Source organism: Chenopodium album, chromosome 4 (genome assembly GCF_948465745.1).
Source record: "Chenopodium album chromosome 4, dcCheAlbu1.1, whole genome shotgun sequence".
Classification (NCBI taxonomy): domain Eukaryota; kingdom Viridiplantae; phylum Streptophyta; class Magnoliopsida; order Caryophyllales; family Amaranthaceae; genus Chenopodium; species Chenopodium album.
Window position 1 is genome coordinate 78077776 of NC_137837.1, and position 72089 is coordinate 78149864.

Sequence of the window (72089 nt, forward strand, 5' to 3'; positions counted from 1 at the left end):
TAAACTAGATCGTGTTCCTTCACTCCAACCCTTATCTAGCGCTCATCGTATCAAGCCTGTAATTGTTTTTATTTAAATTTTAATTGACGACTTTTAGCAGTAATATAATAACCACAATCAATAATTATTAATCAATAATCGAAACTTCTTCCGCGCATATCGGCACATGATCGATCACTAATAATTTAATAAATACCGTCACCTGGTTACTAAAGTCTAAACAACTGCATGTTAATGTCTTAGTGAGGTTATACAGCCATACAGGCTACTATTTCCGTTCTGATTCTCTAATTTATATATATATATTAAAATCCAAGGCAAGAATTGTAATCATGCCACTTGTCATCATTTTTGCCACGTGTCGTCATGAATTGATAAATGATGTGAGGTCATGTGATTCATGTCATATTAAAACTAATCATTAATTTTTCCTCACAAAAAATTAATGTTCATAAATTCTAATTTTTTAATCCTCATTCTGTCGTTTGCTCATTCATTTAACAATAAAACAAACTAATATGATAATGAATTTTGTTAATGCTTAATAAAATTTACTAAAAAATATGATTTTTTTTTAAAAAAAATTATAAAACCATCAATAGATTTCATTATAATTTATTAAAGTTATTTTTTAAAACAATTTACTATTATATAAAAAAAAAATGACCCGGGGCATCGCCCGAGCCTCAAACTAGTTTACAAATTAAACTCACAATGCCAAATACATATTGTAGCCAAATTTATGTGATCATATGGGTGAGTCGGGCTGAATTTTGAGCCAAGGGCCTATTTGGACCTATTCGAGGCAGTTAAGAAGCCCAATTTGTAATCTTACATTCTTATCAATATTATTTTTAGTCATTATCTTTATATTATTGCTAAAGCCCATTCAATTTCTAACCAATCAAAATGACAATAAGATTAGCAAAATAAATTCTTGTAATCATTAAAAACAAAATTTAAAGCAAGAAGCCAACATTAAATGTGTGGAGAATAAATCTTTTGATTTTTTATCAATCAATTCTTCATAAAATAAATATATGTCATTATTTTTTCAATAATAATAATAATAAAAATAAAAATAAAAACATATATCAAGTGATATACTTCCTCCGTTTTTTTATTAATGCACCATAGGGATTGGGTACAAATATTTTGGTAGTGGAAAAAAGTAAGAGAGAGAAATGTAATAATACAAAATTGCCCATGTGACATATTGATAAATTAAAAAGTAAGTTTGAAAAAGCAAGGGTATGTTGGGTATTTATAGTGTGAACACAAATAATTTTTTTCCAAAAGAGGAAATGGTGCAATATTTGTGAAACTTCTTATAAAGGCAAGTGGTGCAATAATAAAAGAACGGAGGAAGTATTGAAAATAGTCCCAAGCCACACAGTTGGAAAGACCAATTACTCGTATAAAAAGGACAAACATAATATAAATAACAACGCGATTACTTAAGCTTATGATTATACAAATCATACTTAAAACTTAAGAGCCCACTCGATCTGATCTCATAGTGGCTTATTGGTAGGTACGAAAGACACTCATATAATAGAGATTAGAGAATTATAACATAATATTAAGGTACACCGATCATAAACACAGATCCAAGCTCCACTTTTGCTAGTTGATTACGGCCAGCTCTAAGACTTCAGTATGGTGAGTATTGCTCCAAACACTAGCATAACATCAAATAATTAGAGCGATAAGGACAATACAAATTACAAAATACGCTAATGTACTCGAACATATGACCAATTATATATGTCTTTTCGTTACCTGTTTTTTCATGTAAATACCAATGGAATCCAAGAACTTTCCTTGCCTTCCAAAAAAGCCAACAATTGGATCACTTAGTGCAAGTGGAGTTGAGAAGCTACAAACATTCTGGCAGTTCTTTGCTAGTCCATATGGTCCATATCCTCCGGCACATAAATTGGTGTGGATCCTCAATGAGGTTATACGACGCTCGTAACCACTGCCCTTGTGCTCTCCATGGGTTCCGCTTATTTGTGTTATGTACTCATTAGGCCTCAGTACAATCTACATACATACAAATGTTTTAAAATTATAAACTTGATTAGAATATAATTCGTTTTTGACCCGAGCTTCCAAAATGTCAAGAATGATGATATATGTGAATTAATACATACCTTGGAAGTTTTGCCGCCTTGGCCACCGACGGTTTTAGTGGTGTTACACCCACTTCCGTCGATGATAACGAATCCGATTCCGTCAACAATGTTTGCGTGCCTTATAATGACCTCTCTTATGCTGTCACATTCGTCAAGCATCACGGACCAGTTTGTTGCACATTGAGAACCGTATGGTCCGTATTTTTCAACAATTTGGTTCTATACAAAATTAATATATAAATAAATAAATAAATAAATAATAAAAAATATGAAGGATCGAATTATATGACATGATAATGAGGATATTACATATAAAGTAATTAAAACTATAATAAAAGAGATAATGTCATACCATTGCCATTTCTTGAGCCATTTTCTTGGATAATATAAGAGGCTTGAAGTTGTACTGTGAACAAGTTTTGGTTAATTGCGTTGCGTTGGATACGGTAAAGAATACCAAATATGTTATATATATACTACTCTTGATAATGGGGTTGGCATCTAATTATAACTTTGAGATATAAAGATCAATTCTTTTTTTTTTCTGTATTTTTTTTTTTATTGAAAAGATCGATTCTTAATATGGGCAAAAGTATTCGATTAGTGTAAGAACATCAATTTCACTTAAAGCTCTTCCGTAAATATTATAACTAGCTAAGTATTAAGTATTAACCATAAATAAATTAAACGTCAAAAAAAAAAAAAAAAAAAAACAACGTATATCATTAAGCTATCAATTAATTGAGAGTGAGAGATACCTTAAGTGGTTAGAGCTCTCCTTCCGGTTTCAAAGGATCTTGGGATCGAATCGCATCACCCGTCCTTGTGGCTCTCTAAATACCAAAAAAATTAATTAATTACCCTCATTATTCAAAGGGAATACTAGTAGTATAAACTTATAAAATAGAATGCTAATTAGTCATTTTTAAACCTCCATAATAATTTATTTACTAGTCCCAAATGCAGTTAATTGACAAAACACCTTTCAAAATTTGATATTCCGTAGAATCTTTCAGGGATCATAATGTTATATATTCACTTCCTCCACTGCGTAAAGAGTAGGCAGAATCTAATTCCAACAAAATGTGTGCACGAAAAATCACATTATTTCAAGTCAAAGAAACAGATTAGAAACTAACGATTTAACACGGTATCAGTTTATACACTTTCATTTTAGTTTCGGAATGAAATGCCCCATTATTTTATATATATAATTACTAATTGGGTGTTGGTGTAGTGATGATTGGGACAACAGTTGGTAGGGAGGACTTGTGTTCAATCCCCCGCAACAACAATTGGGAGAGGATTGGAACATATCTACCCAGAACTGATCCCCAAATCCGAATAAGCCTAAAGGGAACACCAAAAAAATAATAATAAACCTCACCATTATTTGATACTCTTTTTATATCACTATCAAAAGTAAGGACCACATTACTTCCCTCATCAAAGAATTTAATCATTCAATTAATAATTCAATATCTTCTACCACATCTAGTTTTGTAAAAGAGGTTCTCATTCTCTAATGCTACATATATATATAAAAAAATCTAGGATAAAATGATGATCAACAATACCCCTTTCTCGCTGCCGCGCTGCCTCTATACAATATAAAAATATGGGAAATTATCAATGGTACACCCAAGGTTCGAGCGTTTATCAATGGTACACCTACTAACTATTGTTTATCAGCGGTACACCCAAGGTTTCACACACTCATCTACAGTAAACCTAATGTTAAACAAAAGTTAATTTTTGCTTTTTTTTTTTTCATTTTTTTAACTTAAAAAACTTCCTCCTTTTTTTCCCTCTTTGCTTTCCCTCCTTTTTTTAAAAAAAAACTAACTTACCCACCCACCCACTCCAACTGTATACAGATATAGTTTCCTTTGTGTATTGAATTATGCATTTGGATTTGCACATCATTTGTTATTGTTTAAATAAGAATTTCAGCAATTTTAAAATTAGAAGTCCATAAAAATAACATACTTAGCTTTATCGATATCAAAAGAAAAGATTACAACAACATTACATTATTTCAAAGCCACTACTAATAACACCATATACATAACAATAACAATTTTGACCATCAAATGAACAAAGTCAGCAAATTCATTTGTTTTGTGCATGGACTCATTGAAATCTCTCCTCAAAAGTTGAACACAAGTAGCTTCAGGTGTATTAGCAACCCTACCTACTGTGTCAGTAACAATCTTCTCCTCTTTAACCCGCATGAAGAATTCACACAACCTGCACTTGTAGTAGGGTCTTCCTGGGTTTGAAACAGAGCTTGAGAATCTAATATCAACATATCTTGAAGGGGTCACAGTTGTAATTAACTAATTTGATTCACAAACCCTACCATTCCTATTGCTAGAAGACCCCATGATAGAAGAAGCCATTCACAAGCCAAAATAAATAAAATAAAGAGAAAGTGAAGAGGGAAATTCGAGAAGAAAGAGAAGAGTAAACTGCAAAAGAGGGGGGAAAACTATATATACACTTGGAGTGGGTGGGTGGGTGGGTTAGTTTATAAAAAAAGAGGGAAAGCAAGGGAGAAAAAAAGGAGGGAGTTTTTTAAGTTAAAAAACAAAAAAAAAAAAAGCCAAAATTAACGTTTGTTTAACGTTATGTTTACTGTAGATGAGTGTGAAACCTTGGGTGTACCGCTGATAAACAATAGTTAAGTAGGTGTACCATTGATAAACGCTCGAACCTTGGGTGTACCATTGATAATTTCCCTAAAAATATTAATGAAATCTTTATCATGAAGGCAGATGCACCATACTCCGTGCATCCGGTTTTCCTTAAAAAAGGCGGAATGAACATATAGTTGTTAAGTATAGAACATATAGTTGTTTTGTAAAGAACATATAGTTATTTTATAAAGAACATCACATATGGTTGTTTTGTAATGAACATATAGTTTTGTAAATAACATATAACTATTTTGATAAAAAAAAAAATCAAGCTTTATGTTCTTTGTATATATTTAAAGAACATCCTAATATTAATAAAGAGCATGATAATATAATGTAATGAATATTATTTTTATTCAACAAAAAAAAAAAAAAAGAACATAATAGTATTTTTAAAGAACATCTAGCTTTTCAATCTTTAAATGAATTATTTGTTCCATAATTGAAGAGTTTTGGTAATTCTTTCCTAATCTCAATTTAGAAATTTGTATATTTCCTCACATTTAATTTCACTTGTATGTTTGAATTTTTAGAGAGAGATAGAAAATTTCTATAGAAAAAGAAATTCTTCTAATAGAAGACGATGGCTGAGCATTTAGATCGAGTTTCGTGGTGTGCTTTTATCATTGTTTTATTAATGGAGTGATTTTAATGAATTGAAGGTGAATATGTGGATTTGTTAATCAAAGATCGAAGGTAATTTTGAATGAAATTTTGTATTTAATTTTCTTTAATTGTGTTACTTTTTTAGATATGAATTAGAATATTTTGTAATCATAAAATTCATTGTTTATTTTCCTTTTTAAAATTTGTTGAATCTGGATATAGATGTTGAATTTGAGAATTATGTGACAAAGGTTGAAGATGATGTTCTTTATAAGATAGTGTTATGTTCATTTCTTTGATTTTAATTTTACAATTTTATAACATGTTCTTTTCACCTTAACTAAATGTTCTTTTCATATAGCTAAATGTTCTTTACATCTCTATATAATGTTCTTTCCGCTTTTTTTTTTTTTTTGAACGGATGCACCATACACATGGTACATCCGCCTCCACGAATAACTAATTAAAATATTAAAAGTACGTTAAAGATTTTGTGTTTCTCGATACATAATTTTAACCATCAATATCTCATTTTTTGACTTTATATGTTGACATCAATAATATTTTATTATAAATAGAAACACGTACGTAATAACCATTATTCAATTCTTAGTGAGTACATAAAAATTTTCCATACTCGAATTTTCATGAACGTATTACACACGCTTACAAGGAGGGAGCGGAGTACCACAAAGGTTAAGATTTCTCGAAAATGTTGAGGCAGGAATAATTAACGTGTGGGTTGGAATTATCCCACTAAGTTGATTTCTTGAAACATCAAAATTAAATAGCCTTTCCAAATTCAAACACCCTCTTTGGAATACTTCCTGTCAACCTATTCTTCGATAGTAAAATATTAGCCAATTGACTAGCATTCCCTAATGCTTCGGGAATTTTTCCGGAAAATCGATTACTCGTCATCTTTAAAATTTCAAGTTAGGGTAGAGAACCTATAGAATCTGGTAGAACACCAGCCAATCTATTGTTACTCATATCTATCGACGTTAAGGATTTAAATTTACATATGGAATTTGGTAAAACATCGGTTAATGTCCTTTATTGTTACTCACATCTATATATAGAAGCTAAGGATTTAGCAAAGGGCCGTGGCAAAGAAGACCACGGACACCAGCAAAGGGCTGTAAAAAAAGACCATGGACACCAGCAAAGGGCCGTGACAAAAGACCATGGACACCAGCAAAGGGCCGTGGTAGCAATTCAAAAGTTCGTTTTTTTTGTGATATATTTTCCTATATTCCTAACAGATTTAAAGTTTCCTAAGGAATATGGTATAACACCGAGCTAGTCCCCATTAATATCATATAACGACAAGCCATGTTGATATCATGGCATTAACGTAAATAATTGGAACTTTTTCTGATATGTGTTTGTAAAGTAGTTGAATGCTGACTAGGACTCCGTAGCTGCAATATTTTATTGCAAAAGTGTAACAGATCTTAAATGGACGACAAATTTGACGTCGCCTCCTTCAGTCTTATGAAATTAAGTCTGGGTAAACTTGGTGAGGAGGAGAGAGAATAACAAACTAGGAGAGAGAAACAAAAATTTTGAGTAGAAGAAACGATGATGGTCAACGGTGGATAATCCGCTACCACCACCACTGTCACACAAAAAATCCACGCATAACTTCTAGCTCCGTCTTGATTATTCAGTCGTTTATTTCGTCGTGATTTCTATACGGCACCACGATTGGTTAATTCGGGGTAAATGTATTGCAACTTTTAGATTTTAAAGCTCTAAATTGTTAGCCGAAATTTCCAGATATGGTGTTTACTCATTATATAGCAAAAAGTATACTCATAAAACAAAATAATACTAGTATAATTTATTAGAGTTTAAGAAAACTTCATAGAAACGGAGTACTAAGAATCAACAAAAAGGAAATACATGCATGGGGCTCTACACTTGCCCCTCTCTTGCATAAATAAAAAAATTAAAAAAAAAAAAAGGTAATACACATGACAACACAACCGTACATTGACCTTAAATTAAACTTTTAATAAAAAGTTTTATTGGAAAAAAACACACATAAAAAAATAAATAGGAAATTATTAAAATAAAGGATGACTCTTTTGGTATTGGGACGCATCGTTTTGATCTAGCCGATCGAGCATGAGCATGAGCAGATTATATAATACGTCCATATGGCCCATAGTTGTGTTCCTCAGCGAACTGAAAAATATAGATAAATAGAATGATGTTAGAAATTATAGTAAAACTAAGGGTCTATTCTCATTGACTGAACTCGGCTGAACTGAACTGAACTGAATTGAACTGAGCTGAACTAAACTGAATATTTTATAAGAGAAGGATATTAGGAGCCGAAGTGAACTGAACTGAACTGAACTGAACAAAATTAAATTACCTCTTCACCAAATCCAATTGAATTAAGAAACATTCCATAGGATCCATAAAACCCAACAAGAGAACTCTTTGGTGTCACATGATATTCGAATTTCTCAATAGTATTAGCATCGAAATCAGCTTCACTACCATATCCAATTCCCTTTGGACGTGAATCGGTATAGATCTTTATCGTAGCGATTTTGATCCCCTTGTCATGATAATTTCCGAAACTCCCGGTTACTTTTGTTATCTTTTCGTGTTCGTCAAATGTAATCTGTATATGTTAAAAGGTTAGAGATTACAATCCTCTAAGGGGCTAGACATCCTATCAAGGTAAATCCTTTAAATTGGTCTACAAACAAGGCTTAGGAGCTTCCATACTAAAATCAATTGGCAATAGTAAGAGACTAAGAGGTACTCCTCTACCTTATAAAGTGAAACCATCTCTCTTTTTTCTCTAATGTGAGACATTCATAAGTGGGTTGCAATGAGTTTCAACAGATAAGTATGTTTTTAAAACAAAGAAAATAGATATGTTTGATTATACTTGTAAATCGCTAGATATTGGCAATAAGTATTACGTAATAAAATTAGAAAAAATAATACAGATTAATTAAATGTACCGTGTTAAATTTCTCTTCAGGACCATGAAACTCTTGGCTGTAGATTTTTCCACTTATAATATTTTTGACTTCGAACCCAATTCCATCAACAACATATGCATGCCAGATTGTTATGCTGGAAATCATATCACCTTCTTTAAGCTTAATGTACCAGTTTAATTTACTCTCCTTGTCACCATATGGCCCATATTTTGTGATCTTTTTGCCCTGGAATTCAATATATATATATATATATATAAATACATCCTATTTTAAGAAAATAATTACAGTAATCCATAAAATATATTAACACTAATGTAGCATTCAATACAGTATATAAGGGCCTGTTCACATTTACTGAACTCAACTGATTGGAACTGAAGTGAACTGATTGGAGCCGAAGTGAACTGAACTGAATAGAGCTGAAATGAATATTTTATTGGAGAAGGAAATTAGGAACTGAACTGAATTGAACTGATTGGAGCTGAATTGAACTGAACTGAATTGAAATTAAGCTGGAGTGAACAGATCCTACCTTCATGCGCTATTATTTGTGAACTATTCGAGCTTGGTTTGAAGGTTCCACAAGCTAAACACAACAAACTCTACTCAACACCTTTTCTATCTTACTGTTTAATTGTATGCACAATAACATCTCACTTAGATTGATAGTAAAAATAAAAAAAAATAATAAAAAAAAAGTTTTCATATAAAAAACATTGATGAAAATTTAAACAAAAAATGATAATAACATAAACATAATGGATAGAAAAAGATCTAATTTTGAAAGCAACTTAAACTTTATGGTAATGATAAATTGAAACTTAAATTAAGTTCATTAGATGAGATCATAACTCGGCTTGAATTTGAACAAAATTTCTAATAAGACTAGCTAGAGCAACTCAGGTTTGATCTTTAGTTTGCTTGCGAACATGTCACCCCTAAATCTAATTATTGTCCTACATAGCAAGAGGAGGAAGATAATTTCCCAACATATATAAATTAAACTAGATGCTAAGGCTACTCCGATCCATTTATTATCTATTGTTCTTACAATATTAAATTCATTTAATGGTTACAGACGTGAGAAATTAAGTTGTGCAAGGTCAAAATCGATTCATTTGATGATAATAACTGGAAAATGTACGTGTGTAATAAGTTTCTTACCGATGCATAAATTCCAATCGAACCTAAAAACTTTTCAGTACATCCGAAAAATCCATCAATAGAACCATCAATTGGAAGTGGAGATGAGAAAGGGGTTACTTCGCTAGGCTCCTTTGAATCACAATATTGTCCATGCCCCTCTGGGAATAAATAGGTATATATCGTCATTGTTGTGATGCATACCTCCCCTAAGTGATACCCGTATGTTCCGCTTATGTGGGTTAGATTATCGCCATCCAATAACGGAACCTGCATTACACATTTACACGTACATACATATACTTCAATTATATACATGGATTGAATAGAGCAATAAGGTTGTTTTGAAATAAGATTTACTAAACAAGATGTAATTGGCTATTTCCTTCGGTTTTTTTTTATTGCACCTACTTTATTTGACTTTTACATATACTATTCTCATCTCATCCTTTGATTGTGGTTTTGTGTTATTTATAAGGAAAAACATATTCCTTTAGTATCATGTTAGAAGCGTATCAATCAACACGTACTATCATAATGTCAAATTTTATAATTTTTATTTTATTGAGAATTATAGTTAATAATGATTATATTTATTTAGTTAATAATTAACAAAGCAGTTGCAGTGACACCAATGTAAATGTAATCGAATAATGTAAACTTACTTTAAAGACAAAAAAAAAAAAAACAATCTTGTTCTAAGCTGTAACAGTAACTCAAAATTACATGTTTAATACCTCGGAAGTAGTACTAGTAGGTGACTTGGCGCCGGTGCCTTCATACCAGTTAGTTTTAATTACTTTCCCATCCTTAGTTATTTCGAACCCAATTCCTTCAACAACGAAGTCATGAATAACCAAAATTTTCGTGATCTTTTCACCTTTTTCAAGCTTAAAGGACCACTGCAAAATAGACAGCAACAAAATAATTGAATAATAATAAAAAAAAAAAATTTAAAAAAAAAAGAAGCTAAAAGCAATTGCAAATAGAAACTCATCCTATTCCCTCGATTTTTAAAGAGATTGTTATATACACCCGGGTGTACGGTACACCCATTAGCATTTTGTTCTCATTTTGATGATTATTTTTTATTTAATCATCAAATGATGAAGAATGAAAATTGAGGGGTGTGTGCCGTGTGGTACACCCGGGTGTATATAAAATATTCTACAATTTTTGCAGTTTTTTAATAAAGCTTTTCTAGTCTATGACTAAATAACCGTCAAAATAAGAAAATTTTGTAAAAATGGTGGGAATTCTTTGTAATCAAACTTTAAAAATTAAATTTAGACACTAGCTAGAATATCGCACGTACTGGTACCACCGATGATTTTGCCATTTTGCGGTTGGTAAATTGGTATTAACGAGATGGTTTGTGATTTAAGTTTGAAATGGAGGATGATTGTTATGTTGCAATGAAAATAGGAAGATGATCGAGACATATATATAGTCGTTTAATTAGATCGAACACTGAATATTTTCGGAGCATGGTGGGAGTAATATATCATTAATGTTAACACATAAATGATCTATACGATATACTCGTAATTAACAAAGAAATCTTCATTGATTCATTCAATTAGTCTTTGAAATACAAATTGAAAATATAGCGACTTTGTATCAACTACGGAGTATATCATTAAGAATTCTTAATTTTTTATTTTTTATTTTTTTAAAAAATTGCATGATAATGAATACTATCTCAACCATTATTATTGACATTAAGTTTAATCAAGACATTATATTTTAATACGGTAATCGATCTTATGTAATCACTTAATTGTATATGGTATTTATAATCTTTTATAAACCAACTTGCATTGTGTTGGTCAACTCAACTATTGTTTCTTTCTACATGATCGATCGATGATGAAAAAGAAAAGTCAATGGAATGAATTCAAGCCATCAATAAATAATACCAGGAGCTAGAGTTCAGATAATTTAAAAGCTCAATTTCAAAGTTTATGATAAATTAAACTGATGCGATTGGAAGAGCGAATATATGGTGTTTCTTTGTTTCTAAGATTAGATAACTTGTACAATGGAGTGAATGAACCGACGGCAAAAAAAAGTGTCGCTAGTATAATCTAACGATGGTTTGGCCGATTGTACCCTTGAAAACCTCTGACGGTTTAGTATGGCAACAGTGGTAAACCGTCATAAAACACGAATTTTTTTGTAATAAAAAGAAAAGAGAGACTAGTAAGTTGGATGGTCTAGCAGGTTTGTAGAGAGGATGCCCCAATTTCTCATAGTGAGAATTTGTTTCTCACATGATATTTTCGTTAACTTGAGACTAGAGGCTATAACTTATAATAGATTGTTGCCCTATTAATAGTAAAGAGTTAGAGTTTAAAATCCTTAGTGGTTGTGTTTTGTTCTTCTTTGTGCACAAGATTTTTTCCACCCTAAATTTCTCTTTATATATTGTAAGGAGTAGTATACTTGAGCTCCTTTTCAAGTGTTTATTCTGCAAAAAGTTACCATTAGTTAAGTGGACGTACTACTATTCACCTCCCTTTTAGAGTTTTAGTATTCATCAGAGTAACAAGTTAAGACCATTATATACGAAGTATGAGCTCAACCAATTAATGATGGAATTGGAGGAACACATTGGGTGTTTATTTTTTCCTAGTATAAGAGAGCTTATAATTACATGTATTATACTTCCTCTGTTCTTTTTTACTTGACCTGTTTCTTTATCACGCTTGCCAATGCAAAATTTTAACGGTTAATAACTTTAATTTTCCATAATTAAAAAATATAAAAGTTATATATTATGATAGTACTTATTGAGACGAATTCAAAATGATCCAATATAAATATGTTTTTCCTTACATATTATTCACAAAATACGGTCAAATGAAGGATAGTGAATAGTGTAAAACTCAAAGCGGGTCAAGTAAAAAAGAACGGAGGAAGTAACTAAGATAAACAACCATTTTTAAATAAAAATTGTTGGTTCTCGGGGGCTGGGTAAGTATAAAGGATACATCATTAGTTCTGATTATCGGTCCAATTCAGCCCGGGGTTCTATAAAGTTTTGAGTCATGAAATTTTTTTCCCCTAATTATTTCCACTATCTTGATCTTTATCAACTTCCCTTACCATAAACGTTAAACCAAATAAACATTAATCCCTTGTTAATATATATGTTTTACAATGAAAAATCTATTTATCTATAATATATATAATATTAAAACGATCTGGCTAACGAGCGCCCCGGGGCGTTAGATAAGGATAAATTATATTGGTTGAAATGGTATTAAGTTAGGAATTCATGACAAAATCACGCGTCATTCGGTGTAATTAATGTTAATTTTATTCTAATATTTGCATTTTAATTCTCTTATCTAACGCCCCGGGGGCGCTCATTAGCTTTTGCCATATTAAAATAAACACTATAAAGGACACATGTTAATTTCTTGGTGATGCTTTTCTCTAATTTCCAAAACTTCTTGTTTTTATTAGGGAATTTTAGTTTTTACCACCTTCCAATAACCACTTAATTGAATTTACCACCTCCAAAAAAAAACCATTTACTTTACCACCACCAAAATTTCCAAAAAATTGATTTTACCACCTTCAAGTGGATTCCGTCCATAAAACCGTCAGTAGGGCCCACCGTTTTGACGGTTCTTCTTCAACGGCCACGATTTTCCGTGCACCACCACAGCGCCACCGCCGCCTTCCCCCCAACTCACCACAGCCCTCCCCGAAACCACCGACTGCCACCGAAACCACCACAGAAACCCACCAGAACCACCACGCCACCCACAAACCACCAACACCCACGCCCACCTACACAACCACCACCGAAACCCAGACCACCGAAACCCACCACTACGCGAACCCAGACCACCAAAACCCACCGGCCCACGAACCCAGACCACCGAAACCCATTAGCCCAACCACCAACAAACCACCGCCACCCACCAACCACGAAACCCACGAACCCAGTTCCCTAATTAGCCCACGAAACCCACGAACCTAGTTCCCTAATTAGCCCACGAATCTTGCCATAAATGGCCGAAATCGGCCGATTTTGGGGCTTAGTGGCCTTAACCGGCCGATTTCGGCCTTTTAGGGCCGGATTCGTGGCCGTTTAGGGAGGACAAGGGTTTTGGGTTTGGTGGTTTTTGGGGGCCATATGGTTGCGGGAAAGGGAGGGGGAGGGTTCAGGTGGGTTGGGGCTGGTGGTGCGACGCCGGTGGTGGTTTCGGGAGGGTTGTGGTGAGTTGGGGGGAAGGCGGCGGTGGCGCGGGGGTGGCGCTGTGGTGGTGGCTGGGTAGTTTTAGGTTTTTTAATTTTTTTTTTTAATTTTTTTTTTAATTTTTTTTTTAAATTTGTCCAATAATATGGCGACACGTGTACAAGATAGGCCCCACTAACGGATTTATGGACGGAATCCGTTAGTTGGAGGTCATTGGTGGTAAAACTGATGTTTAATTTTTTTATGTGGTGGTAAAGTAAATGGTTTTTTTTTGGAGGTGGTAAATTCAATTTAGTGGTTATTGGAAGGTGGTAAAAACTAAAATTTCCTTTTTATTATTCATTTTTTTAGCCAATGTCATCACCTATTTACGTATTTTACAATACACACAAAATATTCACCATATCTTTTATACATCACATACAATTTTTTTTTTTTTGACGGGATCACATACATATTACACAAGACTCCTCTTGCCAGATCTGTGGGGCTGCAAGGGAGACTATAATTTACTCTTTATTTGAGTGTTCTGCTACATTAGTTATATGGGAACATAGCACTCTTGCTGAACATTTGTCCCCCTACTGACTCTTTTGATGCTCGATGGTTGTGGTTGTATAGCAAAGTTGAGGGCAGCGTGCTGAGGCGAATTGCTGCTCTGATGTGGGCTACTTGGCGTTGTAGAAATCTGTCCATATTCGAGAATGAACAATCTAATGCAGTCATGCTTGCGGCTGGTTTCTACAGACTAGTCGAGGATTACACTGAATATGCCAAGAAAGTTTTTCTCCCAGCTGATCCAATTGCTACAGCTAGTAGTGTTGTGTGGAAGTGTCCTCCGCAAGGGTGCATCAAAGCTAATGTTGATGCTCATGTACCCGTGTTGGGCAACGCTGGACTGGGTGTTGTCTTTAGGGACGCTGATGGTAAGCTGATTTTGACAGCAACGAAGGCAGCAAGCTCATCAAATCCGGAGTGTGTCGAAGCTCAGGCTGTGCGATACGCACTTCAGCTGGCAATTCGGTTTGGCCTGGGTATAGAAATTTATGGGTTGAAGCGAATGTTGTGAATGCCATTAAGGCTATTTCTTCCAATGCCAATGGTCGTGCCCCGATTCATGTCGTCTATGATGATATTAGAAAAGATAGAGCGTGGTTTAATGTGTGTTTATTTTCGCATGCTAAAAGGAGTTGCAATACGGTAGCTCACCTTGTTGCTAGAGGAGATATGAAAGGGAACGATGAAATTGTACGTCTTAGTTCTTTTCCTCATAGTATTGTAATTCTTGCGGAGATGGACATTTCCCCTTAATTAATATAAAGCTCTGTCGTTTCTTTTAAAATAAAGTTTTAAATTTTTTGTCAAAAAAAAAATAAAGTTTTAAATTAATACAAGTAAATTAAAAGAACGCTCATCTTTATATGTACCAATAAATAAATTAAACTTCAAAAGTATGAGAATAAACCATCCCTTTTTCATTTCAAGGTGGCTTCATTTTCAATCCAATTCCAAAATAATTAACCGGATAAACTTAAAAAGTATTGTGTCTTAATTAGCCCAAATCTACTAGCCTCAAAATGATGACAAACGTAGCTTAATATATTCAATGCAGAGGAAAATGCATTAGATCAGAGAAAAGAAAGAAGAGAGCAGAACTTGGAGAGAAGAGAGGAGAATAATTTGATTGCTTTCATAACCGTTTTGCAGTACACCCATACTTAATACATGCCCCTAGAGATTGTTGTACACTTGTACGTACCTAGCTGGCAAAGAATCTAATACATTCAGTGTACTAAGCAATACATCATAACAAAAAGGAAAAGGACAAAAACAAATCATAACAGAATGCCAGCTAAGGATAGTAAAATATCAGAGAAAAAGAAGAATGAGAAACTTAAGATAAATCCTTAATACAAATGTTATTTAATAATCGTTATAAACTCTTACTCATGTCCTTGACATTATATTTTTTTTTTGAATAGCATAAATATTTCATTAATTAAAAGTCATACGACACCTACAATATAGATTCGACGTTAACAAATACATAAGATATTGAATCAAATAAAATTTTCCTTCATAAAAACTACGATCATCGAGTAGATCTTGCACTGTGGAACATCTCCCGCTTATATCGCTGGAAAATACAGCCTTGTTGGAGAGACAATTTAACGATCTTTTGTAGCCGTGAGGATGTTTTTTCTTCTGATTCATCTGTCTACATTCGAAAACTTAATAACTTTTTCACCAACGAAATAATTTCACGACAATCCATTAGATCTAATATCATGGATTCAAAACTAAGAAATTTCTCCCTCAAAAAGAGGAGATAAACCTTGTCTTTCGATGAAGGTCGAAAAACCCTTGTTTTTCGAATGAGATCGAAAACTCTTTCTTTCGAGGGAGAAAAGATTCTCCCAAAAGGAGGAAGCATTATTATAAAATCTAAAAAAAAAATTTAAAGAAACTAGGATTGGGGCTTTCCATCAGTTAAAACTGATGGAGGCCCCTTTAAAATTCAACAATGGAGGCTAGGGTTTTGGAAAGAGGAAAGAGGAGAGAGGAGAGGTTTTTTTTTATTAATTATGTAATTAATATAATTTGTCGTTGACATTATATATATATATATATATATATATATATATATATATATATGACCCTAACAAAGTCATTGAATATCAATAATCCAGGAAGAACCGACCAAGTCCATAAATCTTAATAATGTAGTAATGATGACAGCTATCCACGTTAGACACACAAAAACTGCAATTTGCATTGAATTAAATTATTAATACACCACAAATAGGGTGGAATTTGAGTGGTTTTATTCCGTATACTTATGTATGAGTAATCCAGATACGTGTGAAATAATATTCATTCAATAAAAGAATGGAAGTGAATTATAAGAGAATTAATTAAAATACAGTATATAATGGAAAAGAAACAAGCAAGAGGGTGTTATATGTAATGGGTTTCTAATGGCTTAACCGCAATTAAATATATATGTAGTCTTTTGAGAATGGAGGGAACCCCAGTTTATCTTCATGACATACAAAAATCGTTTATCTAGTGGCATTTACGCAAATAAATCAACAAAATATCCCATTCAACATGACATTTTCGTAGATAAATCAACATTTGTGAGATTAGTATTTAGTAAAAGTTGTTGAATGACTTATTCACACAAGGGTTTGTTCATATTTACTGAATTGAGCTGAATTGAACTGGATTGATTGAATCTGAACTGAAATGAACTGAATAAAGCTGAAATGAATATTTTATGAGAGATGGAAATTAAGAGTTGAATTGAATTGATGTGAACTGAAATTAACCTGAAGTGAACATGGCCTAAATGCTAATCATAATGATAAACTTGTATTTTCTATTGGGTTTAAGCTATCAAGGTTTATGTTTGACCAGTTTCCAAAAAAAAAAAAAAAAAAAAAAAAAAAAAATGGTCTATGTTTAATCTAGCATACAACCGAAATTTGTACCTCAAAGGCGCGACATTTGAATTTTATCTTTTGATACTTTTATAATTTTCACTTTGATATATATCATAAACACAAGATTCAAAATTTCAATTTAAGATCTGCATTAAAGTTTATACATTAATATAATATAACTAATAGGTATCTAAATTGTTCAAAATTCTGTAATATAAAGAAGTGCATGCGAAGGAAACCTCCAAACGTCGTGGCCAGGCCAGCATCACATTATTAATTGCATATTTGCATGCGTTGTTTAATCCAATTAGCATTGATTATGAAGGTTATAAAAAGGAAACGAATGAAGCAACAAAAATGAATTACTAAAAGACATACATTCATGGTAATTAACATGAACACTTCAAGCTATGTTAAGGTTTTACTTATTTCAATTGCCATCGTAACAATGATGGCTAGTTTGGCTCCTCGTGCAGCTGCGCAGGAATTCCATGTTTGCAACACCGAGGGTCAAAGCTGCTCTGATCAAGAGCCTTGTTGCCCGGGTACTGCTTGCAGGGGATTGTTCTTCTACACCTGCGACTACTGCCCGAGAGCTGATCAACCTTGCGGTGCCCTGGATCCTTGTTGCCCTGGCTTCGATTGTGAAGGCGGTCCGTTCAATGGCAAATGCGTGGCTAAATAATAGAGTAGACTCGCGATTGCTTTAGCAACTCTACTTGTTTAATTTGTTTCTTTGTATGAATACATTTGTTGCTTCACAATCTTACTAAACCTGGAAAATCAAATTGCTCTGATTTTGTTATTCTATGTTGTGGTTGATTTTTCTTTGTATCGTATTTTGTGCGTTGTTTAATTTGATTAAGGGCTTGTTTAGTTCACCTAATTTTTACTTGTCTGATATGATCATATTGTCGGATTTGACCAAAATTTGACCCAAAGTGTACGATAGTTTATAAAGAAAAAATTTATCAAGTGGCTTCTTGTTAGATTCATAATAATGTGTATTTTATTAAAATATAATTTTCATAATTTTTATCATTACGAAATTAAAAATATTTAGCGATAAAAAATTGTAAATACACAATGATCTAATATTAACTTATTTTTTTGTGATCTAATCTTAACTGAACTTATTTTTTCTATTCCGATCTGATATAAACTTATTTTTTCTAAAATAAGTAAATATTAGTTGAATTAAACCAGAACTAAGTGTGCGCTATGCGTCATATTAATCTCTTTGTCTACATAAAGAATTACCGCATCAATTATTAGATTTTACTATAGAAACTCTTCAACCAATACTATGGATGTAATAATCCCTTAATGAATTTAGCTACATCTACCAAAAACTGAATCAATAGGAGGAAGTATATTATAATAAGTAGCAACGATACAACACTCCATTAAGATAATTACATATTTGATCTGATTACAACACATAAGATTATCAAAGGCCACTTTGTAGTATACAAAGTATTTGGCTTATTGGAAAGTAAAATATTTCATAACACAGCATACATAGTCCGTTAAAAAAAAAAAAAAAAAAAAAACAACAACAACATACATAGTCAATATAGATGACCGTAGAAGTACAGAACCACTGCAAATTTAGCGGAAAGATGGAACGTAGCTAGCTATTAAGATAGCCAAACACTTCACATCCACACTTAAGAGCATGATCATTCCTAATCAAATGGACATGAAAACAATTAAATCGTTAGTCAAATACAATTACATTAGCAACATGTATTTCACATATAAAACAAAATTTGATAATCGTAAGAGTTTATAATTATGTCTTACCAACTTTTTGTAGAAAAGTCCAATGGACTCAAGATAGTTGTGGTGCCTTCCAAAAACTCCTACAATAGGGTTGTCAAGTAGGAGTGGTGATGAGAAATTACGGGGACAATCGACTCCATCTCCTTGTCCAAATGGTCCATATCCGGTTGGACATAAATTGGTGTGGATCTTCATAGCGGCAATAAGGCATTCATTGTTTTGGTATTTGTAGTTACCATAGGTTCCACTGATTTGAGTTATCTTTTCACCGCACTTGAGTACAATCTATTTGTGCATAAAAAATAGAATGGAATAAATGTATGATAAAGTCAGAATATTGCAAAACAAGATAATAAGAAATATTGGAAACATGAAGATTCATAGGTGTATTGTGTATTAACCTTTCTCTCCTTTGCGCGAGGGTCATTGCCACCAAACATCTTAGTGTAGGTACCTCCACACGGGTTAGCTACGACGAATCCAATTGCATCCACAATAAAACCATACCTTATAATCACTTCTTTGATGCTTTCACCCTCTTGAAGTTTAAAGCTATTGTTTTCAGGACACTGAGAACCATAAGGTCCGCACTTGGCAATCACCCATTTCTTGATTTGCGAGTTCTGCCAATTGAATTAAAAAAATTAATAAGTAATTTTCACATGCATATAGTTTGATATGAGGGTGAAGCGAAGCTTGGCCTGTTGAGACCATGAAAAAACCCACATGTGAGTGGTGTGTTGTCCCACATTGGGTGAGTTTATAAATGAGAGTTTGTATTGAGATGTGTATCCCACATTGAAGAAATAAGAAAGGAGTGTCCATTTTATAAGGCTAAGAAGCTACTCCCCTTATTGTCATATGGTTTTGAGATAGAATCTCCTTGGTCGTACAAAGTGGACTGTTATGACGGGTGTGGCCTAGACTTGTTGTTATCATGGCCCCCGACCAGGCTAACTCCTTTTAGAAAGCGAGCCAAAGCTGATTTACAAAATTTGTAAATTAGCCATCTTTTATGTTTTTTTTTTATTTAAAAAAGAAATTGATAAAATGACAAACTTATCCCCCATTTATCATGAATACTTTGTAAATCATTATTGGATTCTCTCGTGATGTGGCATAATGTAGTGATGATGTGGCATCTTTACTACTTCCTCCATAAGATGTTAGGAAAATGTTGTATGGGGATAATAAAAAATAGGAAAAATACACTTTAATAATCCCAACTATGGGCGATTTACCTACAATAATCCCAACTATTGTTTATTCTACAATAATCCCAACTATTAGGTCAGTTTTCCTCCAGCAGTCCCAAACCGGTCAACAAAAGTCAACAACCTATTATTGTAGGTTGTTTAACACGTGTCAGTGTGTGAGTGGCTCAAAAAAAAAAAACCAAAAAAAAAATTCTGGCAGCAACCCTAACCACCACCTCCACCTCCTGCCGCCCAACCACCACCTTCAGCCCTAACCACCACCTCCACCTCCTGCCACCCAACACTAAAACACCACCTTCTCCAGCCACCCAAGCCGGAAACGACTCCCACGACCTCCAGCCGCACCCCCGAAACCCCTAGCCACACCCCCGAAACCCCCAGCCGCTCCCACGAAACCGGCCAAACCACCCAAATCGCACCAGCCGCACCCCTGAAACCCCTAGCCGCACCCCCGAAACCCTTAGCCGCACCCACGACCCCCAGCCGCACCACCGAAACCCCCTGTCGCACCACCGTAACCCTCAGCCGCACCCACGACCCCTAACAGCACCCACGACCCCCAGCCGCACCACCGAAACCCCCAGCCGCACCCACGACCCCCAGTCGCACCCCCGAAACCGGCCAAACCACCCAAATCGCACCAGCAGCACCCTCTCCTCCCTTCTCTCACCACCGAAACCGACGAATTTAGCAAGGGTGATCTGGGTTGGTGGTTGTGGCGGAGGAGAGAGAATCCAACGGTGGTGTTGGTGCACATTTGGGTTGGTGGTTGCGGGCTTGCGGCGAGGATGGACGGGGCTGAGGAAGGGGACGGTGTCCCGGTGGTCGGATTTGGGAATGAAGGGGTGGCTGTGGTGGCTGAAGGGAGGATGGATGGTTGGGCTGTTTTTGTTTTTTTTTTTTTTAAAAAAAAAAATTATTAAGCCAATCATGTGTTGACATGTGGCATTTAAAAAACAAAAAAAAAAGTTTACCTTTTCAGCAGGCATCCGGTTTTGGGGACTGCTGGAGGAAAACTAACCTAATAGTTGGCCTGGGATTATTGTAGAATAAACGATAGTTGGGATTATTGTAGATAAATCGCCCATAGTTGGGATTATTAAAGTGTATTTTTCCTAAAAAATATTATAGAGAATATTGTATAGAAAAGTTAAAAAGTAAGTAATGATTGTTTGGGTATGTGTGTACTTTGTATGAAAAAGAGAAAAAGTAAGTAATGATTTTTTGGTATGTGTGTAATTTGTATGGAAAAGCTAAAAAGCAAGTAATGATTAGGTGTTATCTTTAGTAATAGGAGGAACATTTTGGGACATTCAAAATAGTATATTTGCCTGTAATTTTGGGACGGCGGGAGTAGTTACTAACTTTTTAGGTACGTGTTACCTTTTCAACATAGAGTCCAATGGAAACTAGGTTGTCATAAGCAGTTCCAAAGAATCCAGCAAAATGGTCATTCTCAGCAAATGGCATCGGAGATTTGAATTCGCATCCACCATTAAGTTCACTAGTTCCATACGGCCCATGCCCATGAGGATGCAAATTAGTATGTATCCTCACTTTGGATATGAGTGAATCTTTAGTCTTCCCACTTATTCCAGTTATGTATTCACCAATCTTGAGCTTAATCTTCACGATACAAGAAAAGTAAAATTACAATTATGATTATGATTATGATTATGAAATATGAGTATCAGCTTAATAGATATATATGTATGACCTTGTATTCAAGTCCGCCTTTGCCACCAAACATGGTAGTGTCGCTATCGCCATTGGCGCTTGCAATGGTGAGCCCGAGTGCATCCACAACGAACCCTGCCCTAACAATTACTTCTTTGATTCGATCAGATCCTTCGAGTTTGAACGAAAAGTTTTCTACGGCCTCTTTGTCACCGTATGGTCCGTACCTCTGAAACAATAATCGTAGTATAAGGAAATTTTTATACTACAACTAATTATGTAAATATCAATAACACTAACACATACACATGGTTTTTTTCTTAAACACATACGCATGAATTATGACAGGCAATATAATGTTATAACAAAATCAAACGTACCTGGATTTGAGCCATTCCTAGCTTACAAAGGTGAGGCTTAACTAATACTTTGTAATATGTTAACAAGCTAATGTGTAGTGAATGTGTTACGTTGTGGATCCTTATTGTGAATATAACAATGTTATATATATAATGTAAGAAAGGGACCAAGAACAAATTCCAGTATATATAAAAAAAATAGTTTTATTGAATTGAAATTAATTTACAAAAGTAAAATTATTCTTTTAGTTTCTTTATTATATTGCGTTTTTTTTTTTTTTTGAAAGGTATTATATTTTTTTTTTAGATTTGCTGAACATAATTTAATTTTACATAATTGAAATTAGTTTTATTGAACTAAATTTATTTTCACTGAACTGAAATTATTTTTAATAAATATCTTTTTTTAGGCGATCTTAACAAGGCCTTACTCTAGATTTAACATTGATGTAAAGAATCATCAAAAGTTGTAGTTGATGCTTGGGTAACATTAACAATTTAATCTGGAAGCATTACGACAAGTTCTCTACTTCTCTTCATCTTATATAAAAAATTATTCTTTGTGTCTAAAATGAAACAATTTACTGAATTGAAGTTTATTTTTACTAAAATAAAATTACATATTTTTGATGATTTTTTTTTTACTAATATTTATTTTTCCTACTTCTTATTATATGTTTTTTTCTTTAATATATACTATAGATTTTTATTTAATTGCATCGATTTTTTTTTTGTCTAACTTAACTGATTTATTTTTACTTATTATCATGTCACACTTGTCAATGTACTTTTTGAATCAGATAAAAGTAAATATTTCATTATTAGTAAGTCAAAATTATAGAAATTAGATATTATGGTAGCATAAATCGAGATAAGGCTAACAAAATTCCAAAAAAAATCAATTTTCCATAACTATATATCACAAATAAAACGTAAACAATCAAAGTGAAGTATGTAAATTAAATAGTGTATAAGTCAAAGTAATGTATGCTTTTTGAAAAAAAAAAAAAATTGAGGAAATATTTTTTTTACTGAAATAAAATTATTTTCCTCAAAGTGAAATTATTTTATTAAATGTCATGCGACTAAGGCGTATAGAACCAGGTCTTAGTTTAACCTAAATGTTAGCAATATGACCATGTACCTTATTTGCTACACTAGTTTCGCCAGCTTTAGGCTTTGTTTGGTGGTAGCGTTTGAGGTAACGGTTAGCGTTTTGACCAGTCAAAACACTATTAGAAAAATTTTGAGAGCGTTTGGCAAGGTAGTGGTTAGCGATAGATGTAGTGTTTATGTAGCCTTTCTCAAACGTTATAAATGGTAGCGTTTGAAGAGCGGGTAGCGTTTAAAGACTTTTTATTACTTTCTAAACAATATTTATATGAATTTTGATATATTTTAGTATTGCAACTGCTACTTTTGCAAACACTCTTACTATCAACTTTTACGTTGATAGCTAACCTCTACCCATACTAATTGACCGCTACTCCCTATCTTAACAGCTACCTGCTACCGTTACTTTTGTCAAATAGGAGTATAGGACCTTAATATATGTAGATCAACAAGAACATATTCTACTTGATATTGATTCAATAAAAGAATTAATTTCATGACGTCTCTCATTAATTGCAACGGATTCTTTCTACTCATTTTCACCTCAGGCCATTTATACGATTCGTGAGCAATAGCGATATATATATATATATATATATATATATATATATATATATATATATATATATATATATATATATATATATATATATATATATATATATTGATACTTAATTTGGGAATAAAATGACATAAAAAATACGGAGTAATATCATAACGTCAATGGTAAAATCATATTATTGCTTTATTTGAGTCCAATGATGATAGAGGTATATGATAGGGTGTATAATATGCTGTTATTTTATTTATTTGTTTATTTAAAAAAAAAAAAACAGTTTGATCGGTACTTGTATGACTTGTGCTATTTTCGGCAACAAATAAAAATAGGAAAAATAGTCAAATTTTATGCGTTGTTAAGTTTTAAATTTATGTACTCCGTTTGTGTTTAAATAAATTAAATGTTATGACTTTTTGCAATGTCCACCTAATTCACTTTAACTAATGTTTATAATTTATGCACAACAATAAATAGTCTTGTGGGTAATTTTTGGAATTGTCTCAATAAATAGATTTTTAATATTTAACTAGTTTTTTGCCCGGGCGATACCCCGGGTCATTGTTTATAAATTAAAAAATATAATAAAATAATGTGCAATATATAGATTAACGGTTATATATATATATATATATATAGAGTTGTCAGTTTCTGACCCGAACCGTTAAACCCGACTGTTTCGAACCGATCCGAAAAGGAACTGAACTGTTTAAAACCCGTTTTTTGGAAACCGAAAACTGACCCGACCCAATTTTTTCCAAACCGAAACTGAACTAAACCGAATTTGTGCAAACCGTTACTAACCCGACCCGTTATCAAGCCAAACCGTTACAACCCGAAACTGAAAGCAACCCAAACCGATTACGTTTAAACCCGATAGTAACCCGACCCGTTTTAAACCGAAAACCATTAAAACCCGATAAAAATCCGATAAACCTAAATCGTTCCAACCCGTAACCCGTTGTGACCGAACCGGTTATAATCCGTAACCCGTTGTGACCGAACCGTTTACGACCCGTAGCCCGTTATGACCAAACCGTTTAAATCCCGTAACCCGTTATGACTGAGTCATTTACAACCTGTTACCCAATATGTTTATGATCTAATCTGTTTCAACCCACTACTCGATAAACCCAACTTATTTATGACTTGACTTGATTATAACATGACTCGTTCCTACCCATTATCTGACTAATTCGACTCGATAATCATCCGACTCAATTTTAACCCGATATGATTTTGATTAGAAACCCGTTTCAAATTAGGTAAACTCGTTTTCAAACCAACCAAGTTCAATCTAAACCGATTATAACCGAAACAATAATGGTTGGACCCGATTTCACCCGATCTATTTTGAACCGAAACCCATTTTCGAACCGACCCAGTTAAACCCAAACTGATTATGACCCGAACCAATTACGACCCGTCCTGATTAAGACCTGAACTGTTTTTAACCGAAACCCACATTAAATGGGCTAAACCCGTTTTCAAACCGACCCAGTTCAACCCAAATTGATTATGACCCGAACCGACTAGAACCCGACCCGATAAGGACCCAATCCGAATAGAAACTGCAATTAAAAAAACCAAACCGAACTGACCCGATAATTTTCAAAACCGACCCAAACCGACCCGCTTATTATTTCAATCCGTTATAAACCGACCCGTTATAACCCGAAACTGATAAACCCAACCCAAACCCGAACTGTTTAACCGAATTGACACCCCTATATATATATATATATATATATATATATATATATATATATATATATATATATATATATATATATATATATATATATATCATTATAGATTATTAATAGATAAATATTATAATTATAAATTAGTCGAGGAATAATAAAAGTATGTGATATGTTATATTTTAATTGTAGCTTCTAATACACAATTAAAAATAAAAGTAGGCAAAATAACCTGAGCAATATTTTTTTGTTGTAAAACAAATCACAAAATATTTTTAAGAATATAATTTTTGATTTCTAGTTTTCCAATTTTCTATTTTAAAAAAATTATTTGTGAAATATTTTTATTTTAAATATACTACATTAATATGGAATATGTACAACAACTAATATTATTTTTGAAATTGATTTCTTTCATTAATTAATAGATTTTTTTATATAAAATATAATAATAATTAAGGACACACCAGGAGATGACACATGTCATTGTTGGTGTGTCTTTTAGTATATAGTATTGATCACTTATTTATTTTGCTAATATTAGTATACATTAAATTAAAGTTCATTATTCAATACTATTAAAAAAAAAAGTTCATTATTCAATATATAGCAACCTAAATTTTATTTTATGCTTAGTATTAGATTATTTTTCATTCGCCATAAAAATTCCTTCAATTAAAGTAAACATATATGTATTTTTATAAGAACAAAGTAAACCTATCTTGTGGTTAAAAGAAAAAACCTTTAAAATTACTATGCATTTTTGAGTTACATATGTTAAATACATATAACCTATACACTACTAAAATTCGGCCAATTTGCGACCGTTTTTCTACGAGCATCATGAAAACGGTCGCAAAATATTAATTTTGCGACCGTTTTTAAAGCGGTCGCAGATTTGCGACCGTTTTTGAGTTAAAAAACGGACGCAAAGGTATTTAGATATTTTTTAAAATAAAATATATGTCAAAAAATTCAAAATAAAAATAATGTTGTTGCGACCATTAGTGGCGTTCGCAAATTCCCACAATTGCGACCGTTTGAGAGTCGGTCGCAAAATTACGACCGCTAATGCCAGTCGCAAACTATCTATTTTTTTAAATAAAAAGGGTACTATAAAAGAGGAGCCACCCTAACCCTAATCAGTTTCGGCCGCTCCTCTTCCCCTCTCTCATTTTTTTATTTCTCTCTCTGATCACGCCTCTCTCCTCTTCCCCTCTTTCTCTTTCCTCTTCTTCTTTCCCTGATTTGTTTCCCCTTCTCTTTCCTCTTCTCCCCGATATCTTTCCTCTTCTCCTTTTCCTTTATTCTCTTCTTCTCCTCCCTTCGTTCTCTTTTACACCAGAGCTAGCTCGCCTTTGCTAATTCTTCACTGAGCAATTAACAAAGTTTGATAAATTCAATGAGCAACAAACGAATTATGGTGTTAATGGTCAAATTTGACCATAAAAATTCCAAATTTGGAGTTTTTGTGGTCGAATTCGACCATATGAACGATTAGAGGAAAACATATTGATAAAGGTATGTTAATTTTTGTTTAATTTATGTTCGAATTTGTGGGTTTAATTGTCAAATTTAGGTTTGAATTTGTGGGTTTAATTGTTGAAATTAGGTTTGAATTTTTTGTTAAATTTAGGTTCGAATTTGTGGGTTTAATTGTGGAATTTACGTTCGAATTTTTTTGTTGAATTTAGGTTCGGATTTGTGGGATTATTTGTCAAATTTAGGTTCGATTTATGAGGGTTTATTTCTTTTTTATTTGATTTTTTTGTACTAAAATTCTGGGTTTAATTGTTGTGTTCGAATTTTTTGTTCCAATTTCTGGGTTTAATTTTTGTGTTGTTCCAATTTCTGGGTTTAATTGTTGTGTTCGAATTTTTTTGTTCAAATTTCTGGGTTTAATGGTTGTGTTTGAATTCCTGGGTTTAATTGTTGTGTTCGAATTTTGTTGTTCGAATTTCTGGGTTTAATTGTTGTGTTCGAATTTCTGGGTTAAGGATGGGTGGGTGGGTGGTTGAAGGTGGGCGAAGGTAATGGTGGGTAGAGGGCGGCGGCTAGTGGTTATTTAGGGTGGGCAGTGGTGGTGGTTTGGGTGGGATCTGCTTTGGGTGGATCTGGGTTAAGGGTGGGTGGGTCTTTTTTTAAATACTTTTAGCGACCGCTTATGACGGTCGCTAATTTCAAGATTTGGGACCGTTTCATAAGGCGGTTGCAATTTCTAATATTTGCGGCCTTTTATTCAACGGTCGTTGAAAATAGTTAAAACGGTCGTTAAAAATCTGCGACCGTCAAACGGTCGTAATATTGTTTTAATGCGACCTAACGACCACCATGTTACGACCGTTGACGGTCGCAATTATGTTTTGCGACCGTTTTTACTATTTTCTGCGACCGTTTGCGGCGGTCACAATTTGGCCAATTTTTAGTAGTGATATAAATTGTGAATGAGGAATTGAAAGAAATTAATTTAACTTTGTAATCATATTGTTTTTAAAATATACACACACTACAAAAAAATGTCCATATAGAAACGGAATTCTAGCGACGGAATTTTATCCGTTTCTAAATTAGAGACGGAATCAAAAAATCCGTCTCTAAATTAATTTAGCGACGGAATTTAAAAATCCGTTTCTAATTTAGAAACGGAATTAAAAATTTCGTCGCTAAATTAGCAACGGAATTGAAAATCCGTCTCTAAATTAGAAACGGATTTTTTTTCCGTTGCTAAATTAGCAACGGATTTTTTTTCCGTTGATGAATCTAGCAACGGATTTTTTTCCGTTGCTAAATTTAGAGACGGATTTTTTTTCCGTTGCTAAGTTAGCAACGGATTTTTTTTTTCCGTTGCTAAGTTAGAGACAGAATTTTTTTTCCGTTGCTAATATGAGCAACGGATTTTTTATTCCGTCTCTAGATAATTTTTTAAACTAATTATTAAAAATATTACATTAGAGACGAATTATGTAAGTTAAATTCATTTCTAAACTAGAAACGGATTTTCAAATCCGTCTCTAATTTAGAAACGGATTTGAAAATCCGTTTCTAATCTGTTTCTAAATTAGAGACGGATTTGAAAATCCGTTTCTAAACTTGGAGACGGATTTTTTTTTCCGTTGCTAATATTTCTTTCATTTATTATCAATTATGTGCGTAAAAGTAAACAAATAATATTTGGTATAGTTGGTAAGAGTATCAATATTTGACATTGAGGTCACGGGTTCGACTCCTACTAACAGTAATATTGCGATTGGAGATTCAAGGAGCGTTACATGGAAAGCCGAGTCGGGTTGACCCGAGTGAGGTCGACCCAAATAGCAGCTTTTTTTTCGATTCATAATATTTTTTCCGTTGCTGAATCTAGCAACGGATTTATTTTTTCCGTTGCTAAATCCAGCAACGGATTTATTTTTTCCGTTGCTAAATCCAGCGACGGATTTATTTTTTCCGTTGCTAAGTCCAGCGACGAATTTTTTTTTCCGTTGCTAAATTCATTTAGCGACAAGGTTTTTACCAACGGAGTGATTCCGTTGATAAATCCGTAGCTAGCTATGTCCAGCGACGGATTTTTAGCAATTAGCAACGGGTTTCACCTGTTGCTAAAAGGCCAAATTTTTGTAGTGACACATATATAAGTTAACAATTAAAATTCGCAAGTACTAAATGCATTACAAAATAACCTAAATGCAGAAATTAATTAATGATAAGAAAATAATAAAAGACTGAAATACCCTTTTCCAAAATGAAAAAATTGATTTGTCATTTCACCAGACTTTTATTTTTTACATTTTCCCTTTTGTGATTCATTTCATTTGCTATTTTTTTCCATTTCATTCACCATTTCAGTCGCCATTTTTTTATGCTATTCATTTCATTTTATCATTTCCCTCAAAAATTTTCAATCTAAGCCGTAGAGACGAAGAAGTCGTTCACAGTCGGCTATGATTTCCAAGGGGTACTAAAGACCCCCGGAAATCATAGCCGGGGGGTGCTGGAGACCCCTGGAAATCGTAGTCGGGGGGTGCTGGAGACCCCCGGAAATCGTAGCCGGGGGGTATTGTTGACCCCCGGAAATCATAGCCGGGGGGTAATGTTGAGCCCCGGCAACACAACCGGCACCGTGATACATGCCCATGAATAAAAAGTTCCGTTTAAGATGGAAATTTTATTTTGTTTGATTGTTCATCTATAACTTAGATTTTGCGAAGAAAAAAAATTTACAGCACATAATTTTCATATCTCAAAAAAATCGTCGTAATGCACTTTATTATTATCCATGAATTTGTATAGCATTGAATATTTAATAGGATAAAAGGTTGAATACGTTAGAATATGGTTGTAAATTAAACGGTAGGGATGTTTATATAGTTAGGAGTGTTAAGGATTTAATTTAATCCTTAAAAAAAATGAAAGGGGTTAAATTAAAACAAGGGCCAATATGGAATATAATTTTTTTTAAAAAAATAATTTATTCTGCATTTAGGTAAAATTATGCCTGCATTTAGTACTCCCCTTAAAATTTTAGAATTTATGAACATGAATAACTCATTTAAATGCAAATTTATTACAAATTATAGTATCATAAAATGCGTCATTGATGTGCCATATGATTTGTCAAGTCATAGTGACACGTGGCGAGATTAGCGACACATGGCAGGATTACAATCCTTGCCATTGAGTTTTAATGTATGTATATTGATTGATTGATATTGATTGTTATAAATTATTTATTGATAATTAAAGATATTATCAGTCAAGATGTTGTATTGGCATACATTCACAAGGAAAATGTTTCATTTAAATATGAATGAGTACTACTTTTATACTAATGTATCATAATGGTGCAAACTTATATGCCAATTTACAATTGATGTACAATTGATGCTAAATTTTAGACCAATGTGTCACAATGTTGCAGTGTTAACTTTTATACGGATTTGATCAATCGGCCCCTTACCCATATGTAAGGGACGGACATTGTATAAAAGTCCGTATTATTCTGAGATCAAAAGTGGCATTATCCACTGATTCATCAAGCACTTCTGAAAGGAGATTCTACTTATAAAAAATTGCCTACTATGAACTCAATAAAAGTAATGTGACAGATACTATCCAGATTTAGGAAAACTTTTGTATACACCCGGTTTTCAGTAATTTACTGTACATCGGGTACACTTTTGTCACATTTAGTGTCACTTTTGTCAAATTTAGTGTCACTTTTGTCAAATTTATCAATAAAACATAAATAACTCTTATATATGTCACGATAACTTTTGTGCGTTTTAGTGTAACTTTTGTGCGTTTCATTGTCACTTTATAACGGATGTTCAGTAATTTACTGAACATCCGTTTTATTTAAAAGTTTGTGCCAGATTTAAGAGTTATTATGCTCTTGGATGTCGATTGGTTAATGTCAAAACGAGATAAAATTAAGATTCGGTGAGAAAAAGCAAGGTTAATCCTTTTGATTGGTTGATACCTAAAGCATCTTTTTAGATGATAAGGGATAGGGAACAGTGCAAATTTATCAAAGAATTGAAAAAAAAAATAAAAATTATGTAGTCCGCAGTTAAATTTGAAAGGATAAGAGAATAACTAGTTAGAATCAAAGAAAAATAAAAGAGAAAAAAATGGAATAAGAATCTTGTATGTGTTCATTGGATAATATATAGGAAAAATTGAAAAGAATAATCCCACCTTTTACCCATCTACTCAAAATAATCCCACCTTTGCGAATTCCAGAAATAGTCCCACCTTTGTACCTTATATTCTCAAAATGAACCTTTTTACCTTCAACCTGTAAAACAAGTTAGATTTTTTTTTTTTTTTATTTATTTTCCTCTAATCCCTCTTCCTCACCTCACCCCCTCCATGGCTCCATCCATGTCAACCACCATAACCACCTCCACACCACCACCTGACCTCCTCCCAAAATTCTAATTCCTATCCCCACCCCCTTTCACCACAGAACTCCACCCACACCACCACGACACCACTTGACCTCCACCCAAACAATCTTCTCTCCTCCCCCTTCCCTCCCTGGTTCCCCACCACGGCCACGAGCTTGTCACGACACCACTCTCTCACATTACCCTGCCTCCCTGCTTAGTGCTCACCTCCTTGCCGCTTCCCCTTTTTGATGCGTACTCCACCAACCCCCATTATCATTTCAATTAATGGAACATTCAAGCAAGGCAGATTGCAGCTTTTGCCCAAAATTCTAACACACAAAACCCAGAATTATTCCATTACAAACTTCAATTAAACAATAAAAACCCACTTTTTTCAAATACCCCCAAAAAATTCACATCTACCCTATTTCACAATAAACAAAAATAAATCAAATGTAGGGGTAATAAATTAACCATGAACAACAATAATTATCAAGTTAAGGGCAAGATGTGGGTGGTCGTTCAGGTGGTGGGCTTGGTTTAGACCGGCGGGGTGAGGCTGGGGCAAGGACGGTGGTAGCTGTTCAGGCAAGGGCGGCTCAAGGGGTTGGGGAAGAAGACAGAGAATTAGGGTGTTTTGTGGGGGTAAGGTTGGGAGTTCGAGGTGAGATCTTATGGGTGTAATGGTAGTATGGAGGTTTGGTGGTGGTGGTCATGGGGATTTTCCATTGAAGGAGTGGGGGAGGTGGGAGGTTTGAAGGAGAGATTTAAAAAATAAAAAGAATAAAAAAAAATACCTGGTTGTTTCAGCGGTGGCGGCCCGCTTCAGTCCAGGGGTGAAGGGGGTGGTCGGGCTGGGAGCTGAGATTTTTTTTTGTTTTGTTTATTTTTAATTTCTTTGTTTTTTAAAATTATTTAAAAATAGGACCAATTAGAAGATGAAAAATGTCAAGTCACCTTCTAAAACAGGTTACTAATTTTATAAATCGGTAAAAGGCTCATTTTGAGAAGATAGGGTATAAAGGTGGGATTATTTCTGGAATACGCAAAGGTGGGATTATTTTGAGCAGATGGGCAAAAGGTGGGATTATTTTTTTCAATTTTTCCTAATATATATAAGAAATTCTTCAGATACATTTGAATAACTTCAATAGCTGGTTCCTACAGGCACCTGTACGGTGCAACGTACAGTCGTTTTGTAGGAAAGAACATGATATATAAAAGTAATGAACATATAGTTATAGTGAAAAGAACAAACTATTAAAATGTAATGAACATATACCTAAAGTAAAAATAACATACTATTAAAATGTAATGAACATATACCCAGAGTGAAAATAACATATTTGCACCAAAAAAATAAATAAAAAGAACGTATGTTTATGTTCATTGATCAGTTAGTGTAATGTACTTTATTTGCAACATAATGATCATTGCTTAATGTGAAATGTTTATTAAATTTTGTCTTCAAATTAGGGTGGTTATATATCGATAAAGTTTATTACATAATATTATCATGTTCTTTATTAATATTGTAGATGTTCTTTAGATATGAAAAAAAAAAAATATAAAATTAGATGTTCGTTACAAAATAACTATATGTTCTTTACAAAATAATTGTATGCTCTTTACAAAATAGTTACATGTTCTTTTTGCATTTTTTGGCTGTACCAAGCAAGGTACAGCTGCCTGCACCTTAAAATTTTCAGAATAACTTATGTATTGTAAAACAAATTGGGATAGAGGAATCTACGAAAGTATATATGAGCGTGATTAAGTTAATGAAAATATTTCCATATGAAATCATTTCCCCGTCCATATTCAGGGGGGTTGGGGGGGAGATAGAGAAATTGTTTTTGTCTATATTCTCAGGGTTAATTAAAAGGAATTAGGTTAATTTTGTATGTAGCCTTTAAGGCCACAAATAAGTATCAAAAATATTTTTACTCATTTGGTATTAGTTTAGGAATGCATGACCGCAAATTAGTGTAATTAATGAAGATATTTCATTAATAATTAATTTTTCGTTTTAAGCTTCTTATACATAGCCCTAAGAAATATGTACTCAAAAAATATATTATTTTGTGTCAATTTTTCAAAAAACACGATAATTAAAGAATATTGTATGGCAAAAGTAGAGAATATTGTATGGGAATAATAAAAAGTAGATAATATTGTATGAAAAAAAAGATAAAAAGTAAGTAATGATTTTTTTGGTGTACATGTATCTTGTATGGAAAAGATAAAAGGTAAGTAATAATTACTCCCTCCGTCCCTATATGTTTTCTCCATTGCCATTTTTTGGGTCAAATTTTGAAAACTCTAACCATTAATTACTGCATTAGTGCGTCTTGTGTATGACTGGCCATACCATGTGACAATTTGAAAAAGAACCAAGTAACCCCTATAACATTAACCGAGTAACCCCAATAGTATTGAGTATTGACTGAGTAATCCTTAAGTAACCCCTATAACACTGACGGAGTAACCCCTGTAAACTGAACGAGTAACTCCTATATATAACACTTACAAAGTAACTCTCATGATGGATGGCCACATTGTGTGGCCAGCCATATATAAGACTTTGTGTTACTCCTACTCCCTCCATTTTTAAATACTTGCTCCACTTTCCTTTTTCGGCCGTTATTAAATACTTTCTCTATTTCCTTATTTAGAAACCTTTTACAATATTTAATTCATTTTTTTCAACTAGTCGACTGATATGAATTTTGATGGATATAACCTTCAATCGCAGTTGAAAGGTTTGGAATCTTGAGTCTCGGTCAAGAAACGCTAAGCAACACGAGCTTAAAACCTAAACTAGGCCAAGAATACACAAGCACAAGCTTACGTAAAACTTTATAAATTTCAAAATCAATCAATCATACTTTTCGTTAAACACCATCACGTATTTATAAGCTAAATAATTAGCCTAAAAATCGGTAAAATAAATTCTAATCTAACTAGGAAACTAACTCTAACTTGTAAAGATAATATTTTGCAAATATGATCTTTAAAGTTAAGCTTATCTTATACTAACCGAATTAAACTAACAAAAATATCTTAATAAATTCGGTCATCTAATAATAAACTAAAAATAACAATAAAAATAATTATAATAACAATATTGATGCCTTGGAACCGCATCATCGACCCAACATAAATTATATTTTATTAATTTCATATTCTGTCTCCTCCAATTCTCTCAACTACTTTTACTTTTTTCATGTAATTTTTTATTCTTTCACCTACCGCACTAGCTCTATTGAATAAAATTTTCAGGAAAATGATATACTCCTTCCATCCATTATTGATCTGAATAGAGCAAGTAAATAAATATTAATAGACATCATCTAAAAATTCTAAAGTGAGAAAATTTTATTCTATAGTCATAAGTGGTCTTGTTAGAGTCGTCTCATTGATATTTCATTACTATCACATTTTTATAATTTTTACGTGTATGAAAATAAAGATACAGATGTTTTAAATTGCATCTTGTACATCATGCATAGTCAAATGGGGCAAAAGAATAGAGATAGAGGGAATATGTGCTAGCTATTATTAGAAACATGCATAAAATTTTAGAACACCCAAAAAAATACATACAGGAAATAATGGAACGGAAGGAGTATATCATTATTTTCCTGAAAATTATTGAGAGAAGATAAAATTAAGGATTTTAAAGATATTAATATTTATTTACTTGCTCTATTCAATAAATTTTCTCACTTTAGAATTTTAGATGGTGTCTATGTACTATTATGAACAATAAATAGTATTTTGGTCTAGGCAAAGCCCCAAGTTATCTCATGAGGTCAATCATAAGGTCAAATCCAAATTGAGCTCACAATAAGAAAAAAAAATAATGTAATGACTCATTTTGCGTGTCAAAAAGTATCTCAATTGAGTTTGAAACAGCCGAAAAAAATAACATAACTGACACATAAGTTATGTTATTTCTTCATATTCAAATGGATGTATTTACATTATTTTTTGCCATTATAAGCGTAATAGATATAAGACATAGGAGAGAGAGATAGAAAAAATTCTTTGCACAATTGCACCACGCCACACTAAAATATTCTTTGGGTGGTGGCGTATACCCAATATGAGAAATGGCTTAGAAAAGGCATAAATTGTTAAATTTTTAAAATGCTCCTTGTATTACTATTATTTTTAATTTTTTTTTTAGGTAAGAAAACTCCTTATATTATATTGATCAAACAAGAGTCAAACATAGACGATAATAATAATACATTATGTCAAATGTACGAATACATTGATCACTTGACATGCCACTTAAATAGAGTTTAGTACATGTGGCTTATTTGATGCAACACAAACTTGAAAGAGAAAGTACACATTGCTTGATATTGTATGGCAGCTTCCACAATTGCCTCAAACTTCGATTCAAGTCTCCAACCTCAGTAGGAGCAACTGCATCCCTAAATTGTACAAAGAAATTCTTAATCAGAACTTATAAAATAAAAATCGATAAATAAATAAATAATATAACGTGTACTCTCTCTTTAAGTTAAGTAAAAACTGAAAGTAGTGGTCATTTGAAATATGACATGGTAGTTACCTTTTCAACATAGAGTCCAACAGCAACAAGGTTGTCCTGTGCAGTTCCAAATAATCCAACAAAACGATCATTTACAGCTAATGGCATCGGAGATCTGAATTCGCAACCACCGTGAAGTTCATTAGTTCCATACGGACCGTGTCCACGAGGGTGCAAATTCGTATGTATCCTCAGTTTGGATATGAGTGAATCTTTAGTCTTCCCACTTATTCCAGTTATGTATTCACCAATCTTGAGCTTAATCTTCACGATACAAGAAAAGTAAAATTATGATTATGATTATGATTATGAAATATGAGTATCAGCTTAATAGATGTATATGTATGACCTTGTATTCAAGTCCACCATTGCCACCAAACATGTTAGTGTCGCTATCCCCATTGGGGCTTGCGACGGTGAGCCCGATCGCATCCACAACGAATCCGGCCCTTACAACTACTTCTTTGATTCTTTCAGATCCTTCAAGCTGGAACGAAAAGTTTTCTACGGCCTCTTTGTCACCGTATGGTCCGTACCTCTACAACAATAACATATTCATATTAGAACTAATTATATTTATTTTGATGTTATTAGCACAAACAAATAAAAGAATTATATGACAAGCAATGTTACAGAAAAATCTTACGTACCTGGATTTGAGCCATATTCTTAGTTTACAAAGGTGAGGCTTAGCTATTAGTAGTAGAAAGTTCACAAGTTAAGTGTTCAGTGAATTTGTTACGATGTGTGGATCATTATTGTGAATGTAATAATGTTATATATAGTGCGAGAAAAGAGAACGAGAATCTACTCAAAATAAATAAATAAATAAATAAGAATGAGAGAGAGAATGAGAATAAATTCCGTGTATAACTATTGTTTTATTTTATGAATTTTGCTAACGAGCACCCCGAGGCGTTAGATAAGGAATAATTATATTGGTTGAAATAATGGAGTATTAAGTTAGGAATGCATGAAAAAATCACACGTTTCGGTGTAATTAATGTTAGTTTTACTCCAATATTTTAACTTTTAATTCTTTTATCTAAGTAAAATAAATCACATACATCAATTAGATTAATAATTTTTCAACTTTTGCCTTATTTTATTTTTTTAAAAAAATACTTCTTATTTACGTTTTACAAATAATATGAAACTGAGTTCATATTATCGATGAAGTCAATCGCACTAAATTTAATTTCAATATGTCCTAATCTACAAATTTTGCATCAGATGCCGCAGTAACATCATATCAACAATTTGATTTGGAGTTATTAGCATTCTCCTTATACATTTTGGGTTAATTAGTTTGAATATAATAAGATGAATTAATTTAACCATTTAATTATCAGTAAGACCAGCTATCCTATCTACCTAATGCAACTGAGGATCCAAATTGGAGGAATTGTCCCTACATGACTACATCTCTCTCCTAGTGGCAGGGGATCAATCCCCACCCCAATAGGATAGAAAGGGTACCTTATATCTTACCGTGTAAAAAAAAAAAAAAAAAAAAAAAAACTAAACTTATAAGGGCCTGTTCTCATTGACTGAACTCAGATGAACTGAACTGAACTGATTAAAGCTGAACTGAATATTTTATAAGAGAAGGAAATTATGAGCTGAACTGAACTGAACTAAACTTATTAGAGCTGAACTAAACTGAACTGAAAATAATCGTATGAGAACGGGCCATTAGTATACGAGTTATTCTATGTCAAATACGATTATTATTATTATTATTATTATTATTATTATTATTATTATTATTATTATTATTATTATTAAATTTCAGTTTTGTTCAGTTCAATATCAGCCCAAAAGAATAGGGTTTAAGTTAATAAATTGTGCCCAATTGCTTACAGTATCTAGGATTCTTATATACAAAGTTTTTTTTTAACCATACACATTATTCCTTATATATATATATATATATATATATATATATATATATATATATATATATATATATATATATAGGCATGGCTTTTACTTTTATTTCTCTTAGATTAGATTCTTACTCCAATTATATTATTCTCCGATTCTTTACTTTATTTTCTCATTGTTTCTTATCCATTTATATTATCTTAGATCCTCATTCCACAATCAACACTAGGAATATAATAACACCTGTCTTCAAAAAAGAAAATATATATATATATATATATATATATATATTATATATCTGAAAATTCTATGGTATTTAATTTTTTATTGACCAATTTTATTTAATTTTTATGTTAAAATAATCATTAATATTTTTCTGTTTTTAAAATTTATTTTGTACTTATTATTATTTTTTTTTTAATATTTTCATAATCACTCTATTAATTTTTTTTTTTTTCATTTCATTTATAATAAAAACTAAATTTCGCATATCAATTATAAAACTATAAAATAAAATAAAAATGTTTTCAAAATAAAAATAAAAATAAAAATTATTTGAAAAGTAATAAATGTATTTTAAAAAATTAAATAAGTGAATTATAATTATTATTATTTTGAGAAAAGAATTATAATTAATCTTGATATTAAAAATAAATTAAAATAAGCCAATAAAAAATTAACACAATGGTAATCATTTTTTTAATCATCCCACCTACATCTCTATAATATTTGTTACATCACATTTGTTGCATTAATAACAAATTTGATTGTACTACTAAGCGGCAAAAATTAATAACAATTTGATTTGGGAGGGAGTACTACTAAACATTTTCAGTAGTACTTTTCATGCTACAATAGTATTAAAAACCTGTCAGTAGTACTACTGAATAGTAACAATAGTACTATTGAGAGGTGAAAAAGTTTGTTATGTAAAATCAGTTGTGCATAACTGTTATGCATTATAACTTCCTTGTGTTTTGGCATGTATGACAGAATTTATTCTTGGTCCCTTTCTCACACTATATATATAAACCATTGCTATAACTCATAATTCACTACGTACACACGAAATTATAAACATACAACTACTAGCTAAGCTTTACCTTAATTTGTAATCCAAGAATATGGCTCAAATCCAGGTACGTATTATCTTACTTCAATTTTGCCTGTCTTCTTAATTCATTTGTATGTGACTTATACTAAATAAATAGCCATAAACTTTTTTTTTTTAAAAATTTATTTATGCTTACTATTTATGCAGAAGTACGGACCATATGGTGACAAGGAAGCTGTACAAAACTTCTCGTTGATGCTCCAAGGATCTGATAGAATCACAGAAGTAGTAATAAGGTCGGGGTTCATTGTGGATGCGATCGGCCTCACCATAACCGATGCCAATGGACAATCCGATACTACCCAGTTTGGCGGCAATGGCGGACAGCAATACAAGGTTATTACCACCATTTTAAATCATTTGCAACGATTTGACATAAAATATAAATAAAAAATGTCAAACAGTTATAAATTTTATTTTATTAAATTTTTTTTTTTTTTTGAACAATCAAACAGTTATAATGATTTAAAACGAAAAGTAATAATATTATTTTCTTTTCCTTTTAGTTATTTTATTCCAATAATATAATAATGATATGGTTTATTTGTTTTTGTTTTATAAAAGATCAAGCTCCAAATTGGAGAATACATAACTGGAATAAGTGGGATTGCTAAGGATTCCTTCATATCCCAAATGAAGATTCATACTACTTTGCATCCTCGTGGACACGGGCCGTATGGAACTGATCAGCTTAAGGGAGGCTACGAATTCAAATCACCAATGCCGGTACCTCAAAATGACCGTATTGTTGGATTCTTTGGAACTGCTCATGACAACCTTGTTTCCGTTGGACTCTATGCTGAAAAGGTATGTAATTATCTGCTTCCTCTATCACCAATCAATCAATTATTTAATACTAATATAGACACCGGATGTAGGAGTGACACGAGTCACATCCTGTGCTGTTTTGTCCCTCCAAAATTTCCCTGCTTTTTTTGGAAAAATATTTTATTTTGCACGTGCTTTGTAATTTTTTTCACCTTCTCTCTCTAACTTGTCTATAATTATACTTTTAACTTGTATTAATGTACTTCATCCACTATTTCCTCTATTTCTTAAATACCATGAAAAAATACAAACAAGAGTTATATTATAGGACTGAGGGAATATTACACTACTACTTCCTCCGTTTCTTTTTAGTTAACATGTTTCTTTAGTCATGTTTGCCAATGCATTTATTGAATCATTAATATCTCTAATTATCGATAAACAAAAATTATGCAAAGTTGATATTTGAAAGTATATAACGTGACGAATCTAATAAGATCCCACATGACTATAGTTTTCATTACGTATAAAGCACAAAACACGGTCAAAGGAAGGTGTGTAAATAGTGCTAAAGTCAAAACATGTCAACTAAATAAAAACGGAGTTAGTATATATCATGTCTTGTTTTGGGAAATGTAAAATATCAATTAATTTTTTTTTAATTTTTTTTTATTTTTTTTATTTTTTTTTGTGAATTACATGATTTAAAAAAAATAATATTTTTGTAAATATTCAAAATATTATTATCTTTCGCGGAGACACTTAATTTAGATGATAAGTTTATTAAAGTCGACATTCATAAATAATCTGCATACTAAAGGCATGCCGTACGTAGTCGACATTTTTTTAGTTTTTTGCTATCTTAGATCCTTCCATCATCAACAATAAAAGGTTATTTTCTAGTTTAGTTACAACAATTTTAATTTTGTTGAAACCCAAAAAATAAATTACTCGTAGTAATTTTTTTATTCAATATAATTAAAATGGGTATTGATTTTGATTGCAGCAAAGTCAGACTGTTGAGAAACTCGGGCCTTTTGGCTATCAGAGAGGACATCAATGGTCTATATTGCTTGAACCTTCGGAAAATTTGAGAGAGATAATCATAAAGACTGGAGCAATTGTTGATTCATTCACGTTTGTCACAACAAAGACTCGTCAAAAGTTTGGTGGTGATGGTGGAAACGCTGAACACAAGGTTAATGCCTCCTGCTCTACTATTGTCGTCTTTTAAATAATGATTACCACTATACTCAATTTTAATCGATTGATTTATGATTTATGATTTATTTCATCAATCTTATAAATATTAAGTTTTCTTTTTTAAGTTCATTTTTCTATTTCAAATATCATTTTTATAATTTTTATATTTTTTTAAACAATCAGTCAATCCTAATTGAATACAATAATGTAGTCGTTTTAAAGATGATTATCACAGAAACATTAAAAATTATCTTGTATTCCAAAAAAGTAAATTAAACCTTATGTTATGCCAAAATGATTTTTACATGCTATTTATACAGATTACACTCCAATCTGGCGAGTTTATAACAAATGTAAGTGGGTGGATCGGAGAATGGCAAGGAAATCGTTGCTTGACAAAGCTTAAGTTACATACTAATTTGCGTGTGGATGGTTACGGACCATTTGGAGGTGGACCGTACACCAACTATTTGTCCGAATTTCGCTCACAAGTACCATCAGGTGGTCGTGTTGTTGGATTCTTCGGAACTATACACAACAACTATGTTGAGTCTATCGGACTCTATGTCAAACAGGTACTATAAATATTATCTCAATAAGTTATCACACAAATTATTTTCTTGTTTAACTTCCTATGTGAACTTATAGTTAACTTCAAGGTAATATAGCTCGATAAATCCATTTCGATAAAATCGATTTATTAAGAACATACAGTCTATTACTACACATTTATATGAAACTAATTCTTTTTCATTGGTTTATGTCATCTCCAGTAATCAATCATCAATCAGGACTGCTAATGCCCTCAATCTCTTGATGAGGGTGTTGTACAACGAACTCTCTCGTTACTATAATATAATGCAATTATATTACTATGTACTTTGTATGTATAAATAAGGTCTTCCACGATGATCTATAATATATGTGCCGTGGAATTTCTTTGTTTTCAATAAGCCACATATCATGTATACTATAAAAGTATAAAGTTGCCTACTTTGTATTATCTTTTATCTCTTCAGTGGTTACGTATACTAATAAATATTTCGTATTATCTTTATAAAAGAATACAATGTGTATGTTTATTTTATAATGTCCAAATCATGTCCTCCTACATTATAAGGCTAAAGGATCGGACAACTCCTCCTATATATTTTCAATTGTCATATGGTTTTGGAATGAAACTCTATTGATCTTGTAAAGTGAAATCTCTCTCTTGATTGAGTGCGGCCCAAATTCGTTTTTAACAACAAATTATAAGGTAAAAGCTAAAAATGACTCAAGGATCGGATGTTTGATGATGACCTAAAGTGAATTGAAAACATTAATTGTACTCATAAATAAATACTTCCTCCATTTTTTTTAATTAAATTGCGTAATTTGAGTTGAGCACTAAGATTTAGAAAGAAAAATGTCCATGTGATTACAAAAATAATCAAGTGACTCCTAATTGACCGAGTAACCTTTGATCGTTCGAGTAAAGGCTGACCAAGTGACCTTTAATTTGATCGACCAATTGACCCCTACCAAGTATTCCAAACCGAGTAACCTACAACTGATCGAGTAACTAATAAAAAGTAACACTTAGTTAATAAATCAAATTCTAACACTCAAACGTTTAGGATTTAGAATGATCGATGGAGTTCAAATTTTGATGTAAATATTGCTCTTAAGTAGTTCTACTATATAAATATAAAGTATTATAAGGGAGTTAGTGTGTGGGCAGGATTTTAGTTTGATAAGTAAATGGTATGTGCATTTCTTCGATGGTCAAGGTATATGGTGTATATTTTTTAATTTTTTTTACAAACAAGGGTACACAATGCATTTAAAAGTTTCACTTTCAGGGGTACATGGTGCATTTTTTAAACCTAAGGAGTCCACGTAACAATTTCCCTAAATTATATACTACGTTCGTTTCATATTAGTTGCATTGGTTTGTCAGTGAGAGTAGAAAACTGTCTACATACACCGCATTGAAGCTAAATATGAAGCAAGTTACATAAAGAAACTGAATATATTTGTACATACCACTATACGAAATACAAGAGCCATATACACAAGATAGCAAACAACAAAAGCTAATAAAGTAGGAGCATAAACTTAACGGAATACTCCTAAAAATACTCAACTCTGACCCAACTTTCTAAATAATACTCATCCGTTTTTTTAATACTTGCTTCATTTCTACTTTTACACTATTTATTAATCTACTTTGACTAATGTTTCTTATGTATACGTAAGAAAAAATATAATATTATATGTACTTGTTGGAAGCAGTATTACATGGTTCGCGGTACGTAGCCACGAATCGCGAACTGAGTCGCGCGTATCGGAATGCGGAACAAACGTGACTTGGGTCACTGGGGTTTGCGATCTGGATCGTTGAAGGAGGCGACTCTGGTAGCAGCTAAGCGATTATTCTTCCTGTGCAACGTTCAATGATTTCTTCCCGATATTTCCAATGCATTTTCTCTCTCTTCTGATTTTATATCTTAGGAGTAGTTTTTCTCTCTCCTCTCTCCTGTTTTACACAGTAGTACATAGTGTGGCGGCTAGGGTTCTGTTCCGTATGGGCTTAAGTCTTGGGGCTTTTTATTATAAAAGTATATATTATGTACTCTATTTTCTTAAGCAATTCACTAACCCACATAAATTCAAGCTACGACTGATACAACTACGTTTTATATTATTTTTTAACACTATAAGAAAATAACCTTTTCGTAGCGATTATTTTAACCTTTAGTATTGATTGTAATTGCAACAAAAAGCTTTCCCAACGAACGGTCATTCGATACAATATCCCCCGTTGCCTTAGCCTTCAGTAGTGGTTTTCAATATCGCTGGGGTTGGCCTCAATAATCGATACGAAAAACTACATCCAATCGTACGTTGTGATTATTGTAGCGATTACAATCGCTGTAAATGTTTAACTCATTTTCTTCAAAAAAAAAACATGCTTATGATCTTTACAAGATTTGAACATGCAACCTCAAACTTTTATATTAAATGTTTCACCAATAAGCTATGACATATTTTATGTAATCTTTGTCAAACTATATATATATATCTAGTGTTGAAATGGCTTTTCGTATCGATTTTTAGGATTTAGTGGCGATTGTAAATGATACGATTTTTCAAAATTATATAAATGTGTAAAAATAGTGTGGATATGTATTATTATGTTTTCCGTATCGATTTTATATGGGAAAACCATGGCGATTGTAAAATGATACGACTTCCTTAATTATTTCACAAACATACTTGCATATTGTAGCGAATGTACAATCGCTACGAAATAATCGCTACGAAAAGACATTTTTCTTGTAGTGTAAAGCAAAATCTTATTAATAAAAATCACCCTTATATTTTATTAATTTATTTATTTCGTACCCAATCGTACCGGATTCATCATGTGTAGCGTGTCGCGTATCTGTTTCCGTACCACGTTTCGAATCGAACCACGTACCTTGTAACATTAGTTGGAATCGTCTCAATAAATAGATTATTGATTTTAAATTGTTAGAATTTATACTTATTAATATTTACATATATAATTGATCATAGATTTGTATCGACATATGTGCCCAGGAGAAATGGATCAAGTATTTAAAAACAGCGACACGCACATCCTACTACTTTATGCACTACAGCCAACACACCTGTGCATCCACCTAATCTTTAGTTGGGTTTTGTTCTTTATATGATGACTTATGTATAACAATCATCAAATAGAGAAGAAAATATATACTTATGGATGCATTGTGCACACATGTATATATTACCATTCCGATTAAGCATTATTTTTGAATGGTGATTTGGAGAAATAAAGTCATGTTTAATAGATAGATGTACAAACAAACTACTTAGGGGGCGTTTGGTTCACGAAATATAGGTATGAGGTATGGGTTTAGAATGACTAAAACCCATGCCATATGTTTGGTTGTCAAAAATATGAATTTCAAACCCATACCTCAAACCCATGAGGTATGGGGTTTAGAAACCTTGGGGGGAGGTGAGTTTGGCTCATTCCATTCCCTTAGGTATCAAATAAAAGGAGAAAATAGTGAGATATTCCATTCCAGAATTAAACCAAACACATGGTATTAAGTATCAAGTTCCAACCCGATACCACCTTAACCCCATTCCTGATTCCAACCCCATACCACTCTGTGAACCAAACGCCCCCTTATGGGTATATTATTCACCCACGTGTATACAACAATTTAGTTAATCATTAATTTTTGGATGATTAACTAAATTGTTGTATACATACCCCTTGCATATTCCCTGCATACGGGCAAGAATATGATGCTATATTAGTATTGTAGATTGTAGAATGGAAGCGGTAAATAGTAAAAACACAAATTGTTAGGTAGAAAGTAAATATATTATTTGATCAAACAAGAGTCGAACATAGACGAATATAATACACTATGTCAAGTGTACAATTACATTGATCACTTGACTTGCCACTTAGATCGAGGCATGTGGCTTATTTAATGCAACACAAACTTAAAAAGAGAGAGAACACATTATATGGCAGCCTCCACAACTGCCTCAAACTTCAAGTCTTCAACATTGGCATCCCTAAATTGTAAACAAAAGTTAGCAATTTAAAAAAATAATATGAAATAAAATAAAAATAAATAAATTAATTAAGGAAGTTATAACATAAAAAACAGAAAAGTTACGTACCTTTTCAACATAGAGACCAACAGAAACAAGGTTCTCATGAGCGGTTCCAAATAATCCAACAAAACGATCATTTTGAGCTAATGGCATCGGAGATTTGAATTCGCAACCGCCATTAAGTTGATTGTTTCCATATGGCCCGTGTCCACGAGGATGCAAAGTAGTATGGATCCTCATTTGGGATATGAAGGAATCCTTAGCAATCCCACTTATTCCAGTTATGTATTCACCAATTTGGAGCTTAATCTTCATGATACAAAGAAAAATTTAATTATTATTATTATTTAATATAAAAAAAAAGCCCCGGTTGATCTCGGAGATTAACAATTTTTTGTTTATCACATGACAGTTTTGTAAATAATAGATAAGCATGTACTCTATATATGTATGACCTTGTTTACAAGTCCGCCATTGCCACCAAACATGGTAGTTTCAGAATCCCCATTGGCGCTAGTAATGGTGAGACCGATTGCATCCACAACGAATCCTGCCCTAACAATTACTTCTTTGATTCGATCAGATCCTTCGAGTTTCAACGAAAAGTTTTCTACGGCCTCTTGGTCACCGTATGGTCCGAACCTCTGCAACAATAGTATAATGAAAATTCTATAATACAATTGTTTATGTTAATTTCACATACACATGAATTGTGACAGGAAAAGTTGAAGAAAACTCGAACGTACCTGGATTTGAGACATATTCTTAGCTTAAAAAGGTGAGAGTGCAATATACGTGAATGTGGTTTGGTGTGGATCATAATTGTGGTTGTAGTAATGATATATATAGTGTGAGAATAGGGACCAAGAATCAATTCCCTTGCCAATAATAATAATAATAATAATAATCATCATCATCATCATCATCATCGTTGCTCTACTGAAATCTGCTCTATTCTGCTGATATCTACTGATCTGAGCAACCCTAAACTCTTATGAGCTCTGCTCAAAGCTCAAAAGAATAGAGTATTGGGGCCTAAATTGACTGAGCTGAAATGAATTAACTAAAATGATTGGAGCTTAACTGAACTGAATTGCTTATGAGAAAAGAAAATTAGGAATTGAACTGAATTGAATATATTGAAGCTGAACTGAACTAAACTAAAAGGTGAAGAGAATAGGCCCTTAAAACTCTTTTAATTTCTTTATACATAGGGTATGATAAAAAACAACTTTTGGCCAGCTCTGATTTAGATTAGCAAGAACATATTCGACTTGATATTGATGGATTGAATTAATATTGTAGGACATTTCTCATTGCATCTGATTCTTTTTTACTCATAATTTTCAGCGTCCAAATTAACCATTCACAATGCATGGACTTTTTTTTTTTTTTTTTTTTTTTTTGGGTTAGAAGTAAACGTGAATTACTAAATTAATTTAATTAAGTACCAACATACCAAGAGCTTTTGTTGGTTATACGATTCACGAGTGATGGCCAATAATTGATGATGGTATTTATGTTAGTAGCTAGTATTACAAGGGCTACCTATAATCTTAATAATACATGTTTTGAATACGGATTCTTGAGTGTGGCTAGCCATATAAAAGACCTTTTGAGACATTTTAATTCTCTCTCTTCAAAAAAATTGAAAAACTAGGTCAATCAAGGTGTGTTATAATAAAACAAAGGAAAATTTGTCAATTACTACCGCAAGTTAATACCACTTTGTAAATTACTACCGCAAATTAAAAAAGTTGTGAATTATTCTGCAAAAAAATTCCGATTAAACCCTGTTAAATTTCAAAACAATATGAAATGGGTCTGGGCAACCCGAACAAGGAGGAGGAGAGTTTGGTCCACAAACTAAGCTTTGGAGCTTCCATACTAAAACCAATTGGCAATAGCATGAGTAACTCCTCAACCTTATAAAGTGGAACCACCTCTCCTCTTTCTCCAATGTGGGACACTCACAAATGAGATATAATGGGTTTCAACAAACCCAACTATGATTTCATAATATTTTTTAAAAATATTCATTAATATTTTTATATACTCATAAAAAAATAAGATTAAATTAATACTTTGGCATGTCAGTTATTTTTTAACAAAGGGACTAGTAGCATTACGGGAGTAAATATCTTCATAGAATCTCCTATACAAATTGATTTTTCACTACTTAAGATATTCGATTGCATCCAGAACACGCAAGATTCTTATTCCATAAATGCATGGATTTCATTTATTATTCTTTTTTTATTCTTACTCCATTTAGTTATTCCCTGATCCTCACAAATAATTATTCTGCAAAAATTTCACTTTCAACAATCAACAATTCAATATGTATGTACATACTACATAATGTTAAACAAGGGTTTGGGCATTATCCGTCATCAACAGAGAAAGATGATAATAGGAATAATCTTTTATTCATTATAGAATATTAAACTCTCTCAAATTTTATCCTGATTATAATAAGGGCTTATTTGGTTAACATGGGAATTAGACTCCTATTTTAATTTGTATTTCATGGGTAAATAATTCCCTTCATACAATTTCCTAGGAAATGGTCATAAGTTCATTGTTTGATTCTCATAGAGGTATTGGTAATTCATGGGGTTAAAAGTCATAATACATAATATAATTCTGTGGAGCCCATACTAAAACTATTATATTCACAGCTAAGTTGCATAGGACATCACTTCTTCCAAGCACCAAACCAGCTTGGTGTGCCATGAGATGAGGTTGCATGGCAACTCTTGCAAGACTACCTCTCTTGGGAGACATCCAACAGACCAACACTCTTCACCTTGCTCTCTAGAATTTCTAAAATTTACAATAGTTTTAGAGTTAACAATTATGGTCACATTTGCCAAAATAGAAAGTTAGCATCCTCCATTGTTGATTTCATAATGAAACCTTCTAGCCAATCCTATCAAGGATTAGGAGATTAATGTTAATTAGGGTGATCAATGGCGAACCAAATCTCAAAGGCTCTAGGGCTAGGTCTAAGAACATGGCATGGGGTTTCAATCATAGTGGAGGAAAAGAAAGGCCTCTCTAGTCTCTAGCTAGTAGGTAGAGCTTTATAGCAGACTTGCCAAAAGAAGTGATTTTAATTTTTGGTTGTTTTTGCAGACCATATTGCTAATAGGCTATTTTACAATAAAGCCATCATACTATTATATAAATTTATGTTTTATAATTAAATGTAAGAATATTTAAATAAAAATTATTGTGCATTATTGTACGGAACATAATCAAATACGACCCTACTATTCTGGACTTTTAAGTTCTGTTCAGGTCATCATTTCAGTTCATTATTGTTATTATTATAAGTGGGAAGTTGATATATTATCTGAACACCTACTCCGATCCTTTACGTATCAAAAACTAATCCTAATAAAGATATGAGTAGCAGCACACGCCCCAATACTATTATTATTAATATTTATTTATTTTCAATTTTTTTAGTTAATTTTTGTTTAGTTCAACTCATTTCAGTGTAGTTCCGTTTGGCTTATATCGTTTCAGTTTAGTAAATTTCAATCCAAAAGAATAGGGTCTAAGTTATTTTCCCAATTGCCCACAATATCCACGATTCTTATATACTACCTCCGTTACATATTATTTGCAACTATTTGACATAAAGTAGAGAGGAAAAATGTCTAATCGTTGCAAATAATATGTAACGGAGGTAGTACAAAGAGTATTTATCTTTTGACATGCACATTATGCATCATGTATTTATATTCATGGATTTTACTTTTATTTCTCTTAGATTAAATTCTTACTCCATTTATATTATTCTCCAATCATTTATATATTTTTATTTCTCATTGGTTCTTACTCCATTTATATTATTCTCATATCATCATTCAACAATCAACATCTCGGAATATAATGTTATCTAAATATGTAAATTTTAAGGTAGTTATCCTTAAAATGACTATCATAATACTATTTTTTTATTGGTTGTTCGCTAATAATTTTTTATATCAAATTAAGCATCAATGTTAAGCGAATTATTATTAATTTCGACATTAAAAATATATCGATTGTATAATGGTAGTCATTTTATAATCAACCCACCTAAATTTGTATAAGATTTGTAACGTTACATCTGTTGCGTTCAAAACACGCATTTTTTCACTCCAAAACTGTTTGAATAAAAGGAAGATGCCACTTTTGATCTCTATTTAATATACATTGTCCGTCCCTTTGATTTGGGTAAAGGACCAATTGGCCACATTAACATTCTCTCCATTTCATTATCAGTGTCCACGTCTTATTATATGTGGAAATTGTTCATTCATATATTGCACAAATAATTGAGAAAATCCAAGTCTATCATCTTGATAAACAAAATCGCAAAACTTACTTGATTTTGTGGATTCGCTTGCAAAAATATATGGTGTTTTGGCACGACAGAATTTATTCTTGGTCCCTTTCTCACACTATATAAATAAATCATTGCTACAACTTATTATTCACTACACTCAAAACTGTAAACGTACAAGTACTAGCTAAGCTTTGCCTTAATTTGTAATCAACGATTATGGCTCAAATCCAGGTACATATAATCTTACTTCAATTTTTGCCTGTCTTAATTCATTTGTATGTGGTACTTATACTTAAATAGATACTTATAAACTTTGTTTTAATTTATTTATGCAGAAGTACGGACCATATGGTGACAAGGAAGCTGTACAAAACTTCTCGTTGATGCTCCAAGGATCTGATAGAATCACAGAAGTAGTAATAAGGTCGGGGTTCATTGTGGATGCGATCGGCTTCACCATAACCGACGCCAATGGACAATCCGATACTACCCAGTTTGGTGGCAATGGCGGACAGCAATACAAGGTCATACCGTGTCTATATATGTTGATATGGATAAACTTTCAATTAAACTTATAACAGTTATTACCACCACTTCAAATCATTTACAACAATTTGACATAAAATATAACTTAAAAAAATGTCAAACTGTTATAAATAATCTGAAACGAAAAGTAATAATATTATTTTCTTTTTGAAAATTCTATAGCGGTCGTTTGATATATGACTATCATAATATTTTAATGATTATATAGTGCATAATTAAAGTATTTTTATCCAAGTTATTAATTATATTACTCTATTTTTGCTATAATATATTATTATCAACATTTTTTTAATTTATCAAATTTTTAATTTAATTTATGTAATTTTTACTCTTATTTTATAGTTTCTCAAAAAATATTTATTTTATGTTGGATTAAAATTTACAAAAATTATATTTGCATTGTAGAAATTAGAATACTAATTGTGCCCAATTTATAGTGTGAAAAAATAGATCGCTCATATTGTTTATCATTAAAATAATAAGGTAGTCATATTTCAAACGACCATCGTAAAAATGTCCTTTTTTTTTCCTTTTACTTATTTTTTTCCAATAATATAATAATGATATGGTTTATTTATTTGTTTTTGTTTTATAAAAGATCAAGCTCCAAATTGGAGAATACATAACTGGAATAAGTGGGATTGCTAAGAATTCATTGATATCCCAAATGAGGATCCATACTACTTTGCATCCTCGCGGACACGGGCCGTACGGAACTGATCAACTTAAGGGAGGCTGCGACTTTAAATCTCCGATGCCATTGCCTCAAAATGACCGCATTGTTGGTTTCTTTGGAACTGCTCAGGACAACCTTGTTTCCATTGGACTCTATGCTGAAAAGGTAAAACTCATCTACTTTTTAGTCTTTTGTACCATGTTCTTCCTTAAATTACTTTAAAATTTTGTACAGATCGGATGAGATATAAGTATATAACTAATATAACGTGCAATATTAAAGTCAAAAAATAAACCGATCATATTGTTTTATCTGTAAAACAATATGAGGAAATACAAGTTAATCTTTATGATTGACATAATATGTTAATCATAAGGGTAAAATTGACACTTTAATGAATTAATTGGGATATGTTTGTAAATTTGCTAGGATGTCTGTTAGTTTAGCTTCTTCCTTCCCTTGTCCTCTTTGCTAGTACTTTCACTCTCCTCACTCCTCTCACTCACATCAACAATGGTACTTCAAATCCAAAATTTTCAACCTCATTTCTTCACAACAACCACCATCACAACCACTGACATTTGTCATCTCATCTCCTTTCGCCGCTGACATTACTTTTTTCTACATTTTCAAAAATCAAGCTCAATTGATGGAGCTTTAATGGAGGACATAGTCACCCCTAGCCTTTGGGGTTGACCATGCCCTTAATTTCACCTTTCATTCATAGGGTTTTCGTTTGAAATTGGGGAAGGTGGGTGGAGATTGGGAAAGCTTCAATGGTAGTCGAGGTCGGGGAAGCTTTAATTTAATGGTGGTTAAGGTCGGGAAGCTTCAATGGTGGTCGAGGTCGGGGAAGCTTGAATGGAGGAAGAAGCAGGAAGCTTTTCAATGGAGGGAATTTTAATGGTGGTGTTGGTGAAGTAACGACAAACGGTCGTTAAATCAGCGTTATCTTCACTCATGATGTGGCATGGAAATTGCTCTTCAATATTACAATTATGCCATTAGATTCACGAATATCGTCAATCATAAAGATTAACTGTGGCTGGATCAAACAATATGATAGTAATATATTTCAAACTACCACTATAAAATATCCTTGATTTGTACCGTGTTCTTGCTTTAATTATTTAATTGCTAATTTATTTTTCGAATTATTTCTTAAAAAAAAAAAATTATAAAAGGACATTCATTTTTTTAAAAAGCTTGACCAACAAAAAAAATAAATATAAAATTAAGTGTTATGACTATCATGGAATTGGGAAACATCTAAAAAAGCTTAAGGGCGAGTTATGAGAATCGATTCCAGGATCATCTAAAATCAAGAGGTGAGGTCTAATCACATGGGCTATCATTGACTCTCAATTGTAAAGAAAGTTATAATACTTGTATATGATACCGTTATTTTTCATAATTTATAGTGATCGGATTGAGTGCACCTTAAGTTATACGAAGTAACTTTACTAGCGCTTTTTTTATGCCAAAATATGTGCATGAAATATATATATATATATATATATATATATATATATATATATATATATATATATATATATATATATATATATATATATATATTTTTTCACTTGGCAGAATAACCCGCAAAAATGGGTGACTAAGAAGTGCGGACCTTATGGTTCGCAATATGCTGAAAATTATAGCTTCAAACTTGAAGAGTGTGAAAGCATCAAAGAAGTAATAATAAGGCATGGATTTATCGTGGATGCAATTGGGTTCGTTGTTGCAAAGCCAAATGGATGCACCTACACCAAGGTATTTGGTGGGAATGGAGGAAATGAATCCAAGGTAAATGCATACTATAAAGATCTTCATGTTTACAAAATTGCGGAACATATTTTTATTTTTCTTTTCAGAACCCTAATTTTTTATTTGTATGCGTTTATATAGATTGTACTCAAGGATGGTGAAAATATAACTCGAATTAGCGGCACCTATGGAAACTACAATTATCTAGGCAATAATTGTGTGATTGCCACAATGAAAATCCACACAAATTTATGTCCAAATGGATATGGACCATATGGAAAAGGAATGGCAATCCAAGGTTGCGCTCACGATTTTGCATCGCCACTCCTTGACGGCCCTATGATCGGAGTGTTTGGAAGGCACTCCATCTATCTCGAATCTCTTGGTATCTTCTACAAAAAGCTGGTAAGACATATATAATAAGCTATCAGAAAATGATATTACCTCCGTTAAATATTAATTGTAACTTTAAAATATATTATAAATCTCACAAATAATATCTAAAAAGTTACAACTGATACTTAACGAAGGAAGTAATTAAATTATAGTTATAATCATACTTCAAATATATTTTTTATATTACTAATGATTTATTAATTGGTTTCCGTGTCCATTTGATCAGGAATGATCATGCTATTAAGTACGGTTGTAAAGAGTTTAGCTATTTTCATAGCTAGCTAACCTCCAACTTCCTGCAAAAATTACGGTGGTTATGTATTTCAATTCTACGACTGTCATCTATATTGACTATATATATGTCGTATTGCAAACTATGTATCTTTGTTTTAAATAAGCCAAATACTTTGTCTACTACAAAGTGGCATTTCGACCATCTTATCTATTGTAATCATATAATAAACTTATTGGAGTGTTGTAACGTTGTTACTTGATTAGTACTTAATACAAGTATATTATTGTCTTGGTGTCTACTTTATACTCCTTTTTTTTTTTTTTTTTTGTGAATCTATAATAATAGTTTCATTTTAGGATATTGTTATTTTCATTTTTATTATATAAAGCGGGCCGGAGGGAAGTTGGTCTCCAATTGTCCAATTTCGAACTATATAATCAAGTTCCAATGAGAATCAATTTTAAATTGAGAACTACATTCCAAATTCATAAGTTAAAAGTAAAGAAAAATATTTATATACTAATAAAGTAAACTATTTCACTTTAAAAGTAAATACCCAATTATCCGAAGCCATTGCACAATTTATTTTTATTTTCAATGAAGAAAGCATATTGATATATAATAAAGTTATCAATCTCAAAGATTAAAGAACTATTTTGAAAAAAAAAATTCATTAATTTATTGTTAAAAGTAAATAAAACAGTAAAAAAAAAAGTTAATGAAATTGCTTTAAATTGAATAAACTTAAAAAAAAAAAAAAAAAGTTTGAAAATATGCGTAATTACAAAAAAAATGCTATAAATGATTCGATGAAAAACAATGGACGGTCCAAATCAGTTCCTAGTTCTCATTATCCCCTTAATTTATATGAGAATTGATGTAAAATTTAGAACTTGAAAGTTAAAAGTTAGAATATAACAAGTGTATAATCTCATATATGAAAGAGTTCTCATGTAAATAAGGTACGAGTAATGAATTTGTAAATTTTTTATTTTTTTTATTTTTTTGTAAAACTAAATATACACAAAAAAATAAATAAATAAATAAATCTAATCATCAGGATTTTGTGTTGAATGTTCATACATTTCAATTACATGTACCAAATGAAAAGAATTTTATGAGCATATACTCCAAACATTAGATTCCAAACGATAAACAATATTTTAATTGTTATCAACATTTTCATATCAAAATCAAAAGGCAGCATCTTTGGATGCAAGAGTTGAATCTACACCCTAGTTGATGATGAGCATACATGCTCATCTGATGTGACTCATGTGACATATATTGAACACCATCACTCTATGTAACGACAATTTTAAGTTACTGAAGACAAAGCAATTATCTTTAATTTGGTAAACTTTTAACTAATATGAAACAGAGGTAGTACTTTTTTAACGCAATTCGGTCGAGCTTGTTATTAACTGTATTAACCTTGCATCACATGATTCACAGCCATAAGTTCAACCTTTGTACAAGCTAGCAGATCCTAAAATTTGAAGCAAACATGTCATGGTTCGAAGATCACTCTCATCTCCACGGTTTAGAACCCATGCCTTGGCCAACTTCCCAGGATCCCCTTTCACAATATAATAAGTAATTAGTTAATGTATAATTAAGATGATTTTTCTATGGCTATTGTAAAATTTTAGCCACATCATAATGAGTATATTATAAATATCAGTGTTAAAGGATCAATTTAATTAATCAAAAGTTTAAGTAGACGAAGCTTTTACCGTAGTCGTTGACTACGAATGACTATGGATGACTACGGTAAGAGATTAAATCTCATCCGTTTATTTTTTAATTGACTAATCCTAGCTGTCCCATTTGATAACTCAACAAAACAGTCATCAAGTCATTAACACAGTTATCAAGTCTAGTCATCAAATCATTACACAATCATCAAGTCTAGTCATCAAGTCATTAACTCTAGGTTGGTTAAATTTATTTGTTTAAAAGCTTTTTTTTTTCCTTCTTTTAGACAATTGAATAAAAATATCTTATATTCATCTTCAACCTATATTATCTAAAACCTTCATGTTCAACCTACAACACTCATTATTCTGGTTCAAATTAATTAAATTCTTATATTTTGTTTAATTTCATAAGTAAATTGATCATCATATAATAAAAATTTTGGCTTTATATAATCGTTTTTCCCTTTATTCAAGGAGTACAAAATCAATGTTAAACTTCGTTCATAATCTCCTATTGTAGTCTCTTCATCACCCCCACCCTTTTCAAGTTAAAGTAATTTATTTAACGATTCGAATAATAATTATTTCAGCATTAGTCAAAATTATATTGTGCTTGAGTTTGATATAATTTCATGATTCATCCACGATTGTTTTTTAATTTTTTTTTTATAGCAATCCGCCATTGCTAAATTTTAAGGTTGAATAAATGTTGAAGATGAGTATAGGTTGAAGATGAATAATATTGTTTTAATTTTTTTAAAAAAATTCCTTTATTACGAGCGTTTTATTAGGGAAACAAATATTCGCTACTCCTTATACTTTTAACGCTCAATATTTTCTACTGCTGATTATGATGCTTTTTTTTTTCTTTTTTTTTTGGATGAAATATAATGCGATTTTTTAGGAAAAGATAATTGATTTTATTTTTTAAGGAAAAGATAATTGTTACAATTATGTTAATCTGAAAATATATTCTTATCCTTAAATTAAATATTTCAATTAATTCTTAAATATGTATAAATACACAATATGTTTAACGCTCAATATTGTTTTAATTTTTTTTTCAAATGTCCTTTATTACGTGCGTTTTTTTAGGGAAGAAAATATTCCCTAGTCCGTTGATTATTATTATGTATTAAATAAGGGTCATTGGATTTAAGTTGACTGAAAAAAATACCCAAATTTTTTTTTAAAAAACTATTTTTCCTTATTCCTCAAAAAACTAAACTATTACGACAACTTCCAATTTTCCATTACTGATTTTCTGCAATGTATGATTAACCAGCGCAATTCACTTGAAAGATTACGCACCATTGTCAACCAAAAGGAAGATATTGCAATTGAAGAACTTTCCGACGCTTAATGTTTTCCAACGAATTTGCATTTATCATTGAAAATTGACATTGATGTCGAAAATGAGCATCGGAATACCTAATTCATGAGATTTATGGGGAAATTTTGATAGAAGAGTGGGGTGTTGTTGAGAGGAGAGAGAATCACTTAAAAGAAATCCACTAGTAGAAAAAGGCTCATTTGCGTCGCTTCTATGAGCGACGCAACTGCTCGCGACGCAAATGATTAAAAAGTCATTTGCGTCGCTCCTAGGCGCGACGCAAATGACTCTTCTGATAAACTTCTTGTTTGTTATTTGCGTCACTTGTTTATATAGGAGTGACGCAAATGACTGACTAGACAAAACAAAATTGCTTTATTTGCGTCACTTGTTTGTTTAATGAGTGACGCAAATGAGGTGATTTTTTTTAATTATAATAATTGCCTTGTATATGTTTGTAGTACCTGTTTTCCTTGCTAGTGGTATAAAGTAATATGCTAACGCTAATATAATTGAAATTAAAATGCAATATTATTGAATAATGCAAATGTAAATTTCGGCAGAGTCTCCTTTGTATTTTGGCCTACCCATAAAATTGGGAATGACGGCATTATATTAACAACCTGTCCAATAATTTACATCTCAATATCATAGACATTATACTCATCATCCCAACACCAATTAACCAAAATCATTCATGTCAAGCCTATAATCCAAAACAAGAGTCCAACATGCGCTAAGTGTAAATCTAAAGTTCAACATTACATATAAAATACTCTGCCCAAATATCTCAAATCTCATTTATCTCCTCCTCGGTGTACGGTGTAGTTCTTGAAAAATCCTATCAACACAACAAATATACAAGTTTAATTCAAGATTGTAGCTAACATCAAATTGTATTTATCAAACAAAAATGAAATATTTGACAACTCATACCTGAATAAGATCCTCACTGCTTTGATGATGTTCAAGTATTTCGTACATATAACGCATGACGTAGTAGCCACACTCACATCCACCCAATTGTTGAGGACACTACATGTAATATATTTATAAGTTGAATTAAATTGCTATATACTTAAATTATTAAGAAACTAAAAGTTAGGGTAAGAAATTAAGGTAACCTGTCCCAAATTCCATGTCAATTTACTTCCCCTAGATTGTCCACTTAATGCCTTGAAACTTCAAAAAGCACTACACATTTGAAACAAATAACATATATAATATCCTTACACACATAAACTCATGACATTAATAACAAACTAGACTTACTTTGTCATTGCAAACTTAATTGCTAAATTTCGCTTCTGCCTCAAAGAATCAAAGATGATGACTTCACGCTTAGCCATGCATAAGACCAAAAGAACCCAATGATTCCTACATAATAAATTAGACACACATTTTTAAAAGAGTAAAATAATATCAACAATTTGCAAAGTTCAAATAAGTACAAGTTCAATGTTTATACTTTTTATGGTATGGGCATAAGATGAACTTCTTAGATTTTTGTTTTTCCATCACATGTGTCATGTATAGTAGGATACGATCTGCATCACTATGCAAATAGGTTTCTGAAATCATTTCCGGACACATGAATCCAATGGAAGCCACATCCACCGTATCGAGTAAGTCACTGAAGGCCCTACATATATATCATGTAATAACATTATAAATGGTAATAAATAAGTATATATGGGAAGAGTGAAATTTGAATATCTTACATCATAAAAACTTGCAAAACTGAAATATTCAGCTAAGCTTCCGTGAGAAGTTGATAGACATCTTCACGTCTGATAATGATGTCCTTACTATCTTCATAACTAAAGGTCCAAGCATCAACCTTTACCTTAATAGTTTCACCTTCGGGTAATGAAGATAACAAACTATTCAAAGACCCACACTTCTGAGACAAGTTTTCCAAAGCATAATCCATAAGAAAAACTTTTTTTGGATTGGTGTTGGACTCTTTTGTTTCGTGACCACTTTCAACTACTTTCAGTTTGTCTTGCATGTTTTCTTTGGCCGCTGTTGTTATCATCGTTCTTATTTGATATGAATTCCTAATCAATAGTAAAGCAAATCGATCTATTCAACAATTTGCTATATTTTGTATGGCAAACTATAAGTAAATTGTTACAAAAATAATTTACCTTGTCATGCATGAGTGAAACCAAGTCTTTCGGCCATTGGGTAAATGTACCGTGAGCATGCTTAAGTTTCTTGATGACTGAAGAAGGAACTGGAACCGAGAATTCTTTGAACTCGTCAAAAAAATCATCAACACTTACCCTCACGTGATCTGGAAGGAGCTTACTATGATGATCAAGGATTAACCCCGGATGATATATATGTACCTTCAGCGACAATGACTTTCTCAGAGTCATTTTTCAACAATGATAGCCGACATGGAACCGGTTCCTTACAAAGATAGAAAAAAAATCATTATTAAAAAAAAAAAAAAAAAAAAAAAAAAAAAAAAATGAGTTACAAAGTTAAAAGTATGTCGCAGTCATAAATCATTACAAAAAAAAAAGATAAAAAAATATAAAATAACAAATTTTTGGATACCTGTATGTTTGCAAATGGATCATCACCCACTGATTGACAACTACTAGGATTTTGTTGAGTCGTCCGGCCTATGTTATTCATTTCCATCAATTCAGTTGGAATTTGAATACCAATCTGTTTAGCAAATAACATAAACTTCTCTTGAACCATGGAATCCATTTTAGAATCCATCTCCTGCATAGTCTCCTATCATACCCTTCGGGCTACTCTTGCCTCTAATTCTTCCAGCTCAGCATCTCCGAATTCCCTACCCCGTCGGCCACGCACTACGCCTCTCTCCGGATCCCCATACAGTTTAATGCCAATTCCACTGCCAAATGCTATTGCCCAACCATTACGATCTTTTTTCCCAAGGGCACGAGATAAGATATCATCATGCCTATTAGGAACAAATTTTCCATCAGCTTGTTGCTTTCTCCAATTATCCTACACAAAGACTTCAAGTTAGAAAACTTTGGTTGCAATACATAAACTTAACAAAATATATTAAAAATTGAAATAAAGACTTATTATATACTTACAATGGATTCTTTCACCTCTCTTGTTTTCTCATCCGGCAAATAAGGATTTCCCTTATCATCTTCTATTGATCTTGCCAGAAGCCAAGCATATGTCCTATCCGGCAAACTAGACACAACCGAAGAACAAGATGAAGTACTGGATGCTGAAGATGCTGTGGGAATATACTCTTTTCTACGCCATACAATATTCATTTCACCATATGATTTGGCTCCTAAATGGTGAGGGTATTCGTTGAAAGACTGGCTTTGTCTTGCCTTCTCACTGATTTCCTATTTTCACGAGCATAAATGAAGATTAGTACATAAGAATCCGTTAACAAAGTATTAATAACCTGCATGATCATTGATATTAATACACACAAACCTTAAAATCATCTGTACTATGCTCCTCCACAAATGTTTTCCACATATCTTCAGATATGAAATCATAGAGTACATACGACATTCTTTTCTCCTTCGGCATATTCCTGGTACATGTGATCCAACCACTAACCAATTTTGTTTTAAAATCTCTCCAAGTTTTATCACAAGTGCGTAGGACCTTTTTTTCTTGTCTTCATCTTCTTCGATTTGAAACTCTCTCTACAAAAAAAATTAAAAAAATTAAAAAAAAAAAAGTTAGTAAATAATTTAATCATATTCAAATAAATTGTTTTCATCATATTCAAATAATGTCAAAATGATCATATAATAGTATAACATTTAACATTTAACATTTAATAGTGACTATTACCTTAACATCTTCCCACAAAGTGTCTTTTATTCCTTGTGGAACTTGATTCCAATCTTTATACAATATAGACACCTTTGCACGGCTTATTTCACCAAGATGAGTTTTGTATGCTTTTGCCCACTTTCCAATGGGTCGACACAATTCATCCCATTCAAGCACTCTAGGAACCCCAGGCATGGATTTCAAGCCCTTTGAAGGACCTCTTGGCTTCTTTTTCTTCTTCTGAGAGTCGGTTGTTTGTTGCTCTGATTGTGATTGATTGTGTGGCTCACCTTCCTCACCTTGCGAAGATATGGAACGATTATGCATATCCTCATCCTCCATTATTACTTACCTGAAAAAAAAAAGACATAAATAAATTAAGACATCGATTTGTATCATTTTTAAATTATAAACTTGTACACATAACAATAATAAGCAATTTATGCAATTAGTAACACATATTGGAAAAAAAAAATCACAGAATTCATACCTACTTCATTCTTCTCTTTTGCGAAATAAAATCCTTCATTATGATCTTTTCGTTTCAACGTTGTGTCAAAATCATCGACTATTGGAGGGGTGCTCCAAACGGAAGGTGGTGACTCATTAAATTTCTCATCATATTCTTCCTCGTCCACCACATCTTCAATGCCAAGTATCCTTCTTTTACCTTCTAAAACAACTGACCACTTACAATCAGCTGGGTCAGCCATGTAAAAAACTTGTTTTGCTTGTGAAGCTAATATAAATGGATCAGCTAGATGCCCTCGACGACCAAGATTTACAAGGGTCAAGTTCCCTTGTTCATCTTTTTTTACACCACGGCTACTATCAGCCCATTTACATCGAAATAGAGGAATCTTGAAATCAACATAATCCAGCTCTATTATTTCTTCAATGATTCCATAATAAAATTTCTTCTTATCCACTAGTGTTTTATCATGTGCACTAACATACCCAGATGACAAACCTACTACTTTAACACCACTGTTTTGCATTGTTGACTTGTCATCTTGTCGGCTAGTGTAAAAAGAATACCCATTGATGTCGTATCCCTCATATGACATGACTTGACATTTAGCACCATATATATGCCAACCATCTCAATATGTCAGATATATCGTTAGGTGTGGTGGATATATAGTTGGGACATCACTCGTTCCTTGAACCATGTAACGAATGAACAATTATGCTCCTTTATCAGCCGAAGATCACTTTTGGAAGGATATTTATTTTTAAGAAAAAGCATGTGCTCGTCCAAGTAAGGATGAACCTCACTAAGATTTTGCAACACAAAAAGCTCGGCCTTATTTTTCATTTCAAAGCCCATGGATATCCTTTTCCTGCCAATAGTACCTTGACCTCCAAGCCTCCCATCGTGTTGAGACTTTGGCAACCCAATTTTCTGTGAACGTGCAAGATATTGAGCAACCCATGCTGCCACTTCCTCAGCAACTGTCGTTGTACAATACTAGCTTCAGGTTTGGCCGGATTCATGACTTTTCCCTTTAAGTCACCCATTTCTCGTTCAAAAGGATACATGTATCTCATACACACTGGTCCACAAAGTTTAATTTCACGTACAAGATGAATAACCAAATGAGGCATCACGTCAAAAAAAGATGGGGGGAAATACATTTCAAATCGACACATTGTCTCAAGTACATCTGCTTGCAAGTCATCTAAAATACTTGGATTTATGACCTTGCTACAGATAGTGTTAAAAAAGACACATAATCTTATAATTGTATACCTCACTTGAGGTGGCAAAATTCCTCGAATGGCAACTGGTAATAATTGTTGCATCAAGACATGACAATCATGAGATTTCATGCCATCAATTTCAAGTCAGACATTGACACAAGTCCACGAAAATTAGAAGAAAATCCAGCTGGGACCTTTAAACCATGCAATGACTCACAAAAGCTAGTTTTTTTCCTTTTTAGACAAGGTAAAGCAAGCTGGGGGAAGATACCAGCGTTTTCCTCGAGATTCGGGTGCCAACTCTGAACGACCCATAGCGGCCATGTCTTTTCTTACTTTAACTCCATCCTTTGTCTTTCCTGGCATATTTAATAAAGTTCCCACAATGGCATCACAAACATTTTTCTCAATATGAATTACATCTAGACAATGTCTAACTTCCAAATGTCTCCAATATGGAAGAGACCATAGCTCGGACTTCTTCTTGTAACCCCCAGTTGATTTGCTTTTGTAAGGCTTACCAAACTCATTCTCAATGTCTTTGACCCGCTGATAAACCTCACTTGCACGTAAAGGGCCACGAGCTTCTCTCAACTCCACTTTTCCATTAAAAGCATCCTTATTGAATCGAAAAGGGTGGTCTTCAGGAAGATGTCTACGATTATCCGTGTATACATGCTTGCCACAATTGTCTAGGCGTAATGCCTCCAAATCATCTTCACAAATGGGGAAGGAGTTGTTCCCTTCACAGTGTACCCCGACAAATTCCCATAAGCTGGGAAGTCATTTATCGTACAAAAAATCATGGCACGTAAAGTGAAATTGGTTTTACTATATGCATCAAACATTTGGACACCTTCATTCCACAACAATTTCAAATCTTCAATGAGAGGCGCTAGATACACATCAATGTCATTTCCAGGTTGTTTAGGCCCATATATTAGAAGGGACAACATAATGTATCTAGACTTCATGCATAACCAAGGAGGCAAATTGTAGATGGTTAGAAGAACCGGCCAAGTGCTATATTAGGTACTTAGTGTCCCAAATGGGTTCATTCCATCTGTACTGAGACCAAGCCTAAGATTTCGATCTTCTTCACTAAAGTCCTTGAACTTTCGATCAATGTTCCTCCATTGCAGGGAATCAGCAGGATGTCTCATTAACCCATCTTTCTTCCTCCCATCAGCATGCCACCTCAATAATTTTGCAGTTTTTTCATCCGAGAAGAGTCTCCTAAATCTCGGTATAATTGGAAGATACCATAATACCTTAGCCGGAGACCCTTTCTTACACAACTCACCAGTATCATTCATCTTGTAACGAGAAACTCCACACCTTGGACACTCATGCAAATAAGCATACTCATTTTGATACAACACACAGTCATTGGGACAAGCATGTATCTTCTCATACTCCATACCCAAGGGGCACATAAGTTTCTTGGCCTCATAGGTGGAGTTTGGAAGTTCATTCCCTTCGGGAAACATTTCTACTAAGGCTTCTAACAACTGCGTAAAACCCTTGTCGGTCCAACAATTGCTCGCCTTTAAGTTGAATAACTTCATAATAGCACCAAGTTTAGTGAACTTTGTACAGACAGGATATAACAGGGTTTCTGCAGCTCTCAAAATACTATCATATGTCTGAGGACACTCTGTGAAATGGTCTTCAACATCATGCATCATTTCATCTATCCTGTCCTTCTCCACTTCACTCTCACTTTCAACGTAACACCAATATCAGCTGTATCGATATCCTCACCTTGGTGTTCATTATCATCATCACAATGATTCTCATCTTCCCTTGGACAATAACTAGAACTTGCCTCAATATATATGCTCTCACCATGCCATGTCCACCTTGTGTAGTTTTCTTTAAACCCACGACAAATTAGATGATCTTTAATATCAACTATATCACGATATCCCCTCGAATTATTACAGTCACAACAAGGACAAAGAATAATCTTTGATTTATTCTCTGTTTGGTGTTTTAAGGCAATATTTCTAAACTCTTCAATTCCTCGTAAAAAACTTGTACAATTTCGTTTACCATACATCCAACTTCGATCCATTTTCAACCACTGAATAACAAAATTAATTTTAAGATAATGTGTATATTTTCTAACATATATAGCTCCTTAACCATAAACAAGAATATAAGGCATCAAACATTTTCATTCAAAGTTTATTTCATGTAAATGAAACGACATGATCCAATAAGGTCCTTATCACTCCAACCTAACCCATTATGGAATGTCCTATCTCACTAATAACTACTTGTAAAGTTTGGTTTTAAAGAAAATCCGGCAGCATTTCCCTATAGTTCTCCAAGCACACAATGTAGATAATCGGCTATCTACATATGTACCCAGAGAACAATCGGGAAATAGTGAGCCATGATCTTCTTAGACCCAAAAACAGTTCAAGTAGTTATCACCTAAATGAGATAAAACATTCAAGAACAGTCCCAAACCGGGGACTATTCAAGACTTACTCCTAATGAGAAAGCCCTGAACGGGTATCTAAGCCAATGATGCAAGTATTATTGCAATTCCAATCAATTATATCACAATTAAAAATCTCATACAATTCACAATCATTATACCAACCAGAAAAAATAAGTTAATGTTGCAAAGAATGCTTCAGATATATATACCACAAGTGAAGACAATCTCGTATGCGTACTACCGCCTTAATCGTTTGTCCACAACCAGAACCTCGAGCAACTTGTGGAATTCACTTCCGCATAATTATGAATATGCCATAAAAAATTACATATATTAAACCAACATAGTTTTTTTTTTTTTTTTTTTTAGAGAATTAAACCAACATAGTTAACAAAAGCTCCATGCATCATTTAGCAATTTGCTCATTTGATCCTTAGCTTCAACGCCTTCAAGTACTAACTCAAACATAGCTAAGTTGGATGATCAAAGCTACCAATGATCATAAGGATGCCATATTCTTTAAAGCTTCGGCGAAACCCAATAAATCGGAGTCATACATAACAATAATCTAGCAGAGGATATAGACTATATGTACATATATACTTGTATCATTATTAGTCAACTTGAGATCAGAATGACAGAAGCTAACTTCAGCTGATCGCGATGATGACTGTCTCAATCTATAGATTCTGATCTCTTATGAGTGTTCTGACTAAGATCAAAATAAGGAAGTGTTTTCTAGTCTCTTCATCAGATTCTGTTATGATATGTTATCACTTAACTTTTGTAACATTCTCAATACTTTTTGACATTTTCATTGACATTTTCAATACATTTTCAGAGAACAAAACTGCAAACTATTTTCAGAAATTATAAATTGCATTTTAAACTAAATGAATGAGCCATTCCCTCAAACCATATTCTGAGTTCTATAGCAATTATGACTTTAATTTCATGAAATGTTTTCGCATTACAGAAACACAAATCAAAAATAAAAAAAAACCCTAGAACAGAACTAATGAATTGGATGAAAAAAAAATACAAATTCACTAAATACAAGCAATCTTACCTTAGGTGAAATAAACTTAACAAATTCAGCAATATCGAACTGCTACACTAATCAAACTTCAATTATTGTTGCTGTAATTTGCTAGAACTTCCTCGGGTTTTTTGGGGGCGAAATTAATCAATTTTTCCAGTCGAAACTTTTAGTCATTGCTCGAATATGAGGCCAGGATTTTTAATTGAATTTTTTGGGGTTTCTAGGGTTCGAATTCCTATGGTTTTGAGTAGATTTTTTGCTCAAAATGGGGGAATTTTGGTGGGAAATGCTCAATTTTTCTGGGGTTTATGGGTTCGGATTTCTTAGGGTTTTTGGTCCAAATTTTTGCTTGAAATTGCTCAATTTGCTACCGATTATAGGTCTTCAACTTGATTGCGATTTTGAATGTTGAATTTGCTGAGGAATCGGTGTTTTTTTGGCCGAATTTGTTGGATTTAAGGGTCGAATTTGTGGGTGTTTTGGCTGTATAAATTCACTGGAGTAGCAACTTGTTTTTTTCTTTTTGTTTAGTGGAAGGTAGGCGTGAAAAAGTAAGGTCAAAATTCTGAAATAACCTAAATGCAAAAGATATATTTGCGTCACTTCATTATTAAAATGCGACGCAAATAACAAAAACATAATGTTGTACATTAGTCATTTGCGTCGCTCATTTATTAAAAGAGTGACGCAATTTATTCACTCACTCATTTGCGTCACTTGTCAATAAATGAGTGACGCAAATAAAATTATTATATGCGTCGCTTCAATAAATAAGAGCGACGCAAATAATAAAAATCTGCAATACAACAGTTATTTGCGTCGCATCTTGATAAATATGCGACGCAAATAACTTTTCAGGATGGTAAAATTTAATATTTGTTTCGTTCTTTCTAATGAGTGACGTAAATATGGCGACGCAAATGTACATTTTTCTACTAGTGATCTATCAATTAGTGCAAGAGTAAAATTGATCCTATCTAATTATTTATGTACTTTGTATTAACTTATCCAATGTATAAGATCGTATTGCTTTTTGGCACTTTTCCATTGATGGTTGTTTTACTTTGATCCTATCCATGCTGATTGTTCCTATATGGTTATTTAATGGAGATTAGATTGAAGGTTGAATTCTTAGAAGTTCATCATGGCAGTGTCAACTGACAATTAGTTTTTTTTTTTTCAATTTTTTTTAATAATAAATTAGTTTTAAAATTCATTTATAATTAGGATGTCAAATATTGAATGGATACGATTACTTGTTAATTTTTAAACGGTTGAGATTGAATTTAGTTACAGTGGGTACATTTTTAATATAGCCATTGAATAGTTATACGTTTAACGCTCAATATTGTATGTAAAGTAAATTGATATTTCTGATCTTCCATATCATGTTTACGGAGTATTCGATATGATATGTACAATATAATGGGTTAACTTTTTAACCTTCAAGACAAATAAAAAGAGTTTGCATTAATCAAGAATATTATTGTTTATGTAATCTTCCATTCAACACGCCCTCTCCTCCACCGGCACCTCCCTCAATCAATGTATGGTCGATCTACAACTTTGGCTTGAAAAAACATTCTTGTAATACTATGTATCATAACCAATGGAGATCATTCAATTCATAAAATGGAAATTATATATCTTAATCAATTATGTACTATAAAAAAAAGGAAACTAAGAATACTATACTATGTATGTTGGTTGATCAGGACAGTTAACAAAGACAATGCTTGACACAAATTCTTAAATGAACCTGGTTCACACTAATTTATTGTGGACCACTAATATTAGGGAAACTATGGTTGTTTTTTTAGTTAAAAAAAAAGTCACTATAATAAAAATAAGGTCACTATGTTGAAATAAAGTCATTTTGGTAATATATAGGCTATAAGAGGTTAATTTATTTAATGAAATATTTTATATATTGGTCAATATGAATAATAAAGGTCACTATATGTTAAAATTAGGGTCATAACGTTGAATTTATGTTCACAATTATATTAAACGTCATACAAGTTTTAATAAAGGTAACTATGTTAAAAGTAAGGTTACTATGTAAAAAATAAGGGTCACTATGTTCAATTTAATGTCAATTGCGTGTGTATAAATTTCGGGTCCACAATAATATTATTGTGGACCAGGTCCACACAAATCTTTTTGATACTTGATTAGGATATAGATCACAGTGTATAAAATGTTTTCCATTAGAGGTATAAAAAAAGAAATTAATATGGTAGGAAAGCTAAAGGAAGTTGTGCATAGCCTTCGTACTAGGGAATTAGAGAATATGGACGCAAAACTCCAAAATGATTAAAGGGTATTTATATCTTTTTTTATTAGGAAAACAATGCACCGATTGTTGAAAGTTTCGATGATTACTATTCTGTAGAAAACAAACCCATATAAAGCGTAAATACATTAACATCTCTTTTAGATATCCCCAATTTAACTTTAGGCGTGCCCATTATTTGAATTTTAGTATGTAGAGATACCATACATAATTTAAATTTCGCATTTAGATATCACTAGTTAATATTTAGGTGTACCCAAACATCAAACTTCAATATTTAATCAGGACAATTGAGAAAGAAAAATACTTGACTTGAATAAAGATCACGGTGTATAAAATGTTTTCCATTAAAGGTATAAAAAAGAAATTAACATGGAAGCTAATAGAAGTTGTGCATTGCCGTCGTACTAGGGAATTTAGGAGTATGGACTCAAAACTCCAACATGATTAAGGGTATTTATATCCTTTTTATTAGGAAAACAATCCACCGATTGGTGAAAGTTTCGATGATTACTCTTTTGTAGAAAACAAACCCATATAAAGCGTAAATATATTATCATTTCTTTTATATATTCCCAATTTAACTTCAGGCATTCCCAATATTAACATCTCTTTTAGATATCCCCAATTTGACTTTAGGCGTGCCATTATTTGAATTTTATTATGTAGAGCTAGCATACATAATTTAAATTTCGCATTTGGATATCCTTAATTAATATTTAGGCGTACCAAAACATCAAACTTCATTATTTAATCAGGACAATTGAGAAAGAAAAACTTGAGTAGAATATAGATCACGGCGTATATAATGTTTTCCATTAAGGATATAAAAAAGAAATTAATATGGCCAGGAAGCTAAAGGAATTTGTGCATTGCCTTTGTACTAGGGAATTAGAGAATATGGACACAAAACTCCAAAATGATTAAAGGGGATTTATATCTTTAATAAAGAAAACAACTCACCGATTGGTGAAAGTTTCGATGATTACTCTTCTGTAGAAAACAAACCCATATAAAGCGTAATTACATTAATATCTCTTTTAGATATCCCCAATTTAACTTTAGGAATACCCATTATTTGAATTTTAGTATGTAGAGCTAGCATACATAATTTAAATTTCGCATTTAGATATCCCTAGTTAATATTTAGGCGTACCCAAACATCAAACTTCAATATTTAATCAGGATAATTAATAAGAAAGAAAAATATTTTTTTGGGGTACTAAACATCAAACTTCACTCTCTCTCTCCTCCCACCACCATTTCCAAAAAAAAAATTAAAAATTAAAAAAATTAAAAAAAAAATTAATTTATGAAAATTATAATGTTAATAAACTCGAATATCCTACCACTTTCTTTAAGTACATGTTTTAATAGTATCATATATATATATTCATTAATGTATTTCTTTTGAAACATGACATTGCATGTATAATGAGTCCATAATTTTAAATTATCCTACTAATCCAATAAGAACTTGATTAAAAATATTTAATAAATAATTGATGAATAACTTATTTAATTAAGCATGCAAAACTAGCAATGTTTTTTTTATAGGGCCTCCTACTCTTTATTTGGGTATCTTCACTACATTAGGTTATTGATAATGGAAATATTAATATATTCAATTATTCTAACGGCCTGTTATCTTCAGCTTAATTTCGGTTTAGTTAAGTTCAGTTTAGCTATGTTCACTTCACTTCAGTTCAACTGAGTTCAATTCAGTTCAGTTCCTGATTTCCTTATCATAAACAATTCAGTTCAACTCAGCTCAGTTCAGTTCCTAATTTCCTTATCATAAACAATTCAGTTCAGCTCAGTTTAGTTCACTTCAGTTACGAAGTTAAATTTGATTGATGCATAGATCAATTGAAAGATCACTTCAGTTCCAGTTCAATAAATGTGAACAAACCCTAAAGCCCCGTTCTTTAGAGCTGCTCTGCTATGCTCTACTGAGCCCTGCTCTGCTCTACTATCCTCAAATCAAATCTGCTCTGCTCAAAAGAAATCTGCTTGGCTCGGCTCTGCTCTACTTAATTTTCAAATAATAATTAATAATAACAACAACAATAATAAATATTGAATAATAATAATTAATAATGTATTGATGATAATAATTTTTTATTTTGAATAATTATAATAATTATTAATATTAAAAATAATTTTAATAATTAATAATAATAATAATTTTAATAATTAATAATTAATAATAATAATAATAATAATAATAATAATAATAATAATTTTAATAATTAATAATAATAATAATAATTTTAATAATTAATAATAATAATAATTTTAATAATAATAATAATATTTTAATAATAATAATAATTTTAATAATTAATAATTAATAATAATAATAATAATTTTAATAATTAATAATAATAATAATAATTTTAATAATTAATAATAATAATAATTTTAATAATAATAATAATAATTTTATTAATTAATAATAATATATTATTATTATTATTATTATTATTATTAATTATAATAATTATTAATGATAATAATAATAATAATAAATATTATTGTTATTAATAATAATAATTAATAATAATTAATAATTTTAATAATAATTAATAATAATAATAATAATAATTTTAATAATTAATAATAATAATAATAATAGTAATATTAATAATTAATAATAATAATAATAATAATAATTTTAATAATTAATACTAATAATTATTAATAATTAATAATAATAATACTTTTATTAATAATTATTAATAATAATAATAATAATTTTAATAATTAATAATAATAATAATTATAATAATAATTATAATAATAATAATAATAATAATAATAATAAAAATAATAATAATAATAATAATAATAATAATAATAATAACAACAACAACAACAACAACAACAACAACATTAATATTAATAACATTAATTATAGTATTAATAATAATGTTGAAATCTGCTCCGCTCTGCTCTGCTCTGCTCTGCTCTGCTCGGATATCCTGAAATCTGCTCTGCTCTGCTGACCCCTGATCTGCTCTGCCCAGAAGCTCAAAAGAACATGGCCTAAGTTGTACAATTATTATCTCTAGTCATTTCTCAGCAAAACGACCTAATTATGACGTTACTTATGAACTTAAATATATATTGATGTGACGCTCAATTAATATTTCACTAAAAAGTTGGTTTCTTTTTTAAACTTTGTATTGTACCTGTTGAAGCATAATGGTTTTGATGATGAGGAACTTGAACTAAAAGCAAACTCAACGAATAAAGATTCTCTAGTGTGTGATTAGTCAAGGTGCAGAATAATCTTGGTGATTGAAGAACCATCTGAATCTAAGAAGACATGAAGAAGATCTTTATTGAAGAAGTTAAACAAATCTGAGGAAGAGTTCTCTAACAAGAACTAAGTTCCCTAACAGGAACGTTCCCTAACAGGAACTTGAAAACTAGCAGTTAAGTTCTTTGGTGGAACTTGATATGCTTGGAGCCCAAGTAATTCATCTGATCAGAGTGCGGCGCAGCAATAATAGTTAAGGTTTTATTCTTAGAAATTATTGTTAATATGGTAAGTAGGTTAGTGCACGAAATTTATTAGAAACGTGATAAGTTTGCTTGGTAAATAAAATAAATATGGAAAATAATAAAAGATAGATTTTAGGAAAAGATTTTCTAAAAAGATTATTTTTCTCTAAAGTCGGTTTATTAAAAAGATAAGTCTTCTTAATAAATATCTTTTATTCTTATTTTCAGAAAAGATTTTATTTCCACTTGATTTGCTAAAACCGTGTTTAAAAGATAAGTTAAGTTAACATATTTATCTTTTTAGAAAACCTACTTTCTATACAAGTGTTACTTGTATAAATAGTGGAGAGCAAAATGATTTAGGTTTTTGTGAGTTTATGCGTGGAGAAATCACAGTGCTTTAATTGAGTAAGTTTACCAAGCTTTTAACTTATCATATTAGTTTCGGATTTCGTGCATTGCTTACCTATCATAATAGGCGTCTTATATTTGTATTGGTTGGGTTATTTGGGTGATTTCTATAGTTTGTGTTACATATAGTTTTGTGTTAGCTTCTTGGTGAGGCTGTGAAGTTTTGTACTGGGGTGGTACGAGTGTTTTGTGCTT

General features: G+C 32.0%; 8 protein-coding genes across 8 annotated transcripts; 3 read left to right on the plus strand and 5 right to left on the minus strand.

Annotated features, from left to right (window-relative positions):
• Nucleotides 1-1396: 1396 nt before the first annotated feature.
• On the minus strand, nt 1397-2644 carry LOC145629424 (protein GOS9-like). The gene is made up of 4 exons (XM_081682021.1): nt 2491-2644; nt 2157-2357; nt 1783-2046; nt 1397-1681 (listed from the first exon to the last, which is right to left on the minus strand). The coding sequence occupies exons 1-4, from the start codon at nt 2509-2511 to the stop codon at nt 1655-1657; spliced, it is 513 nt and encodes a 170-aa protein (XP_081538147.1). The 5' UTR covers nt 2512-2644; the 3' UTR covers nt 1397-1654.
• A 4947-nt stretch (nt 2645-7591) lies between these two features.
• On the minus strand, nt 7592-10897 carry LOC145628265 (mannose/glucose-specific lectin-like). Its single transcript, XM_081680562.1, has 6 exons — nt 10874-10897; nt 10296-10460; nt 9580-9828; nt 8434-8640; nt 7830-8084; nt 7592-7636 (listed from the first exon to the last, which is right to left on the minus strand). The coding sequence occupies exons 1-6, from the start codon at nt 10895-10897 to the stop codon at nt 7592-7594; spliced, it is 945 nt and encodes a 314-aa protein (XP_081536688.1).
• A 798-nt stretch (nt 10898-11695) lies between these two features.
• Nucleotides 11696-14840, plus strand: LOC145628266 (uncharacterized). Its single transcript, XM_081680564.1, has 2 exons — nt 11696-11707; nt 14313-14840. Exons 1-2 carry the CDS (start codon nt 11696-11698, stop codon nt 14838-14840), a joined length of 540 nt encoding a protein of 179 aa, XP_081536690.1.
• Nucleotides 14841-18607: 3767 nt separating this feature from the next.
• On the minus strand, nt 18608-22380 carry LOC145627411 (mannose/glucose-specific lectin-like). The gene is made up of 6 exons (XM_081679805.1): nt 22277-22380; nt 21937-22125; nt 21603-21845; nt 19404-19625; nt 19024-19287; nt 18608-18905 (listed from the first exon to the last, which is right to left on the minus strand). Exons 1-6 carry the CDS (start codon nt 22289-22291, stop codon nt 18900-18902), a joined length of 939 nt encoding a protein of 312 aa, XP_081535931.1. The 5' UTR covers nt 22292-22380; the 3' UTR covers nt 18608-18899.
• A 13372-nt stretch (nt 22381-35752) lies between these two features.
• LOC145627412 (protein GOS9-like) lies at nt 35753-36887 on the minus strand. Its single transcript, XM_081679806.1, has 4 exons — nt 36730-36887; nt 36429-36617; nt 36101-36343; nt 35753-35960 (listed from the first exon to the last, which is right to left on the minus strand). Exons 1-4 carry the CDS (start codon nt 36742-36744, stop codon nt 35940-35942), a joined length of 468 nt encoding a protein of 155 aa, XP_081535932.1. The 5' UTR covers nt 36745-36887; the 3' UTR covers nt 35753-35939.
• Nucleotides 36888-39007: 2120 nt separating this feature from the next.
• LOC145627415 (mannose/glucose-specific lectin-like) lies at nt 39008-42054 on the plus strand. The gene is made up of 6 exons (XM_081679808.1): nt 39008-39105; nt 39228-39416; nt 39645-39887; nt 40855-41046; nt 41372-41626; nt 41825-42054. Exons 1-6 carry the CDS (start codon nt 39091-39093, stop codon nt 41825-41827), a joined length of 897 nt encoding a protein of 298 aa, XP_081535934.1. The 5' UTR covers nt 39008-39090; the 3' UTR covers nt 41828-42054.
• Nucleotides 42055-45416: 3362 nt separating this feature from the next.
• On the minus strand, nt 45417-46555 carry LOC145629426 (protein GOS9-like). The gene is made up of 4 exons (XM_081682023.1): nt 46427-46555; nt 46136-46324; nt 45747-45989; nt 45417-45638 (listed from the first exon to the last, which is right to left on the minus strand). Exons 1-4 carry the CDS (start codon nt 46439-46441, stop codon nt 45624-45626), a joined length of 462 nt encoding a protein of 153 aa, XP_081538149.1. The 5' UTR covers nt 46442-46555; the 3' UTR covers nt 45417-45623.
• A 3538-nt stretch (nt 46556-50093) lies between these two features.
• On the plus strand, nt 50094-53940 carry LOC145629425 (mannose/glucose-specific lectin-like). The gene is made up of 6 exons (XM_081682022.1): nt 50094-50253; nt 50358-50546; nt 51167-51409; nt 52838-53050; nt 53153-53416; nt 53634-53940. The coding sequence occupies exons 1-6, from the start codon at nt 50239-50241 to the stop codon at nt 53637-53639; spliced, it is 930 nt and encodes a 309-aa protein (XP_081538148.1). The 5' UTR covers nt 50094-50238; the 3' UTR covers nt 53640-53940.
• The last annotated feature ends 18149 nt before the right edge of the window (nt 53941-72089 follow it).

Bases quoted from the DNA above. Each gene is read 5' to 3' on its own strand.
- LOC145629424 (XM_081682021.1), bottom strand. From the start codon at position 2,511: ATGGCTCAAGAAATGGCAATG. The intron at 2,358-2,490 runs GTATGACATTAT...AATTTTGTATAG, and splicing joins TGGCTCAAGAAATGGCAATG to AACCAAATTGTTGAAAAATA. The intron at 1,682-1,782 runs GTAACGAAAAGA...ATGTTATGCTAG, and splicing joins GTATTTACATGAAAAAACAG to TGTTTGGAGCAATACTCACC.
- LOC145628265 (XM_081680562.1), bottom strand. From the start codon at position 10,897: ATGGCAAAATCATCGGTGGTACCA. The intron at 8,641-9,579 runs GTAAGAAACTTA...ATTGAATTCCAG, and splicing joins CGATTGGAATTTATGCATCG to GGCAAAAAGATCACAAAATA. The intron at 7,637-7,829 runs GTAATTTAATTT...TATATTTTTCAG, and splicing joins CAATTGGATTTGGTGAAGAG to TTCGCTGAGGAACACAACTA.
- LOC145627411 (XM_081679805.1), bottom strand. The intron at 21,846-21,936 runs GTCATACATATA...TGTATCGTGAAG, and splicing joins AAGGCGGACTTGAATACAAG to ATTAAGCTCAAGATTGGTGA. The intron at 19,288-19,403 runs GTTAATACACAA...ATGCACAAATAG, and splicing joins CTCGCGCAAAGGAGAGAAAG to ATTGTACTCAAGTGCGGTGA.
- LOC145627412 (XM_081679806.1), bottom strand. The intron at 36,344-36,428 runs GTCATACATATA...TGTATCGTGAAG, and splicing joins ATGGTGGACTTGAATACAAG to ATTAAGCTCAAGATTGGTGA. The intron at 35,961-36,100 runs GTAACTACCATG...TGTACAATTTAG, and splicing joins TTGGACTCTATGTTGAAAAG to GGATGCAGTTGCTCCTACTG.
- LOC145627415 (XM_081679808.1), top strand. The intron at 39,417-39,644 runs GTTATTACCACC...GTTTTATAAAAG, and splicing joins ATGGCGGACAGCAATACAAG to ATCAAGCTCCAAATTGGAGA. The intron at 39,888-40,854 runs GTATGTAATTAT...TTTTGATTGCAG, and splicing joins TTGGACTCTATGCTGAAAAG to CAAAGTCAGACTGTTGAGAA.
- LOC145629426 (XM_081682023.1), bottom strand. The intron at 45,990-46,135 runs GTCATACATATA...TGTATCATGAAG, and splicing joins ATGGCGGACTTGTAAACAAG to ATTAAGCTCCAAATTGGTGA.
- LOC145629425 (XM_081682022.1), top strand. The intron at 51,410-52,837 runs GTAAAACTCATC...TTCACTTGGCAG, and splicing joins TTGGACTCTATGCTGAAAAG to AATAACCCGCAAAAATGGGT. The intron at 53,051-53,152 runs GTAAATGCATAC...GCGTTTATATAG, and splicing joins ATGGAGGAAATGAATCCAAG to ATTGTACTCAAGGATGGTGA.